The sequence below is a fragment of the Lithobates pipiens genome, unplaced genomic scaffold, assembly GCF_037356315.1.
Source record: "Lithobates pipiens isolate NorthernLeopardFrog02 unplaced genomic scaffold, aLitPip1_a1.2 Scaffold_23, whole genome shotgun sequence".
NCBI classification, from domain to species: domain Eukaryota; kingdom Metazoa; phylum Chordata; class Amphibia; order Anura; family Ranidae; genus Lithobates; species Lithobates pipiens.
Genome location: NW_027507785.1, coordinates 48,741,141 through 48,810,586, shown reverse-complemented (window position 1 = coordinate 48,810,586; position 69,446 = coordinate 48,741,141). Strand labels below are relative to the sequence as shown.

At 46.1% G+C, this 69,446-nt stretch overlaps 2 protein-coding genes across 2 annotated transcripts; one reads left to right on the top strand and one right to left on the bottom strand.

Moving 5' to 3' along the window:
* Nucleotides 1-9,378: 9,378 nt before the first annotated feature.
* Nucleotides 9,379-40,716, bottom strand: LOC143927471 (uncharacterized). Its single transcript, XM_077451562.1, has 7 exons — nt 40,580-40,716; nt 30,492-30,836; nt 19,412-19,531; nt 17,405-17,470; nt 13,860-13,900; nt 11,755-11,819; nt 9,379-11,491 (listed from the first exon to the last, which is right to left on the bottom strand). The coding sequence occupies exons 1-7, from the start codon at nt 40,623-40,625 to the stop codon at nt 11,485-11,487; spliced, it is 690 nt and encodes a 229-aa protein (XP_077307688.1). The 5' UTR covers nt 40,626-40,716; the 3' UTR covers nt 9,379-11,484.
* A 12,542-nt stretch (nt 40,717-53,258) lies between these two features.
* Nucleotides 53,259-62,630, top strand: LOC143927115 (natural cytotoxicity triggering receptor 3-like). Its single transcript, XM_077451070.1, has 4 exons — nt 53,259-53,304; nt 55,432-55,785; nt 62,107-62,247; nt 62,330-62,630. The coding sequence occupies exons 1-4, from the start codon at nt 53,259-53,261 to the stop codon at nt 62,353-62,355; spliced, it is 567 nt and encodes a 188-aa protein (XP_077307196.1). The 3' UTR covers nt 62,356-62,630.
* The last annotated feature ends 6,816 nt before the right edge of the window (nt 62,631-69,446 follow it).

Sequence of the window (69,446 nt, the reverse complement as noted above, 5' to 3'; positions counted from 1 at the left end):
GACTATGGAGCTAATGAAGGCAATGGAGGAGAGGGAAGGTCAGGGACCAGGGTAGGCAAAGAAGAGGGTGCAGGAGATGATCACCAGCAGCGTGACATACCGGAATGACACATGCACCGTGATAGAGGCATCTGACAGCAGCACCGTAATACAGAGCACTGACAGCAGCACCGTGACATACAGCGCTGACAGCAGCACCGTGACATACAGCGCTGACAGCAGCACCGTGACATACAGCGCTGACAGCAGCACCGTGACATACAGCGCTGACAGCAGCACCGTGACATACAGCGCTGACAGCAGCACCGTGACATACAGCGCTGACAGCAGCACCGTGACATACAGCGCTGACAGCAGCACCGTGACATACAGCGCTGACAGCAGCACCGTGACATACAGCGCTGACAGCAGCACCGTGACATACAGCGCTGACAGCAGCACCGTGACATACAGCGCTGACAGCAGCACCGTGACATACAGCGCTGACAGCAGCACCGTGACATACAGCACTGACAGCAGCACCGTGACATACAGCACTGACAGCAGCACCGTAAGCAGCCCCAGGAGGAAGTCAGCACAGCACAGGGATGGTGTGATCCCCTCATAATAAGAACCCCCAGGAGGAAGTCAGCACAGCACAGGGATAGTGTGATCCCTTCATAATAAGAACCCCCAGGAGGAAGTCAGCACAGCACAGGGATATCATAAGCAGCCCCAGTAGAAATATGACACCGCTCAACCTCTTCAAAGAGGAGGGTAGGGGCATATAGTACGGTGTGCTTTTTTGGGTCAAGGAAGTGAGCCAAATGAATTAAGAAGGTCTGTGTGCTTGATTAAAAAAATAGTTTATAGACATATACATGGTCTACTGGTCACATGTGTTGAATTCCTCCGAGATCCATGCCTCATTCATTTTTAGAAATGTGAGGTAGTTAACACTGTGGTGAGCTAGGCGAGTACGCTTATCGGTCACAATCCCCCCTGCTGCGCTGAACGTCCTTTCGGACAGGACACTGGATGAGGGGCAAGCCAACAGTTCGATTGCAAATTGGGCAAGCTCTGGCCAGAGGTCAAGCCTGCCCACCCAGTAGTCTAGGGGTTCATCACTCCTCAGAGCGTCCACATCGGCCGTTAACCCAATGTAGTCGGACACCTGACGGTCTAGGCGTTCCCTGATGCTGGATCCGGATGACACCTGTCGATGGGTCGGCTGAAAGAATGACCTCATATCCGAAGTCACCAACACATCTTCAAACCGGCCTCTTCTTGCAGGCGCTGTTGGATTGGTACCCGCAAATCCTTCTCTGGGAGTGGGAATTGCTCCTCTGCCAGCGCACGCAAAAGCAGAATGCAGCATTTCTCGAAGCAAGGCCTGGAAGTGCTGCATTCTGACAGCCCTCTGCGACGGCGGTAACATTTCCGCCATTTTGTGTTTGTACCGGGGGGTCTAAGTACGTTGCCACCCAGTACTGGTCCTTGACCCTCATGCTTTTTATACGGGGGTCCCTATTAAAACACTGGAGCATGAAGGCCCCCATTTGCACTAAAGTGGAAGCGGTGTGGTGGCCTGGCTCCTGCTCATCATCCAGGATAATGTCGTCCTCTTCATTCTCCTCTCCCCATCCTCGCACAACAGGGATCCCAGAAAGGTTTAAAGCATGCTCTTCTTGCTCCTGCTCATCCGCCCCGGCACCATCCTCCTCTGACTCCTCATCAGACTCCTGTTGTTGACTTGTCTCAGATAGAGTAGCCCCCCCTGGGAATTCATCCAGCATTGCGACTTCCTCATCTTCCCGCTCCTGCTCCTCCACAGCCTGATCAATGACACGACGCAATGCACGCTCCAGAAAGAAGGCATAAGGTACCATGTCACTGATGGCGCCATGGCTGCGACTGACCAGTTTGGTGATCTCCTCAAATGGCCGCAGAAGTCTGCATGTGTCGCGCATGAGCAGCCACTGGCGCGGTGAAAAAAAACCCAGCTCCCCAGAACCGTTTCTTTCGCAGAGTTCATACAGGTAGACGTTAACTGCACGTTTCTGCTGGAGCAGCCTATCAAGCATATAGAAGGTTGAGTTCCATCGCGTCGGGCAATCGCAAATAAGACGTCTGACCGGCAGATGGTGTCGCCGCTGAATGTCAGCAAGGCGAGCCATGGCCGTGTAAGATCTTCTGAAATGGGCCGAGATTTTCCTTGCCTGCCGCAAGATGTCCTGGACCCCAGGGTATTTGACAAGGAATCGCTGCACGACCAAGTTTAAGACGTGTGCCATGCACGGCACGTGCGTGATTTTGCCCTGTTTCAATGCGCTAAGCAGATTGGCACCGTTGTCACACACCACTTTACCAACTGTCAAATTGAGCGGTGTTAGCCACTCATCTGCCTGTGAACGCAAAGCTGAAAGGAGTGCCGGGCCAGTGTGGCTCTTTGCTTCCAGGCACAACAGACGCAGCACGGCATGGCAACGTCTCACCTGGCATGTGGAATAGGTTCTGGGGAGCTTGGGCGGTGCAGTGGAAGAGACGCTAGCAGCGGAAAAGGAGGAGGCAGCTGAGGAGGAGAGGGAGGAGGATGGAGTAGGAGGAGGAGAAGAAGAGTCAGGCCTGCATGCAATCCGTGGCGGTAAAACCAAATCTACACGGGTGCCACGGGTTACATGCTTGACGGCCGTCAGAAGGTTCACCCAGTGGGCAGTAAAACTGATATACCTTCCCTGCCCGTGTTTGCTAGACCACGTGTCTGTGGTCAGATGTATCTTGGCACCGACACTGTGTGCCAGAGATACATTCACTTGCCGCTGAACATGGCCATATAGCTCTGGGATGCCCTTCTCTGAGAAATACTTCCTTCCTGGGACCTTCCATTGTGGTGTTCCAATGGCCACAAATTTGCGAAAGGCCTCCGAGTCCACCAGTTTATATGGCAGTAGTTGGCGGGCTATGAGTTCTGACAAGCCAGCCGCCAACCGTTGGGCAAGAGGGTTATCCGGCGTCATCATTTTTTTACGCTCAAACATTAGGCCCACGGAAGCCTGCCTTTTTGCAGAAAAATGTGAGCTTGGCGTGATGGAAGGTGGAGTGGAGGACAATTGTGAGGAGAGAGGAGAAGGAGAAGTAGAAGACGAGGCTGGACGGTGAGAGCCTGCAGTGTGGCTTTGTGTGTTCCGTTGCTCCCACTGGGCTCGGTGATGGCTGCTCATGTGCCTTCTTAAGGCGGTCGTCCCTAGGTGAGTATTGGGCTTACCGCGACTAACGCGTTGACTGCAAAGATTGCAGATGGCAACGCTATTGTCAGCAGCGGACACGTTAAAAAAAGCCCACACTGCGGAGCCATGTGCCGGTGTCCTGGGAGCGCCAGATGTGACCGTACATGGTCGATGACTCGCTCCTGATACATTTGCAGTCTGCTTTGTCCCTGCTGTGCAATGTAAGTCATTGCTGCTTCTCCTCCCTATCTGCTGGTCCATATCTCCCTCTGAACTCCCCTCCTCTTCCTCTCTTGTGGGCACCCACGTGACATCACTAGACACGTCATCATCAACGTCACCTTCCCCACCGCTATAAGTAGAGATCTCGGAGTAGGCAGCAACACCGGGGACCAACCTCCTCCTTGGGCTGATCTGGGTACTGGCGTCAGACTGCTGAGTAGCGCTTGTTGCTACCTCCTCTTCCTGATCCAATACCAAGAGTGGCTGCGCATCAGAAATGTCCTCTTGATATCGATCGGAAAATAATTCCAGTGACTCAAGCGGAAGGTATGTGGTGGTGGTGGTGGTGGTCGTGTTGTTGGTGGTAGTGTCTTTGGGGGTGCACATAGCAGAGAGTGAAGAAGAGGGTGCAGATCGAGAGGATGAGGAGGGTGCAGAAGAGTAAGGCTGAGCGAGCCACTCAACCAAGTCTGGTGCATCCTTTAAAGTAATTGAACGCACCTTCTGCAACTTCCCACTTTGGCTCAAGCCTGTTGCTCCTGCCCTACCCCTACCACCCCTGCGGAAGGGCCTGCCTCTTCCTCTGCCTGTCATTTTTTAAATGACCCTGTGACAAAACTCTTAGTCCCTATACCGATGAAGGACTGCTGCAGTATAGGGCAGCGGTCAGCAGTGGTGCACGTCAACCCTATCTATTGTGGACCGATAGCGGTCCTTACAGAACAGCAGACTGTACCGCACTCAAGCCTATGTACCGTAGCACCCTATACCAAGTTACCAGTCCTTATAAGAACTTTTGTGGACCAAGCAGGTTGTGTATTAGTGTTTAGCAGACTGTACGTCAGTCCCTATACCGCTGAAGGACTGCTGCAGTATAGGGCAGCGGTCAGCAGTGGTGCACGTCAACCCTATCTATTGTGGACCGATAGCGGTCCTTACAGAACAGCAGACTGTACCGCACTCAAGCCTATGTACCGTAGCACCCTATACCAAGTTACCAGTCCTTATAAGAACTTTTGTGGAACAAGCAGGTTGTGTGTTAGTGATTAGCAGACTGTACGTCAGTCCCTATACCGCTGAAGGACTGCTGCAGTATAGGTGAGCGGTCAGCAGTGGTGCACGTCAACCCTATCTATTGTGGACCGATAGCGGTCCTTACAGAACAGCAGACTGTACCGCACTCAAGCCTATGTACCGTAGCACCCTATACCAAGTTACCAGTCCTTATAAGAACTTTTGTGGACCAAGCAGGTTGTGTATTAGTGTTTAGCAGACTGTACGTCAGTCCCTATACCGCTGAAGGACTGCTGCAGTATAGGGCAGCGGTCAGCAGTGGTGCACGTCAACCCTATCTATTGTGGACCGATAGCGGTCCTTACAGAACAGCAGACTGTACCGCACTCAAGCCTATGTACCGTAGCACCCTATACCAAGTTACCAGTCCTTATAAGAACTTTTGTGGAACAAGCAGGTTGTGTGTTAGTGATTAGCAGACTGTACGTCAGTCCCTATACCGCTGAAGGACTGCTGCAGTATAGGTGAGCGGTCAGCAGTGGTGCACGTCAACCCTATCTATTGTGGACCGATAGCGGTCCTTACAGAACAGCAGACTGTACCGCACTCAAGCCTATGTACCGTAGCACCCTATACCAAGTTACCAGTCCTTATAAGAACTTTTGTGGACCAAGCAGGTTGTGTATTAGTGTTTAGCAGACTGTACGTCAGTCCCTATACCGCTGAAGGACTGCTGCAGTATAGGGCAGCGGTCAGCAGTGGTGCACGTCAACCCTATCTATTGTGGACCGATAGCGGTCCTTACAGAACAGCAGACTGTACCGCACTCAAGCCTATGTACCGTAGCACCCTATACCAAGTTACCAGTCCTTATAAGAACTTTTGTGGAACAAGCAGGTTGTGTGTTAGTGATTAGCAGACTGTACGTCAGTCCCTATACCGCTGAAGGACTGCTGCAGTATAGGTGAGCGGTCAGCAGTGGTGCACGTCAACCCTATCTATTGTGGACCGATAGCGGTCCTTACAGAACAGCAGACTGTACCGCACTCAAGCCTATGTACCGTAGCACCCTATACCAAGTTACCAGTCCTTATAAGAACTTTTGTGGACCAAGCAGGTTGTGTATTAGTGTTTAGCAGACTGTACGTCAGTCCCTATACCGCTGAAGGACTGCTGCAGTATAGGGCAGCGGTCAGCAGTGGTGCACGTCAACCCTATCTATTGTGGACCGATAGCGGTCCTTACAGAACAGCAGACTGTACCGCACTCAAGCCTATGTACCGTAGCACCCTATACCAAGTTACCAGTCCTTATAAGAACTTTTGTGGAACAAGCAGGTTGTGTGTTAGTGATTAGCAGACTGTACGTCAGTCCCTATACCGCTGAAGGACTGCTGCAGTATAGGGCAGCGGTCAGCAGTGGTGCACGTCAACCCTATCTATTGTGGACCGATAGCGGTCCTTACAGAACAGCAGACTGTACCGCACTCAAGCCTATGTACCGTAGCACCCTATACCAAGTTACCAGTCCTTATAAGAACTTTTGTGGAACAAGTGAGTTGTGAATGTTTAGCAGACTGCAGCAGAAGGGCAGCAGTCAAGTATAATATCCTTTCTATATTTGGAAGAAAGAATATTATACATGTACAAGCCTATTACTGTACCACTGATACCAGTCCTGAAAAGAACCTTTGTGGAACTAATAATAACAGCAAGTCTTTAAAATTACCCTCACTGCCTGACAACACTGCTTCCTTCCTGTCCCTATACAAATTGGCAAAAAAAGAGAACGATTAGTGGTTACTGGAACAGCTCTTTTGTGGACCTTGATAGTAACAGCTAATGATGATGATGATGATGATGATGATGAAAGACTAATCTGGCTGTCCCTGTAGCATACACCGTCCTTTCCCTTTCTCTAAACTAACAAAAGACACTCAGGCTGCTGCAAGAATCAGCAGCACAGCAAACCTATCAACACCTAACACCTATACCAGTCCTGAAAAGAACTTTTGTGTACCAAATAGCTAGTGGTTTATCTCTCCCTACTCCACACAGGAACCTGTCCCTATCGTAACAGAAGAAAGAATGTAAAATGGCCACCGGATCGGGTGTATTTATAGGTTAGGGGGAATGTACAAGTGTCCATGTGCTGTCATGTCTCAATTGGCTGTCCTGTATCACATGATAAACGTGTCACCAAAGGTTAAAGTTCTTGTATACATTAAACACGTAAGTCCGCCGCGGCGAACGACGGAAAAAGGCGTTCGAACGTGCGGACCGCGAATGTCGGAAATTCGCCGCGAAACGACCGCCGGGCGAACCGTTCGGCCATCACTAGTAACCATACATATAATTATTTTATTGTCTACCCAGAAGTTATCTGTAAGACCGGCTACCAATGGGACTTTGCCGAATGTTCTTGACTCTTGAGTACACATAGTTTTTATGGATGACAAACATACAGTATATGGTTGCAGGGGCGGACTGACCATTCGGCCACTCGGGCACTGCCCGAGGGCCCCGGGCCACTAGGGGGCCCCATCTGGGTTGCCAGCCTCAGTAAAACCAGGGACAGTATGTAAAAATATGTGTTTTTTTTACATTTGTCTCTGAAATGTCCATTACCAACATCCTTTTGGTCTAAAAATCCAGAGATTATAGCTGCCCCACCTCTCCAGTACCTTCTCATCCAATAGAAACATGTCTGTGTATACTGTGTGTACATGTATGTGTATACTGTGTGATTGTATACTATGTGGCCCCATAATCTCTGATTGCCCGGGGGCCCCAAGAGTTGTCAGTCCGCCCCTGTATGGTTGTTTCTGTAAGTTAAGATGTGATGTTCACTTAAGTTTACTATCAATATATTCATGAATTGTAGACCTCAATATACGATGTTATGATTCCTTGAAGTGTGAGGAAGACGTTTGAAGCACGTTGGCATGGTAGAGATCACTGTACAGCAGCATTTGATCTTGTACCAATATATTGTCAGCCTTTATGTTTTACTGTATAGTATATGTATGAATAACCATTTTTTTTTTGTGAGAATACCTTTAATAAATATATACATCTGAATTGGGTGTATGTATATACTGAATGCTTAAATATTCCCATCCAGAATGCTCTTTATTGGGTATAGCTATTACAGGGTTGTCGGCATTCTCCTTTGGGTAAAATCACTTCCATAAACATATTTTACTCTCCTAGTAGAGTCAGTAGGTCTTCTTCTACTATGGTCTCGGTCTGGTGCTGCTTATATACAGTATCTCACAAAAGTAAGTACACCCCTCATTTTTGTAAATATTTTCTTCTATCTTTTCACGTGACAACACTGAAGAAATGACACTTGTCTACAATGTAAAGTAGTGAGTGTACAGCTTTTATAACAGTGTAAATTTGCTGTCCCCTCAAAATAACTCAACACACAGCCATTCATGTCTAAACCGCTGGCAACAAAAGTGAGTACACCCCTAAGTGAAAATTTCCAAATTGGGCCCAAAGTGTCAATATTTTGTGTGGTCACCATTATTTTCCAGCACTGCCTTAATCCCCTTTGGGCATGGAGTTCACCAGAGCTTCACATGTTGCCACTGGAGTCCTCTTCCACTCCTCCATGACGACATCACGGAGCTGGTGGATGTTAGAGACCTTGCGCTCCTCCACCTTCCGTTTGAGGATGTCCCACAGATGATCAATAGGGTTTAGGTCTGGAGACATGCTTGGCCAGTCCATCATCTTTACCCTCAGCTTCTTTAGCAAGGCAGTGGTCGTCTTGGAGGTGTGTTTGGGGTCATTATGTTAGAATACTGACCTGTGGCCCAGTCTTCAAAGGGAGGGGGATCATGCTCTGCTTCAGTATGTTACAGTACATGTTGGCATTCATGGTTCCCTCAAGGAACCATGAATCCCCAGTGCTGGCAGCACTTATGCAGCCCCAGAACATGACACTCCCAGCACCATGCTTGACTGTAGACAAGACACACTTGTCTTTGTCCTCCTCACCTGGTTGCCCCCTCACACGCTTGTCACCATCTGAACCAAATAAGTTTATCTTGCTCTCATCAGACCACAGGACATGGTTTTAGTAATCTGTGTCCTTAGTCTGCTTGTCTTCAGCAAACTGTTTGCAGGCTTTCTTGTGCATCATCTTTAGGAGAGGCTTCCTTCTGGGACGACAGCCATGCAGACCAATTTGATACAGTGTGCGGCGTATAGTCTGAGCACTAACAGGCTGACCCCTACCTCTTCAACCTCTGCAGCAATGCTGGCAGCACTTATATGTCTATTTCCCAAAGTCAACCTCTGTATATGACGGTGAGCACGTGACCTCAACGTCTTTGATCAACCATGGTGCGGCCTGTTTTGAGTGGAACCTGACTTGTTAAACTGCTGTATGGTCTTGGCCACCATGCTGCAGCTCAGTTCCAGGGTCTTGGCAATCTTCTTAAAGCCTAGGCCATCTTTATGTAGAGCAACAATTCTTTTTTTGCCATTGGGTGCTATGTTGAACTTCCAGTGACCATGATGAGAAAGTGAGAGCGATAACACCAAAATTTAACACTCCCCATTCACACTTGAGACCTTGTAACACTAACAAGTCACATGACACCGGGCAGGGAAAATGGCTAATTGGGCCAAATTTGGACATTTTCACTTAGGGATGTACTCATTTTTGTTGCCAGACGTTTAGACATGAATGGCTGTGTGTTGAGTTATTTTGAGGGGACAGCAAATTTACACTGTTATACAGGCTGTACACTCACTACTTACTACATTGTAGCAGAGTGTAATTTCTCCAGTGTTGTCACACGAAAAGATACAATAAAATATTTACAAAAATGTGAGGGGTATACTCACGTTTGTGAGATACTGTAGATATTAGATATTATAGCCGCATATTACAACCAAGAACTAGGCAAGACGCGATTGGCTGCAAAGCTGGAACTTGGAATAACTTTATTTGACCAACCAACACAGCATATATAAACCACGGGAGGACTCCCCTGTCCTAATCATATTACCCTAACAATACAAATGGTTACCATAAACATAAATTAACATCACACTTAAACTAGGTGACTCAATTCCCCCCAGACAATGTTATTAATCAGATATTCCCACTTCAGGCCAGACTTGGTGGCTTTAAACTTCCAAAATACAAACAACATTGTTACAAGTATAAGCACATCCCCCAATAGTTTGCTAGGAGACAAAGGTGTGTTAGTTAGCACAATTAACAATGGGTGAAATACCCTTCAGACTAGTAGACAACAGGAGACCCAGGGCTTTCCAGATCTCATTAATCAGCGCTCCTTTCACATACATCTCTCTACTGAGTCCCAAGCTGGCAGAGACCATGTGAAATAATCCAAACCACATTCTCAGTGTCCATTACATAGCTGTCCATCATTTTCTCAGTCACCCTGTGCCCCTAATAGACACAGGGTAACTTAGACATAAGAGGGGCCTGTTGAGCTGTTTCTCAACCTCACTAAAGTAAGCTGGGTTCCATGAGCCCCCCACCCAAAGTGACTCCCGTCACACACTTCATAGTTGCTTGCTTTAGCAGCCTCCCTAATAGGGCCCTCCTTCCAACCCTAGGATCCACAGCAGCTATATGGGCTGCTATACCTATAGCTTGGCCACTGCCTACAATGAATGTGTGAACTGTAGGGGAAGTCCATGCGAAATCAGGAACAAGTGAGAGCAATGAGTGGGAGGAGATAGAGTTTTTCTCTTAGCCCTTGTACACACGGTCGGACATTCCGACAACCAAATCCGTCGGATTTTGTCTGAAACTGTTGCATACACACGGTCGGACAAAGTTGTCGGAAAAATCCGATCGTTCAGCACGTGGTGACATTATTTCGTTATGACGGGACTACGTTCAGGCTAGTAGCCAATAGCTTCGGTGTAGGAATTTGATCTGAGCATGCGTGGCACTTTGTCCGATCGGAATTCTCTACACATGATCGGACAAAGTCCGATCGGATCATGTTGTCGGAAAATTTTATAGCCCAGCTGGAAAACTTGGTCCGTCGGATATTCAGACGGAAACAGTCCGATGAAGACCACACACAGTCGGATTATCCGACAATACGGTCCGATTGGACATTTCCCATTGGAATGTCCGACCTTGTGTACAAGGGCTTAGAGATTTTAGAGATGTCTGAGCGCCTATTCAGGTGACAATCATTAAAGCCAAAGAAATGCCGCTCTAGGTGAGGGGCTGACTTTCACGTGTTGTGAACTGGAACCCAGGGTTGTCTGTGAGATTCAGTAACATGCCAAATCCGGAATATTGCTGCACTCCTTGGTATCTTTACACCCCTTAACAGGGAAAATGGCTAATTGGACCCAATTTGGACATTTTCACTTAGGGGTGTACTCACTTTTGTTGCCAGCGGTTTAGACATTAATGGCTGTGTGTTGAGTTATTTTGAGGGGACAGCAAATTTACACTGTTATACAAGCAAATCACAAACAAAACACACGAATCTCCTCCAACCCGTCACCCACCAACATAGATCCCAGCAGAAACTGCTGGATGACCGTGCAGGAGAGCACAGGGAAGGAGGCCTTCACCCAACTACAGCAGGACACACTCACAAACTAAGTGCACAGGTGACAATCAATTGTTAAGCCTATGTACTAAATGGTAAATTAACAAATTACATTCATAGACCCATGTAACATCTGGTCACCAATGGTGGTGACACTTTTCCTTTATCCCAGGAGCAGAATAATCACCAGAAAGATAGTTCATCACACAGTACTCAGTACACATAAGATCTGCGTTCTCCCGAAATCTTTCGCTTCATTGGCTGGACAACGCTGAAGATCATCCATGGATCACACAGACAGAGAACCCACATTTCCAAGCACTCTGTTGATAATAATTCAGCCATTGAGGTCTTGGTGTTGGCTTCTTATATTCTTCAGAGCACAGAATGGGGCTGCTGTTCTCCAGTGGATTCATACTGGGCCTTAGCTGTCAGCATTGCCGATTCTTGAGGAATCAAGAGGACTTTTCATTTTCAGTATCTGTTAAAGGTAATAGTAAATAGCAATTATAATCATACCCTGGTGAAGGTCTAGCAGAGACAACGTTGGCCAATGGCCAACAATCTCTTTTTTTAAATTCCTGAAGTCCAGAGGAGACAATATGGCTTTGGTGGAGCTTCATCTGGATAAGAGAGCCAATATGGTGAAGAGAATGCTGGGCAATGCTCTTCTATTATTGGTGGAGTCAGTGTCACCTCCCCCACCAAGCCTCAGTGAATGGACCTAAGACTGATTCTTCCTACCTGGTTGGTGTTGCATCATACTGTAAATTGTCCTCGATGTAGATTAGGTTCTCAGAACAATATATCTGTGGAAATAAGAGAACAATTATAAGCAGTGCTTTTTCAGTTGGAACTTGGTTGGAAATCAGTTCCACCTCCTCTGGTTCGGCCCTCTGCTCTCTGCTCAACACTATTAATTGTAAAGACAGAAGTCCGGCTTCTGTGTTCACAAGTGACAGCTTGTCTCCCAATGTCTCCCGCAGATCTGATCCCGTGAGCGCCCTCCACTGAGTGCAGGATGGGGGCAAGGAAGATGCAAGGACACTATGTATGTAGCACACGCCTGAACCCTGCACTATGTATGTAGCACACCAAACTATTCACTATGTAGTATAGCACACTATAGCACATCCCTGAATGTGCCCCTGAACTCTGCACTATGTATGTAGCACACCCTTGAACTCTGCACTATGCATGTAGCACACCCTTGAACTCTGCATTATGTACGTAGCACACCCCTGAACTCTGCACTATGTACGTAGCACACCCCTGAACTCTGCACTATGTACGTAGCACACCCCTGAACTCTGCACTATGTACGTAGCACACCCCTGAACGCTGCACTATGTACGTAGCACACCCCTGAACGCTGCACTATGTACGTAGCACACCCCTGAACGCTGCACTATGTACTTAGCACACCCCTGAACTCTGCACTATGCACTTAGCACACCCCTGAACTCTGCACTATGTACTTAGCACAACCCTGAACTCTGTACTATATATGGAGCACACCCCTGAACTCTGCACTATGTACTTAGCACACCCCTGAATGCTGCACTATGTACTTAGCACACCCCTGAATGCTGCACTATGTACTTAGCACACCCCTGAACTCTGTACTATGTACGTAGCACACCCCTGAACTCTGTACTATGTACGTAGCACACCCCTGAACTCTGCACTATATATGGAGCACACCCCTGAACTCTGCACTATATATGGAGCACACCCCTCAACTCTGCACTACTCTGCACTACTCTATTTGATGAAGTTTGGAGGGTGTGTGTATAAGTGGGGGAAGGGGGGTTTTGCGGGGTTGTGATTGAGTTCCTACACCTATTTTCTGAGAAAAAAAGAGCCCTAGTTATGTTTGAAGTTAATGAGATGGTAACTTAGTACGTCTGCCTTGCAGCCCTAGGTCCCTTGTTTTAAATCCTAACCAGGACACTACCTGCATGGAGTTTGCATGTTCTCCTCGTGCTTGCATGTGTTTTCTGTAGTACTACAGTCTCCTCCTATGTTCCAAAGACATGCTAGCAGGATATTTATCTCCTTTTCAAATTGGCCTCCTTAGGCCGCGTACACACGGGCGGATTGTCTGCCCAACTAAGTTCGTCAGACAATCCGACAATCCGTCCTACTTTTGAATGAACGGACTTGACCACACACGATGAACAGACAGTCCGCTGAAAGCTTGCGCGATGACGTGTACAGCACGTACGACGGGACTAGAAATACGACGTCCAATACACTGCAATGCAACCTTCGGCCGTGTAAATCCTTTCTGAGCATGCGCCATACTTAGTCCGTCCAACTTGCCTACACACGAGCGGACTGTCCGCTGAAACCAAGTTTGGACGGACAAAATTACGGAAATTCCGAAATACTTAGTTCGCCAGACTGTCCGCTGAAAAAGTCCGCTGAAGCCCACACATTGGATTGTCCGCTGAAACACGTTTCAGCGGACTAAGTTGGACGGACAATCCTCTCGTGTGTACGCGGCCTTAGTATGTGAGATAGGGGTCTTAGATTTTAAGCTCCTTCAGGGCAGTGACATGAAAATGTACAATATATGTAAAGTTCTGCGTAAATTGTTGGGGCTATAAAAATGGCCGTAATACGTAATTAAGATGACAATATGCCAACACATCCTGTGTGCTAATCCGTTATACGTTTGCCCGTCTTAAAAGGATATTATGATATCAGGTCTCATAGACATGGTAGACAAATGCCACTAAGCTTGTTGACTCCTCCAGTCAGATTGTGAGTCACATCACGGTTCTTCGTGATGCTCCTGATCTCTTCCTGAACTCTGAGTGTCTGATATGGGCAAACAGAATTACCTGTTGGGGAATCCTTTGTTCATTAATTTGACTTCTTATTTCTAGGAGGAAAAAAAAAAAAAAAAGTAATGTATACGTTATATATATTATTTATAACCTTCTGCTATTAGATTCATCTCTGCTTTCCTCCTTGGATAATAATCGTAATTCACATGATTGTGTCAGCGATCATTTTATTGTAAATGTCCCCCTTCAAGGAACACTCCATATTTGATGAAAAACTGTTGCACGTGTCACTTTATACAGGTGCATCTCATGAAATTAAAATACCATCAAAACTTTAATTTATTTCAGTAATTCAATTCAAAAGTGTGTAGATGTGTTATGCCCCATACACAGGGCCGTCTTTAAGGCAGGGAAAAAGGGCTGGGCCCTGTCATTGTTGTGGGGCCCAAAGCAGCTGCCTCATACTTGCCAACTATCCCAGTTTGCATTCCCTTGTCCCTTGACGTTTTAGTCCTGTGCTGTGTCCTGATATCTCAGTGTGAAGTGCTGCTACTAATGCTGCCCAGCTCTGCCCTATTGGTGTGTACAGATGACTCACCTGCAGACCCTGTGTTTACATGTAAATAAGCGACATTCATATGCAAATAGCAGTGACATGCATATGTAAATAGCTGAGGCCAATGGAATTGATATGTAAATTAAGGCAGTATTCATATGTATATCATGCCCCCCTGCAGTGAGGAGATGATGTGCTGTAAAACTATAGCAACCAGTGAGCAGTATTACTGTACAGTAATCTCTAGCAGCCAATCAGAAATCATGTGCTGTAAGCTCTAGCAACTAATCAGTGAGCCTTAAAGAGGAAGTAAACCCTTTCAAACCACTTTGACCTACAGGTAAGCCTAGATTAAGGCTTACCTGTAGGTCCAAGCAATATCTCCTAAACCTATATGGTTTAGGAGATATTTGCCCGAAAATGGGCACCGCTGTCTACGGCGCATGCGCCGTAGACAGCGGCGCGCAGGCACACTAAACGTGGCAAATCCAAGAATGGAGCTGCCTAATTTGTCGACTCCCGTGCGCATGCGCGGGAGTGACGTCATCGCGGCTTCGCCGAATGACAGCGGCGGAGCTGCGAGAGGCGACTCCCGTGCGCATGCGCGGGAGTGACGTCATCGCGGCTTCGCCGCTGTGATTCGGCGGAGCTGCGAGACGCCACCAGCAAGATGGATGCGGCGGACTACAGGACTACAGGGGACAGCGGCGACTTCGCTGGCTCCTGTGTCAGGTAAGTGACACATAATGAGCTACTATGCGATGCATAGTAGTCCATTATGCTTTACCTTTGCAGGGAAAAAAAGAGGAAGTAAACCCATCAGGGTTTACTTCCTCTTTAAGGAGTGCTGTAACCTCTAGCCACCAGTTAGTTAGTGGTAATGATATGCTGTAACCTCTGGCAACCAATCGCAATCGCTGCCTGATCTGATAAGGTAAACTGGTTTTAAGTCTAGCTGCTATTTATTGTATGTCTCAGAGAAGGTGGAGAAAATTTTTGCCCAGGGCCCAATCAATATTAAAGACGGCCCTGCCCATACACACGGTTGGACATTCCGACCACAAAATCCGTCAGATTTTGGCCAAAATTTGTCTTGCATACACATGGTCGCACAAAGTTGTCGGAAAATCCGATCGCTCGGGAACGAGGTGACGTACAACACGTACGACGGGACTACGTAAAGGCCAGTAGCCAATAGCTTTTGTCTCCTAATTTTTTTCTGAGCATGCGTGGCACTTTGTGCGTCGGAATTCTCTACACACGATCGGAAAAAGTCCGATCGGATTTTGCGGTCAGAAAAATTTAAATCCAGCTCTCAAACTTTTTCCGTCGGAAATTCCGACAGAAAAATTCCGATAGAGCCCGCACACGATCAGATTTTTACGGCAACATAATCCGAACTGACTTTTTCCGTCTGAATTTCTGACCGTGTGTATGGGGCATAACACACAGAGTGATATATTTCAAGCATTTCTTTTTTTTACATTTTGATGATTATGGCTTACAGCGAGTGAAAACCCCCAAATTCGTACCTCAGAAAATTTGAATATTACACAAGACCAATAAAAAAGTACAGAAATGTTGGCTTACTGAAAAGTGTGTCCATCTACAGTATAGTATGCACTCAATACTTGGTCGGCGCTCCTTTTGCATGAATTACTACATCAATGGCATGGAGGGGATCAGCCTGTGGCACTGCTGAGTTGTTATGGAAGCCCAGGTTCCTTTGATAGCGGCCTTTAGATTGTCTGCATTGTTGGGTCTGGTGTCTCTCATCTTCCTCTTATAATATCCCACAGATTCTCTATGGGGTTTAGGTCAGGCGAGTTTGTTGGCCAATCAAGCACAGTGATACAATTGGGAAAGAAAGATATGTGCTGGGGGTGCTTTAGTAGGGCAGAAGGCTAATGCTAGCGGGGGGGGGTTAGTTGAATATGTGTTAGGGGGCGCTTTGGGAGGCGAGAGGGCTAGTGCTGGGCAGGGGTGTGGATATGTGTTGCAGGGCACTTTGGAAAGACAGAGGGCTAGTGTCACGGGGGGGGGGGGTGTCAGATAAATGTTAGGGGGGTGCTTTGGGAGGAGAGAGGGCTAGTGCTAGTGCTAGTGGGTGGGTAGATTTGTGTTGGGGGATGCTTTGGGAGGGGTTAGATATGTGCTAGTGCTTAGATAAGGGATGCTTTGGATGGGAGAGGGCTACAGCTGGGGGGTTAGATATGTGCTGGAGGGGGCGCTTTGGAATGGGAGATAGCTAGTTCTAGCAGGGGGGTGGTACCCACAGGGGCGGACTGACAACTCATGGGGCCCCCGGGCAATAGGAGATTATGGGGCCCCCAGGCAATCACAGATTATGGGGCCACACAGTATACACACACACAGTATACAATCACACAGTACACGCAGACATGTTTCTATTAGCTGAGAAGGCACTGGAGAGGTGGGGCACCTATAATCTCTGGATTTTTAGACCAAAAGGATGTCGGTAAGGGACAATTGAAAGACAGATGTAAAAAAAACACACATTTTTTACATATTGTCCCTGCTTTTACTGAGGCTGGCAACCCTGATGGGGCCCCCTAGTGGCATGGGGCCCTCCGGCAATGCCCGAGTAGCCCAATGGTCAGTCCACCCCTGGGTACCCATTGCTTACACAGCTTCCTTCTTCCCTTGCACCTATTGCTTATTCTCTTTTCACCCTCCCTTGCCCTGCCCAGGTCTCCACCCTGGAGGAAACAGAGAGTAATGCTGGGACAAGGTCTTTTAGCACCCTAGATGAGGCGCTCCCCCTACATGTGCTGCCAACTACTTCAGCAGCATAGGTTGCAGGTCCTGCCCTTGCCCCTGCCCCTGTTGAAGTGGCAAGGCAGCCTCTTCTGCCTACCCCTCAGCCTGGCCCTGGCAGAGAGCCATGGGGGGCAGGGTTCCTGTGCTGCTTACTCCCCTGGTCTGGCCATGAGGGTCATTAATTCAGGGATTGACTGGGTTCTTCCTATGTCATCCCTTATATTTGCCCCTCTTTATGATGATTTGATATTAACCATTTTACCTTCTGTTGTACAATAGGTGTGGACATCTTCATCTTCCATCTTCCTCTGCAGAAGACACTCCAAGACTGGAGGAGGAGAGGAAACAAGTCAGTAGTACACAAAGTTCCTACGTAGGAAACAAAAGACCTCTTCACACCTAGAAATCCCAATCATTCCAATGTGGCCAGTTCATGCTAACACGGTGAATTAATCAGGCTCATAGACAGATTTTATCATGAGTGCGTCTTCAACACATCTGCCCCATAAAAAGCACTTTTCTTAAAATATTTTTTGCTCACTTTACATAATTCATCAAAAAGAACCAAGTGTTTTAAAGGTTTGCCATAGGCATGAGAAGATTGCCACTGTGCCTATATAAAAGAGGTCATGTTGTATGGAGACTCATCAGGAGGACTGTGATGATGGAAGTTGCAAAAATATCGAATAATCACAGCTGCTATGTGATGATCGGACCAGTGTGTATATATACAACCTGTGTAACTATCACCCATAGATGTGACCACCATCATCCCTTGATGGGCTCTTAGCCCCCGTACACACGGTCGGACATTTCGACAACCAAATCCGTCAGATTTTGTCCGTCGGATCTTGTCCGAAACTGTTGCATACACACGGTCGGACAAAGTTGTTGAAAAATCCGATCTTTCAGAACGTGATGACGTAATTTCGTTACGACGGGACTACGTTCAGGCTAGTAGCCAATAGCTTTGATGTAGGAATTTGATCTGAGCATGCGTGGCACTTTGTCCTATCGGAATTCTCTACACATGATCGGAGTATGTCCTATCGGACCAGTTTGTCAGAAAATATTTTCAGCAAGTTGGAAAATTTGGTCCGACGGATATTCCGACGGAAACAGTCCGATGCATACCACACACAGTCGGATTATCCGACAACACGGTCCGATAGGACACATTCCGATGGATTCTCCGACCGTGTGTACGGGGGCTTATTCTGCTCTACCAAAGGCTTCTAATTCTAGAAAGTAAGGTGGTCAATGCTGATACTAAGAGGCTAACGATGGGTCTAAAGAGAATCTGAATCAATTACACATTCGAATCAAATGCACAAGAATTATAAACCTGTAATGTCGCCTAAATTTGATTGGAGCTCATGTTCTCTTCTCACTTTAAAAAGTTAGGCCCTACAGCTAGATCTCCTGTGGGTTTTGTCTTCACTCAATTTTGAGTCCCCATCCTTGTTTTTCTATAGCATGTAACCCAAATCTCGTCAAGTATCTGCCATTGACTTGGAGTCCTCTCTCTTGTACAAGTATTGGGTCCCAATGCTACTTACTCCCCTTGTCCTCTGTGATTGGTGGCCAGGAATTGTTACACAGTGGGGTCCCCTTAATGTTCCCTCCAATAGATGGGGAAGAAGAAGAGCAATCAGAGGGATTTTAGGAGACAGTAGAAGGTGGAATTTGGTTGAAATGCCTTAGCCCTTGTGCACACGGTCGGAGATTCCGATGGAATGTGTCCTATCGGACCGTTTTGTCGGATATTCCGACTGTGTGTGGTCTGCATCGGACTGTTTCCGTCGGAATATACGACGGACCAAGTTTTCTAACTTGCCGGTAAAATTTTCAGACAAAATGCTCCTATCGGACATACTCCGATCATGTGTAGCCTACTCCGATGGACAAAGTGCCACGCATGCTCAGATCAAATTCCTAGACCAAAGCTATTGGCTACTAGCCTGAACGTAGTCCTGTCTAATGAAATAACGTCATCACGTTATGTACAATCCGATTTTCGGACAACTTAGACCGACCGTGTGTATGCAACATCACTTCCGGACCTCTTCCGGAATTAATCCGTCGGAATTACTCCGACGGATTTGGTAGTCGGAATCTCCGACCGTGTGTACAAGGGCTAAGTTTATACATCTTCCCTTATCTCTGGTTTATTATAAAAATCTGGAGAGTTGAAGGGTCATGTCGTTGATTAAAATTTCATAGAGCCTCCTCAACAGAATGCTTAGTATTAGGCTGGTCCAACACTCACATTTCTTGTGGTATCCAAGGAAAACCGCCACAGCTGCTGAGACAAGGATGGCGATGATGGTGATTGTGCTGCAACTAGCTGCAATGGCGAGCTGCGAATTCGAATCGTTTGCAACAAATGCTACCAAAAGAGGAAAATACCATATCAGAAATGTAACAAAGTGCAACAAACAAGGAAATGACTTCACCTCAGAGACATGAAACTCAATAGAAACAGTGCAATAAATCTTCAAGGGGCGTGATTTCTATTTCAAGACAGACATTTAATAGTAACAATAAAAAAAAATAAAAAAATAAAAAGATGATAGCACATTTTTAAATAAAGTTATAGTACCAACTGCAACTTCCAACATGCTGTACCAGAAAGAAGGGTCATAAAACCATTTCTAAAGCTGGTCATAAACGGATCGAAATTTGTCCGGTTCCTGCTGAACTGGCCGAATTTCGGTTGGTTTCACTGCAGTTGAACTATCAATTGACTTCAGTACAGCCAGCCTGTTTTTTTTTTTTTTGCCAAACCATTGCCGGCGGCTAAAGCAGCCAGCAGTGATTATTGTATTCTGCTGGTGGGGAAAGTCCCCGGCTGACAGAACACAATAGCGCTATGGGAGGGATTCCCCCATCAACACTAACTTTTCTTTCCTTTCACCACTGGCTGAAGACAAAAAAATACATAATGTATGACCTGTCTAACTACTGAGCAGCAAAAGGACTCAACTGGAGAACAGCTGGGCACCTCTTTCAGGTAAAATTCTTACACCACTGAGAGCCAAAGAAGAAGCAAGAGGTCAACACGGGCCCCAAAAAACCAACTGTACCTAAAGCATCTGTAAGTGTATAAAATAAAGACAGAGGTCATGGAGTCACAAGTTAGAGCACCAGCACAATGCAGAGCTGAGATAGACTGCAGAGAGTGATCCACACTTACCCAACTGCTGAAAGGAGAGTGACTGGTGAGGTTAACAGTTTCAGTTTGTGTTTTACAATTAAATACTTGACTCATGACAAAGGATTCCCATAGCACTGTGGGCTAACTAAGAAGGCAAGTGACAGGTAAGGTGACCCAAGCACAGCCGAGGTTTGCATCAGATACAATGCACAGGTACACTAATTCCATTTGTGTTTTATAATGAAATAGTTGACCCATGACAAAGAATTTCCAGAGCACTGTGGCTCAACTAAGGAGACAACACAAACGACAATGATCCCAATAAACAAGCTGCCTGCTTTCATACTTGCTTTGTCTGATTGGTGCTACAGATTGAGTCGTCCAATCAAGGAGTCACTGCAATGAGTCATTCATGTGTGTTTGATTGACATTGTGATCTTTTGAGTTCGGTATATATTCGGGATATGATTTCAATTTATAAATACCGTACTGGTGACCCCACAATAGGAAGAAAACATTTTTGTGGAAGGGAGTATAGTGGCGGGCTCCTGGAGAGCACACGCTATGTGTTTCCAAAATTTTATACTTTACCCAAACTACAGTTTGGTTTGGGTCTATTTGCCTAAATTTGACTTCTGTGTCAGTCTGACTGGGCTGTGAGATGTTCAGCCTGGCCACAGGGGGGCGTTGTCTCTGGTGGCAGGCATGGAACTATGGTCTGGTTGGGCATTTAATTTACTCTCTCTCTGAGTCTGGTCAGTGAGAGTGGCCCTCTCACTGTACCCTCTGGGATAGGGTATTTAAGATGCGGACGCCATGTGGTTTGGGGTTCCGGTCCAGTATGCTGTGCCGATTACATGGTCCTGGTCCTCCTGACCAGCCCCAGGAAGGCTATGGCCTGGGGTGTGGATCCACCCGACTTTAATGCCTCGGGGCTGGCTAGCCCAAGGCAAGGGAAATAAGGAAGGATTCCAAGGTGGATGGGTGTTGTCTCCGGTTTGGGAGAGACCCATTGAACTTTGAGCACTCCAGGGGAGGACTCTTTAGAAGAACACCACGTACGGGTTGGTTTTCTCAACAAGAGCCTAGAAGGGCTGAAGTAACCAAGAGAATCCGGTCTTCTGGATATCGCCAAGCTGGCTGAAAGATCCAGGTATCCTACAAGTGTTCTACAGCTTAGTTTCCCTACGTGTTCTGCAACAACGTTGGCGATAAAGATTTTGTTCCTGAGTAAGAACCTGGTTGGCTGCTAGGCCTTGTGAGAGAGGGACTGTCCAATCTGAGTGATCATCCAGCTGCGAATGGCTATTCTCTGGATACAGTCAAAGTAAGCAAGTTCTTTATCGTTTTTGGACTTTGACATTGAGAGAACCTGAACTTCCCTTTCCAACCCTCTGATCCCAAGTTGAAAGACTGTTCAATGGTTTGAGTTTTTGCAAATAAAATCCATTCAAGTGGATCTATTGTCAGTCTCAAGTTACTGGGCCATCTACCACGGGACATCCCCTAGACGTGAAACAAGAAGGAAAGGTAACGGTAAGCCCAAAAATAACCAGCAGATCATTCGGGGGTTAGTGCTACAGGAGTTTAACAAGACTCATGGCCACTCATTAACATTAGAAGAAAAGAGGTTTAACCTTAAACTACGTAGAGGGTTCTTTACTGTAAGAGTGGCAAGGATGTGGAATTCCCTTCCACAGGTGGTGGTCTCAGCGGGGGACATCGATCGTTTAAAAAAACTATTAGATAAGCACCTGAATGACCAGAACATACAGGGATATATAATGTAATACTGACATATAATCACACACATAGGTTGGACTTGATGGACTTGTGTCTTTTTTAAACCTCACCTACTATATGTAACTTATAAACTCAAATATCTTATGTTTCTAGACTTCCTTCAACTGGGACAGTCCTACAAGCAATACCGTAAATGTTGTATAATTATTTTTCAAGAAAGCTAAAATGATTTGGGATAAATCTTATATTTTCAGTATGTAAGTTGCAGTTTGCTGTTTTTATTCTATGGGGTCGATTTACTAATGCCCCGTACACACGAGAGGGATTAAGTCTGACAGACCTCCAAAGGAGTTCCGCCGGAGTTCCGCCGGAGTTCCGACGGAGTTCTGGCGGACTTTTCGACCGAACGGACTTGACCACACACCATCACACCAAACTCCGACGGAGTCGAACGTGATGACGTACGACTGGATTCGACGTAGGAAGTTCCTAGACAGTAGCCAATAGCTGCCCTAGCGTCGGTTTTAGTCCGTCGGAGTAGCACACACACGAGCGGATTTTTCAAAGGGGACCGGGTCCGGCGGAGTTCCGTCGGGACAATTTAAAGCATGCTTCATTTGTAAAGTCCGTCAGACTTTAGCTTCGCTAAAGTCCGTTGCAGCCCACACACGATCGGATAGTCCGCCGGACTCAGTCCGTCGGAGTTTGGATGTCGAAAAGTCCGCTCGTGTGTACGGGGCATAAAGCTTGAGCATGCAAAATCTGCTGAAGCTCTGCATAGAAACCAATCAGCTTCCAGCTTTTTTTTTTTGTCAAAGCTTAATTGAACAAGCTGAAGGTAAAAGCTGATTGGCTACCACGCACAGCTGCACCTTCTCCAGTTTTAGTAAATCAACCCCTATGTGTGTGTATTTATTTTTTGCTTTACAATTAAATACTTACCACATGGCAAAGGACTGACATAGCACTAGGGGTTAACTAAGAAGACAGCACAGTAGATGCTCCCTGCTTTCATCTTTGGCACATCTGACTGAAGCTACAGACTGAACCATCTAATAAGAGAGAAGTAACTGCAATTTAAAATTTCAGTTTGAGCTATTGAGTTCTGTACACAATTATTCTTTTTATATAAAGGAGAGAGAGAAGCAAAAAAAAAGAGCCTAAGAAATAATGAGCAGAGATTTGCAGTGCAGAGTCTTTTTCCGTGTTGGTGGGGCTCAGCTGGTGCTGCAAATCCTGAACTCAGCAACCTCCTCGTCCCTGAAGTGGATATTAAAACTCTTTGAACTATTAAAGTTCCCCTTAAAGCCTCTGTGATGTCATTCATGTAGAAACTGACCTATCACTATTTTTGGTTTGTTTTGTGGAACAGAAATTTGTAGAAGTTTCAGTGGAAAATATTCGGAAGACATTTTTTGTCTCTTCTGCCGAAAACTGCTTTACTCATCTGCTTGCAAATATTTTAATTCTGTTCACCAATGGTGGGCCATTTTGTACACCAGCGATGGTGGTGTTGGTGGTGGAGGGGCTGGGGTAGGGTTGCCACCTGTCCAGGATTCACCCGGACAGTTCGGGTTTGAAATCATGTGTTCGGGTTTCAGACTGCCTGAAACCCGGACACATTATTTAAACTGGACTATGGCCTCCCAGCAGGGTTGCTGCATACAGTGGTCTAAGCTGAGAGTGTCTGTTACACTCTTTAACACTGCTCAAAGCCAACACTAACAATCCCCCCAAACACACACACAGGAGAGGAACGAGGGCGCGATATGCGCCTCCCCCCCACCCCATACCCCTCTGTGTCTGCCCACACTCCAATCCCTGGTGCTGAGCCCCAGAATAGGAAAGTAAGGCGGGCTGGAAATTTGAAGTCCAGCAGCCTCAGATACATCTGGATGAGAGGTGGTGAGTGAGCTCACCCTCCATCCCTGTCTGTGACTGAAGTCTCCCCCCTTCTCTCTCCTGCCTCTGACCAAGTACACTAAGGCAAATCAGGGTTCTCAGAGCACCTTTTACATCAGATTTCCCCTTTACACCAGAGGCCACAGTGTTTCCCCTTTACATCAGAGTCTTCTCCGTACATCAGAGTTCTCAGGGTCCCCCCTTAAATCAGGGTTCCTAGAGCATCCCTTATGTTAGAGTTCTCCCTTACATCAGAGTTCCCCCTTACAGTGAAAGGGAACTCTGCGAGTTCAGATGTAAAAGGGGAACTTTGTGGACTCTGATGTAAAGGGGGACTCTTGTTCTTAACTTCATATGATTAGGAATGTTATCAAATAGCAAAATATATATATATGTATGTATATGTTTATACTATAAAAAAAATTGCTGTGCGCCGCTAAAGTGTTCGGGTTTGACTTGAAGAAAAGGTGGCAACCCTAGGCTGGGGTTGGTGGCATTCCATATGCAAATGGTGAGTAGGTGTCCTGTTAACCAAAGGTGGGGGTGGGCATTGCGATGCAGAGCATTCTATATACACCACAGGGGATGGCATTCTACACATGAGCAGTGGAGAGGAATTCCATAAGCCAATGGTGAGGGGGCATTTCCATCAACCAAGGGTGGGGGGGGGGGGCATTCTGTATACACAGCAATGGAGGGCATTTCATACACGCAATTTTGGGGGGGGGTCAGGCCGTACACACTAAGGTGGGGGTGGCATTCTGTACACACAACAGGGGGATGGGGGCATTCTGTGCACACAATGGAGGGGGGCATGCTGTACACACAATGGTGGGGGGGGGCATTCTGTGCACACAATGGAGGGGAGGAATTCTGTACACACAACGGAAGAGGGTGGGCTATATGTACACACAATGGAAAGGGGTTTGCATTACACAGAGATGGAGGGCATTTCATACACACAATTATGGGGGGGTCAGGCCGTACACACAGTGGTGGGGGTGGCATTCTGTACACACAATAGAGAGGGATATTCTGTACACACAATGGAGGGGGCAATCAGTACCCACAATGGAGGGGGATATTCTGTACACACAATGGAGGGGGGCATTCTGTACACACAATAGAGAGGGATATTCTGTACACACAATGGAGGGGGGCATTCTGTACACACAATGGAGGGGGGCATTCTGTACACACAATGGAGGGGGGCATTCTGTACACACAATAGAGAGGGATATTCTGTACACACAATAGAGAGGGGCCTTCTGTGTACACAATGGAGGGGGGCATTCTGTACACACAATGGAGGGGGGCATTCTGTACACACAATGGAGGGGGCATTCTGTACACACAATGGAGGGGGGCATTCTGTACACACAATGGAGGGGGGCATTCTGTACACACAATAGAGAGGGATATTCTGTACACACAATAGAGAGGGGCCTTCTGTGTACACAATGGAGGGGGGCATTCTGTACACACAATGGAGGGGGCATAACATACACACAACTGAAGGAGGGGTATTATGTACACACAAGGGCAGGGGCATTCTGTACACACCACCGAGGGAGGCATTCAGTACACGCAATGGAGAGGGGGAATTCTGTACACACAACGGAAGGGGCATAACGTACACACAACTGAAGGAGGGGTATTATGTACACACAAGGGGGAGCGGGAATTCTGTACACACCACTGAGGGAGGCATTCAGTACACACAATGGAGGGGTGGCATTCTGTACACATAACAGAATGGGGGCATTCTGTACACATGGGGGGGTATTATGCCCACACAATGGAGGGGGGAATTCTGTACACATAACAGAAAGGGGGGGTATTCTGTACACACGACGGAAGAGGGGGGCATTATGCACACACAAGGGAGGTCATTCTGTATGCACAATGGAGGTGGGAATTCTGTACACATAATGGAGGGGGGCATTCTGTACACACAACAGGGGGAGGGGAATTAAGTACACACAATGGAGGGGGGCATTCTGCACACACAACTGATGAGGGAATTCAGTAAACACAACAGAGGGGGGGGCATTCTGTACACACAATGGAGGGGAGCATTCTGTACACCAAACAGTGGGGGGCATTCTGTACACACAACGGTGGGGGGCATTTTGTACACACAACGGTGGGGGGCATTCTGTACACACAACGGTGGGGGGCATTCTGTACACACAACGGTGGGGGGCATTCTGTACACACAACGGTGGGGGGCATTCTGTACACACAACGGTGGGGGGCATTTTGTACACACAATGGTGGGGGGCATTCTGTACACACAACGGTGGGGGGCATTCTGTACACACAACAGGGGGGGGCATTCTGTACACACAACGGTGGGGGGCATTCTGTACACACAACGGTGGGGGACATTCTGTACACACAACGGTGGAGGGCATCTATACACACAACGTTGGGGTGCATTCTGTACACACAATGGTCTGCTCTGTTGCTTGTTGTTACTCACAGTTAATTTGCTGCCAAAGACATTTTTATAAACCTTTTTTTGCATGTTAGTGTAAATATGAGATCTGAGGACTTTTTGACCCCCCCCAGATCTCATATTTAAGAGGTCCTGTCATGCTTTTTTCTATTACAAGGAATGTTTACATTCCTTGTAATAGGAATAAAAGTGACACCATTTTTTTTTTTAAACTGTGAAAAAATAAATATAAAAAATAAGAAAAAAAAAATGTTTTTTAAAGCACCCAGTCCCGACGATCTCGCGTGCATAAGCACAGTGGTCAAACCACACATGTGAGGTATCGCCGCGATCGTTAGACTCAGATCAATAATTCTAGCCCTTGACCTTCTCTATAACATAAAAGATGCAACCTGTAGAATTTTTTAAACTATGGGTGGAAGGAAGTGGAATACAGGGGACGGATTGGGTGGATTATATAAGGGGTGTGGTTTATGAGAAGTGGGATGGGCCCAAAATGATGGGCGGGGTCTGGCGCCCCCCATCCAAAAACTTCACCAGCCGCCACGGGAAGGAGGCATTCTGTACACACAATAGAGGGTGGCATTCTGTACACACAATGAAGGGGGGCATTCTGTACACACAATGGAGGGGGGTATTCTGTACACACAATGGAGGGGGTATTCTGTACACACAATGGAGGGGGGTATTCTGTACACACAATGGAGGGGGGTATTCTGTACACACAATGGAGGGGGGTATTCTGTACACACAATGGAGGGGGGTATTCTGTACACACAATGGAGGGGGGTATTCTGTACACACAATGGAGGGGGGTATTCTGTACACACAATGGAGGGGGGTATTCTGTACACACAATGGAGGGGGGTATTCTGTACACACAATGGAGGGGGGTATTCTGTACACACAATGGAGGGGGGTATTCTGTACACACAATGGAGGGGGGCATTCTGTGCACACAATGGAGGGGGGCATTCTGCGCACACAATGGAGGGGGGCATTCTGCGCACACAATGGAGGGGGGCATTATGCACACACAATGGAGGGGGGCATTCTGTACACACAATGGAGGGGGGTATTCTGTACACACAATGGAGGGGGGTATTCTGTACACACAATGGAGGGGGGTATTCTGTACACACAATGGAGGGGGGCATTCTGTACACACAATGGAGGGGGGCATTCTGTACACACAACGGTGGGGGGCATTCTGTACACACAACGGTGGGGGGCATTCTGTACACACAACGGTGGAGGGCATTCTGTACACACAACGGTGGAGGGCATCTATACACACAACGTTGGGGTGCATTCTGTACACACAATGGTCTGCTCTGTTGCTTGTTGTTACTCACAGTTAATTTGCTGCCAAAGACATTTTTATAAACCTTTTTTTGCATGTTAGTGTAAATATGAGATCTGAGGACTTTTTGACCCAGATCTCATATTTAAGAGGTCCTGTCATGCTTTTTTCTATTACAAGGAATGTTTACATTCCTTGTAATAGGAATAAAAGTGACACCATTTTTTTTTTAAACTGTGAAAAAATAAATATAAAAAATAAGAAAAAAAAAATGTTTTTTAAAGCACCCAGTCCCGACGATCTCGCGTGCATAAGCACAGTGGTCAAACCACACATGTGAGGTATCGCCGCGATCGTTAGACTGAGATCAATAATTCTAGCCCTTGACCTTCTCTATAACATAAAAGATGCAACCTGTAGAATTTTTTAAACTATGGGTGGAAGGAAGTGGAATACAGGGGACGGATTGGGTGGATTATATAAGGGGTGTGGTTTATGAGAAGTGGGATGGGCCCAAAATGATGGGCGGGGTCTGGCGCCCCCCCATCCAAAAACTTCACCAGCCGCCACGGGAAGGAGGCATTCTGTACACACAATAGAGGGTGGCATTCTGTACACACAATGGAGGGGGTATTCTGTACACACAATGGAGGGGGGCATTCTGTACACACAATGGAGGGGGGCATTCTGTACACACAATGGAGGGGGGTATTCTGTACACACAATGGAGGGGGTATTCTGTACACACAATGGAGGGGGGTATTCTGTACACACAATGGAGGGGGGTATTCTGTACACACAATGGAGGGGGGTATTCTGTACACACAATGGAGGGGGGTATTCTGTGCACACAATGGAGGGGGGTATTCTGTGCACACAATGGAGGGGGGCATTCTGCGCACACAATGGAGGGGGGCATTCTGCGCACACAATGGAGGGGGGCATTCTGCGCACACAATGGAGGGGGGCATTCTGCGCACACAATGGAGGGGGGCATTATGCACACACAATGGAGGGGGGCATTCTGTACACACAATGGAGGGGGGCATTCTGTACACACAATGGAGGGGGGCATTCTGCACACACAATGGAGGGGGGCATTCTGCACACACAATGGAGGGGGGCATTCTGCACACACAATGGAGGGGGGCATTCTGCACACACAATGGAGGGGGGCATTCTGCACACACAATGGAGGGGGGCATTCTGCACACACAATGGAGGGGGGCATTCTGCACACACAATGGAGGGGGGGATTTTGTACACACAATGGAGGGGGGCATTCTGTACACACAATGGTGGAGGAGGGGGCATTCTCTACACCAGTAGTGTACTACTGCCAAGTGATAGTTGCCTTGGCCAATTGTTAGGAGACCAATTGATTTCCCCCTAATTTGGGACTTGTTGTACTTCTCTCTTTTGTCGCTAGGTGGCCGGGTATCTGGTGACATTGCAAAAACACATTAGGAATGAATGGGGTGTCTCAGCCATTGGGCATGATTTTCTTGGGTCCCTTGGCCTGCTGGGAGAACCTATTTATTTGGGTGGAGTCAGGTGATCAGAGTTCTGTACCACCTGGATGGCTGTCTGGGTGGACGTGTGTCACATTGCCCTGGGCTGCTAGGCCAGATCCCTGAGGCCTATCCTGGGGGCATCTGGCTGCTATACTATCTGAGGGCCTATCCAGAAGCAAGAGATCAGCGTAGAGTTGGGATGCGGCTTGCAGTCCAACCAGAAGTGACGCTTTTGCCGGCCGGAGAACCTGTCGTGGTCGGAGGTAGAGGGGAAGCTGTCACCACTAAAGGGACCATCCACCTTATTATCGGGGACCACTGTGAGTAGCTGAAGCAAGTACCTGAGCAGTATTCTCACCAACCTGGAGTGGTGAAGAAATGGGGAAACTTCAGCAGAAGTCAAGCCAGGGACCCAGCCAGTGGAGGTGTTGCTTGCAGAACATTATTGTGTGTCAAGACAGGAACCAAGCAGGCCAGTGGGGTGAAATTTAAAGAGTATCTGTGAGTGCCAAGCTAGGGACCCAGCAGGGACATGGGGGTGACGCTTGAGGAAGATACTCAGTGAGAAGATTGGAGGAGCTCAGTAGATCCAGTGGTAGTGGATCAGTAGAGCTAAGTGATAGACTGAGAGCTCAGTTGAGTGAAGATCTAAAAAGGAGATCGTGGAGGAAGTGAAAGAGTTCATTACAACTTTGTTAGAAACTGTTCAAGATTGTTGCCATAGGAGACAGCGTTTCTACACGTGCAGATGTGGTGCCTGGCTGGGTGCCTTTCCCTGCATGGCTGTCTACCTATAGAAGTCTCGGAGTCTGCCAATTAACATTGCAACTACTAAAGGGTGTTCTGGCCCTAAACCCTCTTTCCTACAATTCTGTTTAAGAAAATAAATCTCTTTTTATTCAAGAAGTGTCTGGCGCCCATGAATCTACCTTACATTACACCCGCCATGCCTCCTTACCCGCTCTACACAGAAGGATGTCAGCTGTCTCTAACTCTGGAGGTCACCATTAGGCCTCTGGGGACCCGGGATATTGCTACATGTATTAAATAACTACCAGTGGAACCAACGTGACAGGGTTACAACACAGGAGCACAGGAACAGAGCGTTGTCACCCTGTAAAAGGAAGTGCCTTAACAAGGACCTCCATGGCAGGATCACCAGGGATTATTATAATAAAAAAGCTTCCATCTTAAAATTACTTTAGCAATGACATGTTAAAGCTTCTATGAGATTTTAGTGGTTGGGTTTACAGGATTTTAGTAGCTCACGTTCTACATGCAGATAGGTCCCATTCCCATGTGCGGTCCGTAAAGGGCTCGTCATCAGGGTGACCTCACAGATATAAAGGCCGCTGTCAGAGAGAGTCAACCGGTGGAGGTGAAGGTTGGCGGATTTTTGATATATGAAATCTGCTGGACTGACGATGGAGACTCTGCCGATGTACCCTTTGCTGCTGTTCGTCACCTCGGGTCCTTTGACATCATGGCGGTACCATTTGTTGTAGCCAGTGAACGTTCCATTGAAGGTGAAGTTACAGAAGAGGGTGACGGTGTCGTGCTCAGTGGCGGAAATGTTCAGAATCTGGTACACACCAAGAGTCTGCGTAGAAGATGCTGAAAAATACAGAACATGCCCTGGTTACCATGTTCAGAGGAACCCACCACTGCAGACTTGCCTCTGGAAATGCGAGCTGCCTGGCTGTCATGAGAATTCAATGTCTTTAATACTTTGAGTCACTGACCTGGAATAAACAGGTGGCCAATGATGTCTGAGTAAAGTAAAACCGTCTGATTCACTTACTTCCACCATACTTCATGGAGTTCCATGGTTGCCTTGAGGGTCACTACTCGGAGAGTATCCAACCCAGATGATTAGTATGACAGACTGACAGTTGCAGTCTTAGCCCTTGTACACACGGTCGGACATTCCGACAACCAAATCCGTCGGATTTTGTCCGTCGGATTTTGTCCGAAACTGTTGCATACACACGGTCGGACAAAGTTGTCGGAAAATCCGATCGTTCAGAACGTGATGACGTTATTTCGTTACGACGGGACTACGTTCAGGCTAGTAGCCAATAGCTTTGATGTAGGAATTTGATCTGAGCATGCGTGGCACTTTGTCCGATCGGAATTCTCTGCACATGTTGGAAAACAGTTCGATGAAGACCACACACAGTCGGATTAGCCGACAAAACGGTCCGATCGGACAGATTCCATCGGAATCTCCGACCGTGTGTACAAGGGCTCAGATGTAAATCAGCATTGGCAGCCTTTATATTCCTTATCGGTCTGCTTCTACACTGAATACTCTACCTGGGTGGTTGGTACAGCCTTGGGTAGGGAGTTCTGGGGCCTTAACCCAAGTCCTGAGACAACATGTCCAGCCATGTACCGGGATTCACCAGATTATAGCAACCAGACTGCACTGATTTGACCTCAGGAAACAGGTAATATGGCAGCTCTCCCTGGTAGCATGGCAGCACTTTCTAGTAATATGGCAGCACTCCCTGATAGCATAGTACCAATTTTTGGCAATATGGCATCACTCTTTGGTACTATGGCAACTCTCTCTGATAGCATGGCAGTACTCTTTGGTGATATGGTAGCTCTCTTTTAATATGCCAGAAATATCTGGTAATATGGCAATAGTGTCTGGTAATATGGCAGCACTCTCTGGTAATATGGCAGAAGTCTCTTCTAAAAGCGCCAGTTCTCTGTGGTGTTACCAGTGAGAGCTGCGATATTACTAGAGAGGGCTGCCATGTTACCAGAGCGTATCGCCATGTTACCAGATACTGTATTTCTGGCATAATACTAGAGAGCTACCATATGACCAAAAAGTACTGCCATGCTACCAGAAAGTTGCCAAATTGCAAATAGTACCAAAGAGTGATGCTATGTTACTAAAAAGAGACGCCATATTACTAGACAGTGTTGCCATATTAATGAAGAGTGTATCCATATTACCAGATATTTCTGGCATATTTCTAGAGAGCTTCCATATCACCAAAGTGCATCACCATGCTACCAGAGAGAGTTGCCATAGTACCAAAGAATGATGCCATGTTACCAAAGTGAGCTGCCATATTACCAGAAATCGGTGCTATGTTATCAGAGAGTGACACCATATTACCAGAGAGCTCTGACATATTACCAGAAATCTCCGGCACATTACTACAAAGTAGTGCCATGTTACCAGAGAGCGGTGCCATATTTACATAATGTACATATGTGGACAGCCGTGGCCAAAACTTTTGAGAATGACACAAATATACATTTTCACAAAGTCTGTTGCTTCAGTTGTTATGACGGCAACTTGCATACACTCCAGAATGTTATGAAGAGTGATCAGATGAATTACAATAATTGCAAAGTCCCTCTTTGCCATGAAAATAAACTTAATCCCATAAAAAAAACATTTCCAATGCTTTTGTGAAGAAGGATTCAGGGCGCCCAAGAAAGTCCAATAAGCGCCAGGACCATCTACTACAGTTGATTCAGCTGCGGGATTGAGGCTCCACCAATGCAGAGCTTGCTCAGGAATGGCAGGAGGCAGGTGTGAGGACATCGGCACGCACAGTGAGGCAATGGCATCACTAGGGGGGCCAGAGGGGGCCCTGACCCCCCAACATTATGCTGTGCCCCACCATGTGCCCCCCCCTCAATAATTTTTTTTTTTTTTTTACAAAAAGGCAATGTCTTTCAGTTTGCATTCGTAGCGGATGCGCCGCATCTTACTCAGGCCACCGCTCTATTGAGAGGGAGAGCGTCCCCAGTCAGCTCCTGAGGATGATTCCTCCCCCCTCCCTCTGCTCGCTGACACTGCATAATGCGAACGCTCACACAACCACGGCCGCCCGATCTGCTCCTTCCCCTGCATCCTCATTGGCAGGGAGAAGAGCGAGTTGCAGGAAGGACTCCACCAAGACTCTCAGTTACTGGAAAAACAGACTGATTTCTCCCGTCCTTAGGACAGGAGAACCAGCCTGTAAATTCCAAGAGATGCCAGACCAGCACTGTCAATAGCAGGGGCAGGACAGCAAGAGGAGGCTGGGGAACCCCACAGTGGCAGAACACCGGGGCCCGGTGGCAAGACAACCTTTGCAACCCTGATAGTTCTTCAACTGCTTTGGACCCTTATATTTTCTTGGTATGCTTGATGTATATCTCTTGTTTTCTGCCACCCGGGGTGGCCCCAATACAGTAGCAAGGGAGCTCACTGCAGAACATGTGAAAGGGCCCATTGTGGAATCGTAGTAAAGGGCCCCAGGAGATAGATAGATAGATAGATAGATAGATAGATATAAATATATATATATATATATATATATATATATATATATATATAAATATAAATATGAAAGCTGGACATGCCACTGCAGTGAGAAGACTTTTAGAGGATGGTCTGGTGTCAAGAAGGGCAGCGAAGAAGCCACTTCTCTCCAGGAAAAACATCAGGGACAGACTGATATTCTGCAAAAGGTAGAGAGATTGGACTGCCGAGGACTCGGGGTGAAGTCATTTTCTCTGATGAATCTCCTTTCCGATTGTTTGGGGCATCCAGAAAACCTTGTGCAAAGAAGAAAAGGTGAGCTCTACAAGCAGTCCTGTGTGATACATCCTGTGGGGCAGTGTTAATTCTGGCAGCAAATTTCGACTTAGTTTTAGTCTTAGGGCTAAAATGGCATTTTAGTTTTAGTCTCATTTTAGTCTTCTGCAATTGTTTTCGTTTTAGTCGTATTTAGTCGACTAAATCTCCAGTAAATTTTAGTTGACAAAGACTCATTTTAGTCGTCTAAAATCGAATAGGTGTAATTAAATTGTAATGCATTAATTAACATTTCTCTACAATTTCCAAACTTATATACCGCTGGAGTGAAAAATCGAACCTGCTATTATTTATGGTATTGAGGTATGAACATGCACTACAGATCAGTGTTCATTTTGAAGTCAAATTTAAATTTAGTTTTATGCCCCGTACACACGGTCAGATTTTCAGATGGAAAACGTGCAATCGGATCATGTTGTCGGAAAATCCGATCGTGTGTGTGCTCCATCGGACCTTTTCCGTCAGAATTTCCGACGCACAAAGTTTGAGAGCTGGATCTAAAATTTTCCGACAACAAAATCTGATTGCGTAAATTCCGATCGCGTGTAGACAAGTCCGACGCACAAAGCGCCCCGCATGCTCAGAATAAATTACAAGACGAGAGCTATTGGCTACTGGCCAGTTTATAGTCCCGTCATACGTGTTCTACGTCACCGCGTTCAGAAAGATCGGATTTTCCGACAACTTTGTGTGACGGTGTGTATGCAACACAAGTTTGAGCAAACATCCGTCAGAAAAAATCTGATGGATTTTGTTGTCGGAATGTCCGACCGTGTATATGGGGCATTAGTCTTATGCCTCGTACACACGGTAGGATTTTCTGACAACAAAATTGTGGATGTTGGCTCAAACTTGTCTTGCATACACACGGTTCCACAAATGTTGTTGGAAATTCCGAACGTCAAGAACACGGTGACGGACAAGACGTACGACGAGCCAAGAAAAATGAAGTTCAATAGCCAGTGTGGCTCCTTGATTCCGAGCATGCGTGGACTTTTGTGCGTCGGACTTGTGTACACACGATCGGAATTTCCGACATGTGTTGTTGTCGGAAATTTTGAGAACCTGCTCTCAAACATTTGTCGGCAGAAATTCCGACAACAAATGGTCTATGGAGCATACACACGGTCGGACTTTCCGACAACAAGCTCACATCCAACATTTGCTGTCGGAAAATCCTATCGTGTGTACAAGGCATTGGTCTTTTGACTAAAATGGCGTTTTAGTCCCATTTTATTCTTTTGGCTAAAATGCCATTTTAGTTTTAGTCGTATTTTAGTCATCTCAGTTGTTTTCGTTTCACTTGTATTTTAGTTAACTGAAATAGTATTCATTTAGTCGACTAAAATGTTTTGGTCGTTTTAGTCAATGAAATTAACACTAGTGTGGGGGGGCTTCTCAGCCGAGGGAGTGGGGGGCTCACTCACAATTTTGCCTAAGAACACCGCCATGGATAAAGAACGGTACAAAAACATCCCCCGAGAGCAACTCGGACAACATATTTGGTGAGGAACAATGCCTTTTTCAGCATGATGGAGCACCCTGCCATAAGGCAAAAGTCATAACTAAGTTTCTTGGGGAACAAAAAATTGCAATTTTGGGTCCATGGCCAGGAAACTCCCCAGACTTTAAAGAGGAAGTAAACCCTGATGAGTTTACTTCCTCTTTCATTCCCTGCAAAGGTAAAGCATAATGGACTACTATGCATCGCATCGCATTGCATCGCATAGTAGTCCATTATGTGCCACTTACCTGACACAGGAGCCAGCGATGTCACCGCTGTCACCGCTGTCCCCTGTAGTCCGGCGCATCCATCTTCTCGGTGGGTCTCGCTGCTCCGCCGCGGTCATTCGGCGAAGCCGCAATGACGTCACTCCCGCGAGGCATATCGCCGTTGACGGCAGCATGCTCAGTAGACGGCGGTGCCTGTCTTTCGGTAAATATCTCCTAAACCGTGTAGGTTTAGAAGATATTTCTTGGACCTACAGGTAAGCCTTAATATAGGCTTACCTGTAGGTCAAAGTGTGTTGTAAGGGTTTGCAACCACTTTAATCCCATTAAGAACTTGTGGTCAATCCTCAAGAAGCAGGTAAAAGGCTCCCCCACCCCCCACCCACCCACACACACACATTCTGACAAACTCCAAGCATTGTTTATGCAATAATTGACTGCTATCAGGTCAGGAGGTGGCCAAGAAGTTGATGGACATCATGCCAGGGAGGACTGCAGAGGACTTGAAAAAGAAGGGTCAACACCACAAATATTGACTCTTTGCATAGACTTCATATAATTGTCAATAAAAGCCTTAGACACTTATGAAATGCTTGTAATTATACTTCAGTATCCCATAGTAACATCTGACAAAAAGGTCTAAAAACGCAGAAGCAGCAGACTTTGTGAAAATTAATATTTGTCATTCTTAAAACTTTTGGCCACGGCTGTACTGCCATGTAATCAGAGAGAGCTGCTGAGAGACTTTCATGACGAAGACATGGCTATGCCCTTATTGTGTGACATTTACTGCCCCTGGGGTAATATTATGTCAGCCCTGCTTTCCCAGGAATGCGGTCTGGCTAGGTCATGTGACATCATTGTGGCATGAGCGATGACTGTGACGCTCTGTGTGATAGAGGGTGATGTCATCATTGCCCTGGATCATCTCTACCTTCATCCACCGCGTCACCAAGTCTGGAACATTGATGAGTCTGAGATGTCCATGGTCTGTCCAGGCCTAGACTCTGGAAAGGCCATGTAGGCCAATGTTTGGGGAGCCAAATCGCAGAGGTGACATCTCTCCCTTCTATCATCATCTGATCCCATCCCTTCCAATGTAAGATGGAGAGGATAAACCATCAATGTACTGTATGTAATTCATACAGATTTTCTGCTGCATAATATTCAAGTGCAAAAGGAGAGTGCCTTAGAGATTGCAGTATGAACTGTCTTTGCTCTCTCATAGATATCTAAAGGAATGGCATCTGTCAATTGCCAACACGTTGATACAGTGGTTGTGGCTCAGGAGAATAGGGATGTTCATAAAACACAATTCACCCACAACCCAACTATGGCAACACGGTGGCTCAGTGGTTGACATCTCTGACCTACGGAATGTGTGACTTTGATGGGGACATTAGATTAGAGTGCAAGCTCCTGTGCAGCAGATTGGCAGAGAGCTGTCCCTGCAGTTGTTCTTTGTACTGTGCTGCTGAATAGGACAGTGCTATATATCGTTTACCAATACAGAGAGGTGACCTCCCCAAGGTTCAACCATTGGAGGACAGACGGACAGACAGAAAGACAGACTCCCTTTCCTTCAGCAGGGTCCAGCCATAGGAGGACCTAAAGACACTTCCCCATACCAGTGAACAACCATAGAAAGACAGACAGACCACCCACCACTAGTGTCCAGCCATAGGAGGACTGAGAGACTTCCCCCTCACCAGTGTACCGCCATAGGAGGATGGACAGTCAGACTCTTCCTGTCACTAGTTTTCAGCCATAGGAAGACAGACAGACAGACAGACAGCCCCAAACTCTCCCCCGCAAACCAGTGTCCAGACCAAGAGGACAGATAGACAGTGCTCCCCACCAGTGTCCAGCCATAGGAGGACAGACAGATGACTTTCCTTACTACTGTCCAGTCATCAGAGGACAGACAGACTCCCACACAACCAGTGTCCAGCCCATTAGAGGACAGACAGACAGTGCTCCCCACCAGTGTCCAGCCATAGGAGGACAGACAGATGACTTTCCTTACTACTGTCCAGTCATCAGAGGACAGACAGACTCCCACACAACCAGTGTCCAGCCCATTAGAGGACAGACAGACAGTGCTCCCCACCAGTGTCCAGCCATAGGAGGACAGACAGATGGACTTTCCTCACTACTGTCCAGTCAACAGAGGACAGACAGACTCCCCCACAACCATTGTCCAACCCATAAGAGGACAGACAGATGGACTTTCCTCACTACTGTCCAGTCAACAGAGGACAGACAGACTCCCCCACAACCATTGTCCAACCCATAAGAGGACAGACAGACAGTGATCCCCACCAGTGTCCAGCCATAAGAGGACAGGCAGATAGACTTCCCATCCCTAATCTCCAGTCATCAGAGGACGGTCGGACTATCCCCCCCCCCCCCACCAGTGTCCAGCCATAGGAGGACAGACAGATAGATAGACTTCCCCCTCACTAATGTCTAGTCATCAGAGGAGAGACAGACTCACTTACCCTCCCCCCATCAGTGCCCAGCCAAATGAAGACAAACCCCTTCCCCCACCAGTGTACAGTCCACCCCCCCCCCCCTCCCCAACCACCTTTCCCAGCAGTGTCAAGCCATAGGGCAGTGATGGCGAACCTTGGCACCCCAGATGCTTTGGAACTACATTTCCCATGATGCTCTGGCACTCTGCAGTGTAGTGGAGCATCATGTGAAATGTAGTTCCAAAACATCTGGGGTGCCAAGGTTCCCCATCACTGCCATAGGGGGACAGAAAGTCTGCCCCCCCCCCCCACTATAGTGTCCAACCGTAGAATGACAGACAAACCGGTGTTCTGTCGAGAAGTGTCCCCCATCGAATAGTGCCACACTTCACCTGATTTGCCGATCAGCTGGAGTGACGTGATCAGGACGCAAGTGCACAAAGGAGGAGGCATCTCTCGATGGGAGATACCATTTCATGGCCACAATTAGGACCTATACAAACAGCGGGGGAGACCGTAGTTCTCACATTGTGCCTGGCTGTTGCGGGGCATCTTTACAGTGTGCCGATGGTCTGGTTTTGTCTGTGTTGCGGGGCGGGTTTGCTGTGATGAACGGCCGGTTTTGCCTGTGTGAAAGGGTGGGTTGCATCACGCGCAAAACCAGCTCTTCAACACAGCCACGAGCCGCCGTCCACCAGCAGCGATGCACAATCTGAGAACTGCGCTGTTTGTAAAGGTTTAAATTGTGCCTGTGAAATGGTATCTCCCATCGAGAGATGCCTACTACGATGTGCGCATGTGCCCTGGTTACGTCAGCCCAGCTGATCGGCAAATCAGCTGTTGTGCTGTTCTCTACGGCGCATGCGCAGTACATGCCGGGCACTTCTTGATAGCAGGCACTTCTCCGCAGAAAACCGGCTCTCCCTCCACTAGTGTCCAGCCGCAGGAGGAGAGTTATGGCCTATACACACGGTCGGAAATTCGGACGCAAAAATTCCAATTGGATTATGTTGTCGGAAAATCCGATCATGAGTGGGCTCTATCTGACTTTTTCTGTCTGAATTTCCAACGGAAAAAGTTTGAGAGCAGGATCAAAAATTTTCCGACAACAAAATCCGATTGGACTTTTTCCGATCGTGAGTAGTGAATTCCGACGCACAAAGTGCCACGCATGCTCAGAAAAAAATTGGAGATGAAAGCTATCGGCTACTGGCTTCTATGTAGTCCCGTCGTATGTGTTTTACGTCACCGTGTTCAGAACAATCAGATTTTCCGACAACTTTGTGTGACCGCGTGTATGCAAGTAAAATTTCGCCCAAAATCCGTCAGAAAAAAATCTGACGGATTTTGTGGTCAGAATGTCCGACCGTGTGTATGGGGCAATAGACTTCTCCTTTATCAGTGTCCAACTTCAAAAGGACAAACAGACCCACTTCTCTGAGAAGTTTCCAGCCATAGGAGGACAGACAGACAAAAATACTCTCCCCCACCACTTTCCAGCCATAGGAGGACAGACTGACCCCACCCCCCTCCACCACTTTCCAGCCATAGGAGGACAGACAGACCCCCCCACCACTTTCCACCCATAGGAGGACAGACAGACCCCCCCCCTACCACTTTCCACCCATAGGAGGACAGACAGACCCCCCCACCACTTTCCACCCATAGGAGGACAGACAGACCCCCCCCCCTACCACTTTCCACCCATAGGAGGACAGACAGACCCCCCCCCCCTACCACTTTCCACCCATAGGAGGACAGACAGACCCCCCCCCCTACCACTTTCCAGCCATAGGAGGACAGACAGACCCCCCCTACCACTTTCCAGCCATAGGAGGACAGACAGACCCCCCCAACCACTTTCCAGGCATAGGAGTACAGGCAGACCCCCCACCACCACTTTCCAGCCATAGGAGGACAGACAGACCCCCCCTACCACTTTCCAGCCATAGGAGGACAGACAGACCCCCCCCCCAACCACTTTCCAGCAATAGGAGGACAGACAGACCCCCCACCACCACTTTCCAGCCATAGGAGGACAGACAGACCCCCCCACCACCACTTTCCAGACATAGTGGGACAGACAGACCCCCCTCACCACTTTCCAGCCATAAGAGGACAGACAGACCCTCCCCCCCCCTCAACACTTTCCAGCCATAGGATGACAGACAGACCCCCCCCCCCACACTTTCCAGCCATAGAAGGACAGACAAACCCCCCCACCACTTTCCAGCCATAGGAGGACAGACCCCACTTCCCCCAGCAGTGTCCAGGCATAGAAGGACATACAGGGGTTGATTTACTAAAGGTAAACAGACTGTGCTGCTCCAGAGCTTAGTAAATGATATAAAGCTTAATTTTGCAAAGAATACCCAATCACGTGCAAGGAAAAACAGCTTTTTTTTTAGCTTACACATATTCGGATGATGGAAATCAGCAGAGTTTCTGCTCATTTCCTGAGCTCTGGAGCAACTATCTGTCCTTTCAGAGTTGCACAGTCTATTTGTCTTGAGGAAATCAAACCCCCCAGTCTCCCTCACCTTGTAGAGCTGACAGTATAATCAGCAGAGTCCCTCCATCCAGCATGGTCCTGCCAGCGATGGGCACCAAGTGATAGACACGAGGGTCGCTGCTCTGCGATGTAACCGAAGGAGGAACGGAAACCAGAAGAAATAAGTAGCTTGTTCCTCCAGAGTTCTGTTGTATTATTAGGAGTACAGAAAGAAAACATGCCCTCTTCTAACTGTCAGTCCTGGAACCCAAGCCTCTGTGGACGGGGCTTTCCCTGCCAGTTTAGGCTCAAAATAATTGCAAAAATTGAATATTCCAGACACATGGAGGCATTGGGGGGGATTTACTAAGACTGGAAAGTGTGAAATCTGGTGCAGCTGTGCATGGGAGCCAATCAGCTTCCAGGTTTTATTGTCAAAGCTTAACCACTTCAGCTCCAGAAGATTAATACCAAATATTTCAAACTCTAGCACAAATATTCTACCCCTCAATTTTCCTCTCAAAGCACAAATCCTATCCCCCTCAATCCAAATCCCCCTTCCCAGCACAAATTCCCCATACCCCAATGCCCCATCCTAGCACAAACCCTATATCTTAAAATTTCTAGAGTATAGTCTTCCCCTTGACTTCTGGTCGTGGCCGCCTAAGCGACTACGTCAGAAGCCTGGCACGTTGACTCCTGGGACATCTATGTCATCGATCCCAGAAGTCTTCGGGCATCTCGTATTATGGCGAGATTTTCTGACTACGGGACTACTGTGCGGGCATGTTCCTCGCGACTGCGCAGGCACGAAAAAGGGAGATGGCAGCTGCGCGAGAACCTGGAAATGAAGCCAGGATGGCTTCACTTTCCTTTGTGGTTCTGGTGAATTCCAACGGTCTTGATGATTTTGTTAGCATAATGATGGCTCGGAGTCTGGAACTCCGCTTTAAAAGCCCTTACGGGCTTTAGATATATGTAGCGGTACCCCCATAGGGGCTGTTAATAGGCTCTTTACCCCACTGATTACCTCGACTCTGCAAATCCTCCATCGCCTCTGACACCCTGGGTTCAGTCATCCTACCAACTGTATTAATAAAGAGCGACTAACACAGTATTAACCACTTGCCCCCTCCTGCCCAGGCCAATTTTCAGCTTTCAGCGCTGTCACTCTTTGAATGACAATTGAGCGGTCATGCTTCATTGTACCCAAATGACATTTTTATAATTTTTAGCACACAGATAGAGCTTTCTTTTGGTGGTATTTATTTGCTGCTGTTTTTTTTATTTTTTGCTAAATAAAACAAAAAAAGGGCAAAAATTTTGAAAAAAAAAACACAAAACTGTTTCATAGTTAGTTATAAAACAGGTAATTTTTCTCCTTCATTGATGTGCACTGATGAGGCTTCACTGATGGGCACTGATAGGCGGCACTGATGGACACAGATAGGCAGCACTGCTGGTGACTGATAAAGTGGCACAAATGGGCACTGATAGGTGGCACTGATTAGCACTGATGAGGCGGAACTGATAGATGGCATTGAGAAGTGGCACTGATGGGTGGCACTGATGGTTGGCACTGAGTGGCACTGAAGAGCACACTGAAGGGCACTGTTAGATGGCACTGATAAGCGGCACTGATGATCACTGATGGGTGGCACTGATGGGCACTGGTAGGCACTGGTAGGTGACACTGATAGGCAGCACTGATCTGTGGCACTGATTATGAGACACTGATGGGCATTGATTGGCAGCACTGGTGGGTATTGATGGGTGGCACTGTGGGCTCTGGTAGGTGGCACTGTGGGTAATGGTATGTGGCACTATTAGCTGACACTAGTGGCCACAGAAAATGCAGCCGCAGCTTTCTGTGTGAGGGACCGATGTTCCTCTGACAGAAGCGTTTCGTCTCCCCAGATGATGTCCTAGCAGACGAAACGCGTCTGGTCAATCATAAGTTATTTAAGATAGGGGTATAGGTTGTCTTTTGGGGAGCCTCACGAAATAGGCACATCCCTTAGTCATGAAATTTTCTGCGCTGGTGAAACCGATACCATATGTCCCCTCTCTAATAACTTACTCCACTGCTCTTCTGTAATCTCTCCTACATCAACCTCCCATTTCCCCCTACTTTTAAGACTTTCGCCCCTGTTAACACTCCTTTACAGATATGTGGATATATTTCTAAAACAAATCCCCTCTTCTTGGCCTTAAATAACTTTTAAAGAACTGCGGATTTGTTCCATTCTGGTCCCTGATTACCAAACTGTGCATTCAGGGCATGCCGAAAAAAAGGGTATTCCTTGATATACGGATGTCTTCAGCTAGCCTTGTTGTGTTGTAACTAAGGTAATCTTTGATAACAGGGTATAGCAAATTTGGCAGAACTTTAAGGTATTCTTGTTGTATTGTAACTTCCTCTGATATGATCCTAATGGTGTTGTTACACAGTATAGCTACAAGAATCAATAATGTGAACGCGGTATGGATGCCTGCTTTCAGTGTTCGCTATAAAATAAGAACGCACTTCCCGTGGAACTACAAGTACCACCAAGCTGAACTGTGTGAATGATGTCTGAAAGCAGTGTCTTTAAGCAACAAGATGGGCTATGCCCGCTCACCACTCTGGAACTCAGATACAACTGGCAACGATGTAGGTGATGAAGAAGACTCTATCAGGAACTCTTTCTGTATCCTGGCTCTGGGAAATGGCGCACGCCAAGCCACACTGTGGCCCACTTGGTTCTGAAGTGCAGGCATCTCTGGAACACCCTCCAGTCCAGTGCAGGGAAGAAACATTTCTGTCCACAGAAGTCCCTCTGGGTATAGCTGAACGGCTCCCCGCTGTGTAGGTCACAAATCAACAATATCTCATTGTCACACAGACTTCCTTCTGCCAGAGTCAAACGGCGTCCCAAGAGAAAGATCTAGGCTGCGCCGGTCCCTTTTATATCCTCTCCAAGCAGTCTGTTCTGTGACTGTCCACTCAGCATTATGTTAAAGTGGTTGTAAACTCTAGAGGTCGACCGATATGGGTTTTTCTCTGGCCGATGCCGATGCCGATATTTAGAAATCATGGCGGCCGATAGCCGATATATGATGCCGATTTTTTTGGGCCGATATATTAAGCCGATTTTATTTTATTTATTTATTTTTTTCCTTTTTTATTTATTATTATTTTTTTAATCCCCTTTGATCTAACACACCTTTCCCACTGGGGCGTTTTTCAGGCGCTTTTGGGCTAAAAATAGTGCCTGTAAAGTGCCTGCAAAATGGCTCCCCTGCAGTCTGTGTGAAAGACAGAGTGCTTTCACACGGAGGCGATGCGCTGGCAGGATCTTAAAAAAAAAGTCCTGCAAGCAGCACGTTTGGAGTGGTGTATACCCCTCCTCCACCACTCCTGCCCATTGATATGAATGGGCACCACTGCCAAAGCGCATGCAATGCGATTTGGCGGCAGTGCTTCATGGGCGCATTTAACCTCTTCCTTGGCCGCTAGCTGGGTTAGATGTGCCCCACTAGCAGCCAAATAGCACTGCTAAAATGATGGTAAAGAGCCGCTAAAACTTGCGTTTTACCATCAACGCCTGCCCGCTCCAGTGTGAAAGCAGCCTTCATAAGTGATACAGAAAATATCTTACATTTAAACATTTATTAAACAAAACAAACCTCCAATCAGTTTACTTGTATGTACGATTTAGATAAAAAAAAAAAAAAAAAAACTATATATTAAATAAAAACAGGTAGTCAAAACTTTTGGACGAAAAAAAAAAAATGGGCTAACTTTACTGTTTTTTTATTTTATTTTTATTTTTTAAATAGTGTATTTTTTTCCCCAAAAAATGCATTTGAAAGACCTCTGTGCAAATACCGTGTGACATAAAATATTGCAACAACCGCTATTTTATTCCCTAGGATCTCTGCTAAATATATATATATAATTTTTGGGGGGTCTAAGTGATTTTCTGACAGAAAATACAGGATTTTTACTTGTAAGCAACAAGTGTCAGAAAAGATTTAGTCTTTAAATGGTTAAACTGAGAACTTCTACACACAGAGATGACTTCATTCATTGAAGTGTAAACATTGTATCATTTTGTTCTTTTCTTGGCAGGCTGCCCAGAGAGGAGGAAAGTGTTTCTATGACGACTCAGGCAACTTACACTTACTTATATACAGAAGTCATTTCAAAGTCCCGTTTTATCAGCACAATCGGCCGATGCCGATTATTTAAAAAACGGCAAATATCGGCCGATATATCGGTCGACCTCTAGTAAACTCTCCCACACAACTTTGTCCCATGTAAATCAGAATAAAAAACCCTAATGAACACTGCTTGTAGATATCTCCTTACTTTCTTAGTATTGTTGTAATCCTTTTTGTTCTTTACAATGACATCACTGAGCATGCCCAGATCTCCCCTGATTTACGGCACACTCTCTATGTGCTTGTCTATCTGTTATCAGGACTTCCTACGACACACAGCACTGAAATCCTAGGAGGCTGCATAATCACTCAGCGCTTCCTCTTACACCCCCATGTGACCATGTGACATCACATGCAGTGTAAACCTGGCAATTACTGCAGTCTTATCAGCTGAAGCTGATAAAACTGACACAGGCAAACATTAGACAATCGGCAAAAGTAAATACTATGAAATAAAACAAGTCAGCTATGAACAGGGAAGCAGGGTTGCCATAGAAACGTTGAATTGAGAAGGAGGCTTGGTTAACAGTACAGGAAGTGCTCAATGTAAGGGCGGAAATACACTCCACTGTGGACTCAATACTTAAGATGGCGCTGCCTAACCCCTGGAAACAAGTTTTTTAAAGTTTCTTTAAACAGTAAGTAATATGCAATTTGGGCTGGATTACAGTGACTATAGTTTGATAATTACTTATTATAATGGACTAAATGAAAAGAAGCATCAGAGTGGGAGAGTTTACATCCTCTTTAAATGCAGTTCAGATCAGTCCTGCTGGCATTGAAACTTCAGCATTCGGAACTACACCTCCCACGATGCTTTGCTATGCATTTGGTCATAAGAAAAGGAAAATGACACATAGAGTCCAGTAAACACTAGAGGGAGCCAACCCCACATTAATAACACAGCAAAAATGTCTCTGAATTGCAGGCATAATAGCCAGCTCCTGGCTACATATACAGGATGCCTAGTACTAGAATTTCTGCCCATGATCTGACTTTCACGGTGATACCTCACATGTGCGGGACGATTACTGTTTGCGAGTGTTCGGGATTGACGCTCTCATTTGCCTTTGCGCACAAGCATGAGGGAACTGGGGCACTTTAAAATTTTCTCTTTTAATTATTAATTTATTTTAATTTTTACAAGGTTGCTTTAATTTGTCTAATACTTTTATTGCTGTCACGAGGAATGTAAACATCCTTGTGACAGCAATAGGCATGTGACAGGTACTCTTTATGGGGATATCTGGGGTCTATAAGACCCCAAATCCCTCCTCTGCCCTTAAAAGCATTTAGATTTTTTTTTTTTTAACGGCGTCGTTCGCATCCGGGTAAATCATAAGTAATGTCAGGACATCCCTTCTGGGTTGCCATAGCCCAGAGCAGATCAAAGCTGATCCAAGCTTTGTTTGTCTCTCCAATCAGCCGGAAGTGCTGGCTAGCTGCTAGGATTGCTTTTACAAGAGAGCTGAACGCCGGCTCTAAAAAAACAGTACACCCTCATCATCCCAGTATAACCACTTGAAGTCCAGCGATGTACGAGTCCAGAAATTGATTATGGTGTGTCTGTATCTTTCTAATTATACTGTATATGGAAATACAATCTGCACGTAGGCGGTTCCCATGCCATTCCAAGCAGTTGTCGCTCTGCTAGGGGTCCACTGAAACAAAGGGCTATCCAGGGGCCTACTGTCCCAGTCCTCATTGGCCTCACAGCACATGCAGTCCCGAGCTATTTACTAACTCAAAACCCTCTACTACGCCACCCCCCTGGCCCAGCATGGTAGTGGTCAAGAGTACTCTTGTTGCAGAGCCCTACGTTTCCCAGTGTTTCCAAGTTAGGGCTTCGACCGTCCAACCAAATACCTGGGGCCCATGTCACAAGAAGGCCCAAGTCACCCAACACGTGGTCCATAAAAGGGTCCGCCACCTTCTTCACCAGCAGGAGTGCAACTTCTTCAACTGACCACCACCACTCCCGAGCCCAACTTGGTTTACATCATGTACCTTGTTTCTAGAACCCAGTCCACCAGTACACAAGGAATGTCTCAGTCCACACCATACAGGCCTCTTTTTCCTAACTGTACTGGCCCATTTTACACACTTCCTCTCGGGTGTCAGGCATCCTCTTCCAGCCAGATGCAAGTCCAGTTTGTTTAGTTGCAATGAAGAGTACAATTTCTGAACATTGGCAGGGCATTAAAGCAGTGAACCAATATCTTCTGGTACAGTGTCCACTCTTTAGGTCATTGCTTGGTGTCTGGTATAACAAGGACCAAAACTAGGGAACCCCAACTGAGGGAACTGATCACAGATCCACTTACCTCTCTGCTACATTCTTCCTCTATAAAGGTACACCTTACTCCTCCCTCCACCCACTTAATATTAGACATGGGCACCGTCAAAAAATGTGTTTCATTTTGTTCCGTTTCGTATTGAACAAAAATCGTTGTTCGTGTCCAAAATTCAATTCGGATTCGTACGAAATACAAATGTTCGTTAGTTTAGTTAACTTTTTCGTAAAAATAATGAATGTTTGTTATGATGAATTTATCATTAAGAGGGGTTCTTACCATCCCTGTGCTTTACTGCCTTCCTGGGTTTTTAACTTTTAGGTTTGTTAACTTTCTTTTAACAATTACGAATGTTCGTTATGATGAATTTATCATTATGAGGGGTTCTCACCATCCTTGTGCTGAGTTCCCAGGTCTGTACACCCGCTGTGCCCATTATGAAGGGTTTGCACCAAAACTGTGTTGAGTTCCCAGGTCTGTACACCCGCTGTGCCCATTAAGAGGGGTTTCCACCATCACCGTGCTGAGTTCCCAGGTCTGTACACCCACTGTGCCCATTATGAGGGGTTTCCACCATCCCTGTGCTGCGTTCCCAGGTCTGTACACCCGCTGTGCCCATTATGAAGGGTTTGCACCAAAACTGTGTTGAGTTCCCAGGTCTGTACACCCGCTGTGCCCATTATGAGGGGTTTCCACCATCCCTGTGCTGAGTTCCCAGGTCTGTACATCCACTGTGCCCATTATGAGGGGTTTCCACCATCCCTGTGCTGAGTTCCCAGGTCTGTACACCCACTGTGCCCATTATGAGGGGTTTCCACCATCCCTGTGCTGAGTTCCCAGGTCTGTACACCCACTGTGCCCATTATGAGGGGTTTCCACCATCCCTGTGCTGAGTTCCCAGGTCTGTACACCCACTGTGCCCATTATGAGGGGTTTCCACCATCCCTGTGCTGAGTTCCCAGGTCTGTACACCCACTGTGCCCATTATGAGGGGTTTCCACCATCCCTGTGCTGAGTTCCCAGGTCTCTACACCCGCTGTGCCCATTATGAGGGGTTTCCACCATCCCTGTGCTGAGTTCCCAAGTCTGTACACCCGCTGTGCCCATTATGAGGGGTTTCCACCATCCCTGTGCTGAGTTCCCAAGTCTGTACACCCGCTGTGCCCATTATGAGGGGTTTCCACCATCACTGTGTTGAGTTCCCAAGTCTGTACACCCGCTGTGCCCATTATGAGGGGTTTCCACCATCCCTGTGCTGAGTTCCCAAGTCTGTACACCCGCTGTGCCCATTATGAGGGGTTTCCACCATCCCTGTGCTGAGTTCCCAAGTCTGTACACCCGCTGTGCCCATTATGAGGGGTTTCCACCATCACTGTGTTGAGTTCCCAAGTCTGTACACCCGCTGTGCCCATTATGAGGGGTTTCCACCATCCCTGTGCTGAGTTCCCAGGTCTGTACACCCATTGTACCCATTATGAGGGGTTCAGTAGTTGCTGCCCGTATTGTGTGTCAGCAGCTCTGTTGACGCCTGACGTCACCGAGCGTGACCCGGTGACGCCAGGCACCACGTGAGCCGGGGGATTGTCCATTCAGGGCTTTCACTTGCAGGCTAATTAGGTGGCAGGTATTCGGGTGGACTGTTCAGCTTTGGCCTGCCCGTAACACCGGTGCCTAATCCTGCCTTAGGTTTATGAAAGGGCACCCGCTGTTACCACTCCCATTTTGTTATACTTTATAAACTAGGTAAGCCGCTATCTTCAATTGCTGCACAGCCAGGATACTAGTCCCGTCCCAGACTTCTGGGTAAGGCATCTGTGTTTTGAGGTAGGAGACCTGCTTACAATCAGCCACATTATTATCTCTTTCTTATTTTGTTTAATTCTTTTATATTTTCTTTAGATGGATGTATCACTGTGACAGGGCAGTCCAATTGAGGTTGGGCCGTGTCTCAGACTTTGTCACCCATCTATTTATAATATTTGTAATAATTACATTTTTAATTTATTAAAAAAAAAAATAATTTCTTCTTCACTTTGTAAGGCTGAGTTTTATTTTAATTTAATTTTATTATTTTTGGCATGCATTTGTCTCCAGCCCGCTTTCCTTGTATGCCCTGATTTGCTGCCTCTTTTCCTGGGAGAATTTCTGCTCCAGCTTTGCATACTACAAGTGGCGGCTGGTGAAGTTTTAGGATGAGGGGGGCGCCAGACCTTGCCCTTCCTTTTTGACCCCTCCCACTTGGTGAAAATGGGCGTGGTTTCAGCAAAATAGTGGGCGTGGCTCTATGGTGGTGTGGTTAGTGTCTTAGATGAACGAGGGATGGAGGGAGAGGGAGAGAGGGATGGAGGGACAGCAGGCCCAGATCCTACACAACCATAGCAATATGTGTATTCTAGAAAGTTTAACAATCAGCAGATAAAGATATTCCAAACACCTGGTGTTAGCACTTCAATCATAGCGGCACCATGGTTATTATGGTGTCAGGATGATTGAAGCACATTATTTATATTATAACATTGTAATATAAAATGAAATCATTCAACTCACCATAATGCAGAATCAGTGGGAGCCCTGAGCGTGTCACTAGCCACGTCGCCTGCCACCAGATGCCATCAGGTGTCCCCAGTGGAGTCTGCCCTTACATCAGGTGCCCCCAGCAGAGTCCCTCCTTTCATGCAGCCTGTGTCCCACCAAATGCAGCCTGCGTCCCACCAAATTGCAGCAGCATGTGTCCCACCAAATTGCAGCAGCATGTGTCACCATCAAATTGCAGCAGCATGTGTCACCATCAAATTGCAGCAGCATGTGTCACCATCAAATTGCAGCAGCATGTGTCACCATCAAATTGCAGCAGCATGTGTCACCATCAAATTGCAGCAGCATGTGTCACCATCAAATTGCAGAAGCATGTGTCACCATCAAATTGCAGAAGCATGTGTCCCACCAAATTGCAGCAGCATGTGTCACCATCAAATTGCAGCAGCATGTGTCCCACCAAATTGCAGCAGCATGTGTCACCATCAAATTGCAGCAGCATGTGTCCCACCAAATTGCAGCAGCATGTGTCACCATCAATTGCAGCAGCATGTGCTCCACCAAATTGCAGCAGCATGTGTCCCACCAAGTTGCAGCAGCATGTGTCCCACCAAGTTGCAGCAGAATGCGTCCCACCAAGTTGCAGCAGAATGCATCCCACCAAGTTGCAGCAACATGTGTCACCACCAAATTGCAGCAGCCTGCTTCCCACCAAGTTGCAGCAGCATGTGTCCCACCAAGTTGCAGCAGAATGCGTCCCACCAAGTTGCAGCAGAATGCGTCCCACCAAGTTGCAGCAGCATGCGTCCCACCAAGTTGCAGCAGCATGTGTCACCGCCAATTGCAGCAGCATGCGTCACCACCAATTGCAGCAACATGCTTCCCACCAAATTGCAACAGCATGTGTCCCACCAAATTGCGGCAGCATGTGTCACCATCAATTGCAGTAGCATGTGTCCCACCAAATTGCAGCAGCATGTGTCACCATCAATTTCAGTAGCATGTGTCACCACCAATTGCAGCAGCATGTGTCACCGCCAAATTGCAGCAGCATGCTTCCCACCAAATTGCAGCAGCCTCCCATCAAACCCCCCTCCCCCCTTACTTACCTTGCAGTGTGTTGTCCTCTCCAGCTGTGTCTCCTGTGGAGAGGTCCGACCTCTCATACTTCCTGTTTCCTCTCTCCTGGGTGCAATTGGAGAGAGAAAACAGGAAGTGACATCAAACTCAGATGTCAATCAACCTCCCGGCCATAGCAATATATACTACGAATGGGCAAAAGCTACTCAGCGCTTCAGAAAGCGCCACAAGGCAGACTAAATGCCCGCAAATGAAGCGCCACGTCTGCAATCACATGATCTAAAGGTTTTTAGATGTGTATTGTCCTTATTTGTAATTGAGTATTTAATAAAAACTTCAATTTTTCTTATATACAGTATATTTTGTAAGTATATAATTTTTCTTTAAATCCTGCCAACTCTCCTACCCACACAATCCCAAGGGGCAATCCTCATCTGTTTTTTCAGACATTTTTGGGATGTGGTAGGTGCTGTCAGGATTTCTCATTGGTTGGTCCTCTCGGCTCTTTGTATATTTTCATTATGAGGGGTTCCCCCCATCCCTGTGTTGAGTTTCTGGGTCTGAGTGTAAACCCGCTGTGCCCATCATGAGGGATTCCCACTATCCCTGTGCTGTGCTGACTTCTGATTGGTGAACAAAACACCAGTTATTTTTCTGTTAATTTGGATCCGAAATTCCAAAATTCGTTTACGAAATTTCGTATAAAATTTGTAAGCATAGAAATTCCCACAGGGTTCCCACCATCCCTGTGCTGAGTTCCCAGGTCTCTACACCCGCTGTGTGTCTATTATGAGGGGTTCCCACCACCCCTGTGCTGACCTCCTGGGGTTTTAACTTTTAGGCTCGTTAACTTTTCGCAACAATTCCGAATTTTCGTTATGAATTTGGATCCGAAATTCGGAAACGGAATTTCGTATTTCGTACGGAATTCGTACGCATAAAAATTCGATTCGATAAAAAAACGAATGTACGAAATTCCTAGAAATTCATATGAATTTTCTTTTCTTACGAAATTAATCGCACATGTCTACTTAATATTATGGGGCCCTTCTAGAAGGGCAGGAACAACAGGTCACATCTAGTAAAATGAAGGGCCCTTGGGCATAAGTTAGCCCATTCCTACATGCATAAGGGTGTATATAGTGAACAAACCCATTCAAACCCCAGAAAAACAGACGTGTAACCTGCCATAGGTGGGATGGAACAGCAGGTGGGTGGCCCAAGATGTCAGCCCTGGTTGTGCAGGAGCAGTGCAGAGCCTCTGACACCAAATGAGTGTGAGCTAGGGTTGCCACCTGTCCAGGATTCACCTGGACAGTTTGGGTTTGGAATCACGTGTCCATGTTTTAGACCGCAGGGTTGCTGGCTGCAGTTGTCTAAGCGGAGAGTGTCTGTTACACTCTCACACTGCCCAAAGCCAGCGATAACAATGCCACCCAAACGCACACACACACACAGAAGGAAGAGGAGAGTGGGCTTCCCCCCACCCCTACCCCTCTGTGTCTGCCCTACACTTCAATCCTCAGGGATGTGCCTCAGAAAAGGAAAGTTGGGGCAGGAAATTTGAAGTCCAGCAGCCTCAGATACATCTGGATGAGAGGTGCTGACTGCCAAAGGGTGAATGTGCTCACCATCCATCCCTGTCTGTGACTGAAGTCTTCCCCTTCTCTCTCCTGCCTCTGAGTGAGTACAGTAAGGCAAATCAGGTGTTCGCAGAGCACCCCTTACATGAGCGTTCCCCTTTACACCAGAGGCCACAGTGTTTCCCTTTACATCAGAGTCTTCTCCGCACATCAGAGTTCTAAGTGTTCCCCCTTAAATCAGGGTTCTCAGAGCATCCCTTATGTTAGAGTCCCCAGAGTTCTCCCTCACATCAGAGTCCCCAGAGTTCTCCCTTACATCAGAGTCCCCAGAGTTCTCCCTCACATCAGAGTCCCCAGAGTTCTCCCTTACATCAGAGTCCCCAGAGTTCTCCCTCACTTCAGAGTCCCCAGAGTTCTCCCTCACATCAGAGTCCCCAGAGTTCTCCCTTACATCAGAGTCTGCAGAGTACCCGAGTACCCCCCCCCCCCCCTTACAGTGAAAGGTGGACTCTGGTGTAAATGTGGACTCTTGTTATTAACTTCATATGATTAGAAACGTTATTTAGAAGCAAAATATATGTATAGTTTATACTATAAAAAAAAAGATTGCTGTGCGCCGCTAAAGTGTTCGGGTTTGACTTGAAGAAAAGGTGGCAACCCTAGTGTGAGCAGGGGGCCTCTGTAGTAAATGATCCGCGGAACAAAAATACTTCATTCATTTTGCTCAATAGTTAAGTTAAAAACAGAGTCCTGTGTACCAAAGCTGCTCCATAAAGTACTCTCCCGATCTCTGAACTGGCTGAGCTCCCAACTATGAGACATGAATACATAGGGAATAGGTATAGTGGGTGACCCCATGGAATACCACAAAGTATGTGACATGAAAGAAATGTGATATGGTCACGTGGAGAGTAGAGTGTCAGCTCTGCTTCCTCTTACTGGCCGCATAGAGCAATATGACTACAATGTTTATAAAATGTGTCTACCACTTGAATCCCACTAATAAACTTGTACTGAAGAACAACGAACCATGAAGATTATCCGTCTGCTGCTCATTATTGTGACTTTCTCTTCAGGTAACTCGATGTTCTATAATCATTTATTTCTATCAATCCAGCTATCTATTTGTCTAATATCTCTATCTATCTATCTATCTATCTATCTATCTATCTATCTATCTATCTATCTATCTATCTATCTATCTATCAATCTATCAATCCTTCCTTCTATCTATCTTTCCTTCTATCAATCCTTCCCTCTATCAATCCATCCTTCCTTCTATGTATGTATGTATGTATCTATCTATCTAGCTATCTATCTATCTACACTCTATCACTATATTGTCAAAAGTACTGGGACACCTTCCTTTACACAAACACATGAACTTTAATAGCATCCCAGTGGATTGCATACAAATTGCAAGTCTTTGGGTTTTACCTCATATTATATGGTTTTGGTAAATCCAAAGAAAAAAAAGCAAAAAAAAAAAACAAAGTTGAAAACAAGAGGTTATAACAGGGGTCAAGTACCTGTGTTTTGTAAGTACATGAGAGCTGCGAGTGCACACGGGCTGTACTGAGTATTATGTCGCGTACACGCGACCGGGCTTTTTCGACAGCAAAGGTCCGACGGAACGAATCACGCGACCGGGCTTTTCGACAGCAAAGGTCCGACGGAACGAATCCGTCGGACGATTCGATCGTGTGTGGGGCTCCATCGGACCTTTGCTGTCCAAAAAAATCTGACGGACTTTAGAAATAGAACATGTTTCAAATCTTTGCGCCAGAACTCCGCCGGACCCAGTTCCTATGGAGAAATCCGCTCGTCTGTGTGCTGGTCCGACGGACGAAAACCGACGCTAGGGAAGCTATTGGCTACTGGCTATGAACTTTCTTATTCTAGTCCGGTCGTATGTCATCACGTTTGAATCCGTCTGACTTTATTTAATAATTAACATTTATCAATTTTTGTTGTGAATTTATTAACGTTCATCAATAAGTTATTTGACATTTCACAATTAATAATTTTTTATGAATTTATTATGAATTTTCACTATGATTCATATATTACACACTATATTCATGCTTATTTTGAATTGATGTAAACGCATCATGTATGCGGGTTTTTTTTTTTTCGTTTTTTTCACGTGACACACTCACGGATGTGCTTTTTCACAGGACACCATATACTGATTATACATGTGGCACCTGTGTTATTTATACATATAGTTAATGTTTCCACGGGTCCCTCTGTGTATGTGTTTGATTTTTTATTATTAAGACCCCCCTTCACACCAGGGCGTTTTGCAGGCGCTATAGCGTTAGAAATAGGGCCTGCAATCCGCCCTAAAAAAGCTGCACCATTGTATGTAGTGTGAAAGCCCGAGGGCTGTCGGAATTTCTGATCGTGTGTACACAAGTCCCTCGGACAAAAGTCCACGCATGCTCGGAATCAAGTACGAGCCGGAATCGCTCCGTCTCGCAAAACTAGCGTTTGTAATGGAGATATCAGGTACGTCTTGTACGTCACTACGTTCGCAATGGTTGGCCAACATTTGTGTGACCGTGTGTATGCAAGACAAGTTGGAGCCAACATCCTTCAGACAAAAATCCACGGTTTTGTTGCCGGAAAGTCCGATCGTGTGTACCGGGCATAAGACTGGGATGCCATAAGCCCTTGTACACACGGTCGGACATTCCGACAACAAAATCCGTCGGATTTTGTCCGAAACTGGTGTTGCATACACACGGTCGGACAAAGTTGTCGGAAAATCCGCTCGTTCGTAAAAGTGATGACGTTATTTCGTTACGATGGGACTACGTTCAGGCTAGTAGCCAATAGCTTTGGTCTAGGAATTTGATCTGAGCATGCGTGGCACTTTGTCCGATCGGAAATTCTCTACAAACGATCGAACAAAGTCCGATCGGATCATGTTGTTGGAATATTTTTATAGCCCAGCTCTAAAACTTTGTCGGTCGGATATTCAGACGGAAACAGTCCGATGGAACCCAAACATGGTTGGATTATCCGACAACACGGTCCGATCGGACATTTTCCGTTGGAATGTCCGACTGAGTGTACAAGGGCTTAAGGTTCATGTCCGTGTAAAGGCAGTTGTCCCAATACTTTTGGTAATATAGTCTATCTAACTATCTGTCTCTAGTATAGTCCTGTCACACTCATTGATATCTGCTATCTATCAGGATTTCCATCGCAGATAGTCCACGTGCAGCAGACTCCGGTAATATGGGCTGCTGAGGGCAGCTCAGTCACCTTACTGTGTTTCTTCAATATCATTGGAAAGAACGCTACCGCTGGGTCCTACAAGTGGTACAGACACGTGGTGGGGAGTGGACCAGACGTCTCTAATAGTAACAAGCTTTTCCATGGAAGGGTTACCAGAGTGGACACCAATCAGTTCATCCATGGACGATCGGCCTCCATCACCCTGCACAGTGTGGAGTTGTCAGACTCCGGGATGTATTACTGTGAAGTTATATTTAATTTTGGCCAAGAAATATCTGGAGAGGGGAACGGAACGTTCCTCAATGTGACAGGTGAATATTTATTTATTTATTTGGAATCAGCAAGACGTTTATTGAGCATAAACAGAATGGTGAACAGACACAATCCAATACAACAACATTGTGTCCAGAATAGGAATATGATAAGCAAAGGCATTAAAGACAATAATCACAGCCAAGCCAAGCCATCGTTATTCACAATTTAGCACATATATAAAGTTTCAGATACGTTATTAAGCTTTTACAATGGTTACCAGCAATGTCATACAGCAGGCACAAAGGCATTATATAGAACAAGGGTCTCCAAACTTTTCAAACAAAGGGCCACTTTATTGTCCTTCAGACTTTAGGAGGGCCGGTTTGTGGCCAGCAGGGGCAGAAAATGTCACGGGCCCAGGATCAGTGAGAATAAATATGGCGCCAAGGTTGGTGGTCAATAGGAGGAGTATCCCCTCTATTAGTATGAGGAATAGTATTCCATCATTGGTATCGGTGGAAGATATAATGCCCCATTGTTGGTGTCAGTGAGAGGAATAGTGCCTCATATTAGTGGAAGGAGTTGTTTCCCAAGGGCCGCATAAAGGCTAGCAAAGGGCCACATCTCTCCCTCGGGGCACACATTCTGGAGACTCCTGATATAGAATTTCTACGAGCGAGGTAACATCACACTATATCACAAAATTCAGTATATAACCAGATCAATAGACGATAAACCCCGTACAGTCACCCAACTTCCCCATAGCTTCTATGAGTACCCCCTATGTTGGAAAATTGTTTTATCTTTTGGGTGGAGAGTGTCCCCCATATGATTAAGACATTCCCTAGAAGTCAGGAGTTGTTCTAACGTCCAGTATCGCAGAATGAGTCCCCTGGTTTGGAACAAAGCCCCACTTATACCCTCACCGACAACTTTATTAGGTACAAAAAACAAAAAATGCAGCACTGAAAGTGAAAAAATCCCCTACTTTTTCACAAGGTGATTTTTTCACTTTTAGCACTGCATTTTTTTTGTTTTTTTTGTTTTTTTATATTATATGTTTTTTTGTTTTTTTGTTTTTTTTGTTTTTCTGTTTTTTGTTTTTTTTGTTTTTTGTTTTCTATGCAATTGTATCATTGTTGATGCTGGCTGCTTTATACAGTGTTTCTATTTGGTAGCGCAATTATATATATATATATTGGGACTTTATTAGGTACACCTGTTAAAATCGCTTGGTATCACAAATTGCTAATCAGCCAATTACATGGCAGCAAATCAATGCATTTAGTTATCTGTATGTGGTGAAGATGATTTGCTGAAGTTCAAACTGAGCATCGAAATGGAGAAGAAAGTGGCTTTGAACGTGGCATGGTTGTTGGTGCCAGACCGGCTGGTCTGAGTATTTAAAAAACTGCTGATTTACTGGGGTTTTCCTGCACAGCCATCTCTCGGGTTTACAGAGATTGGTGGGAAAAAGAGAAAATATCCATTGAGCGGAGGTTGTGTGGAGGAAAATGCCTTGTTGATGTCAGAGGTCAGATGAGAATGGGTTCCAGGTGATAGAAAGGCAACAGTAATGCCACGTACACACGACCGGACTTTTCGACGGACTAGATCCGACTGACTTACTTTCGTCCAACGGACTTTCCAAACGAACGGACTTGGCCACACACAAGCACGCCAAAGTCTGACAGATTCGAACGTGATGACGTACGACTGGACTAGAATAAGGAAGTCCATAGCCAGTAGCCAATAGCTGCCCTAGCAGCGGTTTTCGTCCGTCGGACTAGCATACACACGAACTGATTTTTCGACCACACTCGAGTCCGTCGGAAAGATTTGAAACCTGTTTTATTTCTAGGTCCGTCTGACTCTTGGGGGAAAAAAAAGTCCGCTGGAGCCCACACACGATCGTAATACCCGACAGATTTATTCCGTTGGACCTAGTCCGACGAAAAGTCCGGTCGTGTTTATAACTCAAATAACCACTCGTTACATCCAAGGTATGCAGAATACCATCTCTGAATGCACCATAGATGGTCTACAGCAGTAGAAACCACACCGGGTGGCCACTCCTGTCAGCTAAGAACAGGAAAAAATGGACAATAGATGATTAGAAAAATGTTGCCTGGTCTGATGAGTCTGGATTTCAGCTGCAACATTCATATGGTGGGGTCAGAATTTGGTGCACGGATCCATCCTGCCTTGTATCACCGGTTCAGGCTGGTGGGGGTGTAATGGTGTGGGGGGTGGGATATCACTGGTTCAGGCTGGTGGTGTAATGGTGGGGGGATATTTTCTTGGCACACTTTGGGCCCCTTAGTACCAATTGAGCATGGTTTAATCATCACGACCTACCTGAGTATTGTTGCTGACCACTTCCATCCCTTCATGACCACAGTGTCCCCATCTTCTGATGGCTCCTTCCAGCAGGATAATGCCCCATGTCACAAAGCTCCAATCATCTCACCACTGGACAATGAGGTCCCTGTCCTCCAATGGCCTCCACTGTCACCATATCTTATCCAATAGAGCACCTGGGAGGTGGTGGAATGGGAAATTGGCATCATGGATGTGCAGCCGACAAATCTGCAGCAACTGCGTCATGCTATCATGTCACTATGGAGCAAAATCTCTGAGGAATGTTTCCAACACCTTGCTGTATCTATGCCACCAAGAATGAAGGTAAAAGTGGGTCCAACCCGCTACTAGCAAGTTGTACCCGATAAAGGGACTGGTAAGCGTAGATGCCTTAGTAAATTCTGTTAAGTCATAATCATCCAGGATGCCCAATATGCAACATTTTAGGTCTAAAGGAATGGTGGTCTGGAAAACCATATTTATAGTTTCCACTTTTTCCACCCATCTATGAAGTTTAGGGCAGCGCCATAATAAATGTATGAGGTCATCCTGGTATTTCCTGCCACATAAGGGGGATTGTAGTGCTCCCTTATGGTACAATTTCAGTGGTGTATAGTGAGGATTGAGAAAAATATAAAGCTGCGAGAGCCTCTTCCTAGTATTTAGAGAGCTGAGAAGAACTGACTCAAGGTCACCAACATCTTGCTTCCATTTACAGTGGAACCTTGGATTACGAGCATAATCCATTCCAGGAGAATGCTTGTAATCCATAGCACTTGCATATCAAAGCAAGTTTCCCCATAGAAGTCAATGGAAACTAAGATAATTAGTTCCACATTGACTTCTATTGCATGCAATACCGCATGTGGCCAGAGGTGGGGGGGGGCATCGGAGAGAGCCTTGGACATACTCGGGGACAGCTCGGCTGAACTCAGAAAGCCTCGGAAACACTCGGGAACAGAGTATTTCTGAGTGTTTCTGAGTATTTCCGAGTCTTCCGAGTATTTCCAAATGGCTCCGAACCTTTCCGAGTGTCCCTGGCGCCCCCGCACCTCTGGCCAAATGCAGTACTGCACCTCCCATTAGCTTGAATTCTGCTCGTTTTGCAAGACAACTCTCACAAACCGAGCCAGAATTAAAAAAAAAAAGTTGCTCGTCTTTCAAAAAGCTTGTTAACCGCGTTACTGGTAAACCAAGGTTCCACTGTACCTTGACTATTTTGTTTGAGAGCAAGATGTGCTCTGTAACATTGTTCAGAGCACTTCCTCAAGGGCATACCCTCCAAGAAGATCATTGTTCTCTCTGGTGGAGAGAGGGGTCCATACTCATTGGCACTTTGCTGAATGCATCACAGTTGCAGAATAAAGTGCCCAAAGTGTTAATCAGCACACACCAAATCTGTGGCTATTTGATAGAACTATGGTCAGACGGGTAGACCGCCAGGTATAGGGTCATGGGTTCCCCATGGCTCAGTGACAGCGACTACCATTGTGAAATATAAACCTTTGCAATCTAGGGAGGTCACAGAGAGATCATTGGAAGTGGGATTTGTCGACACAGCTATGTTGAGACTTACAATTTCAGCATGACCAATCCAGGATGCTTTAGGGCAAAAAGCTGACCAGACAGGGTTGGACTGCACCGGGCCATTCTACTAGATCTGAAATGGACTGGGCTGACTGAAGTCATCCTGTTAATGTGACCAGACTTGTGTAGACCAATATATTCCCATAGAGTCACCTATTTTGGAACTCATACAGGGCTTGGTTGGAAATAGTAAAAGCATTTTTGGGCATTTGTAAAAACGCCCAAACACATTTGATCTGCTTGGCCTTTTACTACTCCTCTTTTCATAGGATGACCTCCAACCAGTCTGGCTAACAGTAGGCTTGTGCAATTCGTTTCGTAACAAATCGAAATTCGGCCGAATTTTGCATCTTTCGGACATTCGGGTGCATCCGAATGTCCGAATAAAAAAATAACGAATAACAACGAATACAAAAGAAATATAACGAATGAATTCGGTAATTCTTTAAAGATCTAATGAAACAAAAGGTCAGCTCAAAGTAAATCATATAGTCCAATAGATATAGGCAATATGTCAAGTACTTTTCTGCAGCAGAGAATGACATTTTGAATGACATTTTGCGACCCGATTTTGGGGTCACTTATAGCTAGAAACCCCAAATTTGGTATGCAAACACAATAATACTAGCACTACAACATATCCAAATTTGGAGTTTCTAGCACCAAGTGACCCCGAGATACATGGCCCTAAAGTCGGGTCACAAAATATTTTCGAATGCGGTTGAAATCATTTCGAATGCGGTTGAAATAATATCAAATCATGTTGAAATCATTTCAAATGCGGTTGAAATAATATCAAATCATGTTAAAATCATTTCGAATGCGGTTGAAATAATTTCGAATCATGTTGAAATCATTTCGAATGCGGTTGAAATAATTTCGAATCATGTTGAAATCATTTCGAATGCGGTTGAAATATTTTTGAATTTGGTTGAAATATTTTCGAATGTGGCCGATTTTTCAAATTCGGTAGAAAACTAAACGAAATCCGAAAACGAATTTAAGGAAGTTAACGAATATAACTAAACGAAATTAATGAATTAACGAATTAAAACGAAACGAAACTAAACAAATTTGGTATGCAAACACAATAGTACTAGCACTACAACAGATCCAAATTTGGAGTTTCTAGCACCAAGTGACCCCGAGATACATGGCCCTAAAGTCGGGTCACAAAATATTTTCGAAAACGGTTGAAATAATTTCGAATCATGTTGAAATCATTTCGAATTCGGTTGAAATAATATCAAATCATGTTGAAATCATTTCGAATGCGGTTGAAATATTTTTGAATTTGGTTGAAATATTTTCGAATGTGGCCGATTTTTCAAATTCGGTAGAAAACTAAACGAAATCCGAAAACGAATTTAAGGAAGTTAACGAATATAACTAAACAAAATTAATGAATTAACAAATTAAAACGAAACAAAACTAAACAAATTTGGTATGCAAACACAATAGTACTAGCACTACAACATATCCAAATTTGGAGTTTCTAGCACCAAGTGACCCCCGAGATACATGGCCCTAAAGTCGGGTCACAAAATATTTTCGAAAACGGTTGAAATAATTTCGAATCATGTTGAAATCATTTCGAATGCGGTTGAAATAATATCGAATCATGTTGAAATCATTTCGAATCCGGTTGAAATAATATCAAATCATGTTGAAATCATTTCGAATGCGGTTGAAATATTTTTGAATTTGGTTGAAATATTTTCGAATGTGGCCGATTTTTCGAATTCGGTAGAAAACTAACGAAATCCGAAAACGAATTTAAGGAAGTTAACAAATATAACTAAACAAAATTAATGAATTAACGAATTAAAACGAAACGAAACTAAACAAATTTGGTATGCAAACACAATAGTACTAGCACTAAAACATATCCAAATTTGGAGTTTCTAGCACCAAGTGACCCGGAGATACATGGCCCTAAAGTCGGGTCACAAAATATTTTCGAAAACGGTTGAAATAATTTCGAATCATGTTGAAATCATTTCGAATTCGGTTGAAATAATATCAAATCATGTTGAAATCATTTCGAATGCGGTTGAAATATTTTTGAATTTGGTTGAAATATTTTCGAATGTGGCCGATTTTTCGAATTCGGTAGAAAACGAAACGAAATCCGAAAACGAATTTAAGGAAGTTAACGAATATAACTAAACGAAATTAATGAATTAACGAATTAAAACGAAACGAAACTAAACACATTTTTTCCTTTTGCACATGTCTAGCTAACAGAGTTGACCTTGAAATGTTGATGTCCAGGTCAATGGTCATTCCCTCCATGTATCGTAATTTTTTTAAATGTTATTCCATTGCCAAGCCCTTTTACAAGCCAAATAAACATAGTAGAAATATATAAAGTAAAACAGTGACCATATACTCTGTATTTGTTATGCTCCTATTATAATGTCCTACAGCCAGAGAGAGTTCTTCCATGATGCCTCCAACCATGGACTTCCCTACTCAGAGATTGTTCCCTGTCATCAATATCATGATGGTTGCCCTGTGGGCGTCGATGTTGCTGACCGTCCTGTTTGTCTGCTATTATTACAACCATCGTAAGTAGAACTTTCTCTTATATCCTCTCTTTAGAATATCCCTTCCATGGTGGTCATTGCTTTTTTTCTCTTTATTCTGAAGGTGTTTTCCCTATTCAGAAGACGTGATGTACTATCTTTAAGCCACTGTCACCCATGGTCAGCTGTATACTGTGCTTTCCCCTAGGCCTGGATGACACGATGTCACCATTTCCTACAGAATTCTCATCATACACTTCCAGCTGGGACTTTGTTGATTATTGGATCTTTATATGACGCTTGGGACATACAATAAATTGTACATGTGTCTATGAAGTTTGTATCTCTGAAGGGTTTACACAAGTTACTCAGCTATCTCATCTCCTCCCAGATCTCCCCTGTCCCTCATATGCATATGTGACAATAAATGGGTCTTTCTGATATTACTTGGAGTTTACTGTATGTGTATAAATTTAGGAGATAACGAGAATTTGTATTTACACATAAGAGGCCATTGTGCCTGGTGATGAGTTACCATGCTGCAGAATTCTGACCAGGCTAGATGGACATTTTAAGTCAGTCTACTCATGGTGCCATTTACATAGTTGCCAACTGTCCTGAATTTCCCGGGACATTCCCGGGATTAGGACATTTGTCCCGAATTAATTTTGTCCCGGGAAATGTCCCGGGAAATTCGGTTTGTTCCAGGAAATTCAAATTTCCAGTTTTTTTGCCGCTGGCCGCTAGAGGTCCGCGGCCGGCGGAGACAATGTCTCCGCTGGCCGCCATTTTAAAGAAGAACAGAAGCTGGCCTTCAATGGAGCTCAGATGCTCCGGCAGTTCAAAGTCAGCGTGGCAACGACGGCTTGGAGGACAGGAGATGAGATCATATGTCCTGTCGGGGCCAGTCCGTGCAGTAAGTATGTCGGGGCCAGTTCGTGTAGTATGTGGGGGTCAGTCTGTGGATGTGGGGGCCAGTCTGTGCAGTATGTGGGGGCCAGTCTGTGTATGTGGGGGCCAGTCTGTGCAGTATGTGGGGGCCAGTCTGTGGATGTTGGGGCCAGTCTGTGGATGTTAGGGCCAGTCTGTGCAGTATGTGGGGGCCAGTCTGTGCAGTATGTGGGGGCCAGTCTGTGTATGTGGGGGCCAGTCTGGAGATGTGGGGGCCGGTCTGGAGATGTGGGGGCCGGTCTGTAGATGTGGGGGGGGGGCAGTCTGGATGTCAGAGGGGCACCAGATGTAAGGAGGGGCTCCGCTGATGGACACAGATGTGAGGAAGGTACATCTGATGGGGCACCTGATGTAAGGACAGACTCCGCTTGGGACACCTGATGGAATCTGGTGGCAGGCAACATGGCTAGTGAGGCACTCATGGCTCCCACTGATTCTGCATTATGGTGAGTTGAATGATTTCATTTCATATTACAATGTAATAATAGAAATAATTCGGTTCAATCATCCTGACACCATAACAATCATGGCGCCGGGATGATTGAAGTGTCAACATCAGGTATTTGGAGAACCTTTATCTGCTGATTGTCAAACTCTGGAAAACACATATTGCTATTGTGGTGCAGGATCGGGGGGCTGCTGTCTCTCCTTCCCCCCCCCCCCCACATTCATCTCAGACTCTAACCACACCCCTTTGAGCCACACCCCCATGCAAGCCACACCCACTATTTTTACGTAAACCAAGCCCATACTTTGCCCTGGCGCATTTCCACCTTTTTCTATGCCGCACCTATAACCGCATGCCCCGTCCCCTAATTATAATATAACTCCACCTACTGCCAAAAAAATGTCTTGAATTATTTTTTTTTACAATGTAGGCAATTATGCATTTATTTGTATTAAATCATTTTTCCACACTTAACAAGCTGTCAAACTGGACAGTGATATGTCCAAGATTAAGGGGTGGCCCAACCCTCATTGAAATTCCTCCCCCAGCCACCCTATATCCAACCCTTACCTTCTGATACCCCACCTTCCAAAATCCTGCCCCATCCCTTGATATCCAGTCTCCCGATCTTTTACCCCAACTCTTGATATTCCACCTACCACTATCCTGCCACCACCTGCTGATATCTTAAAGTGTTACGAACAATAAAATCAGTCGGTACAGTGCCTTGAACTTTTCAACCTTTTGCCACATTTCAGGCTTCAAACATAAAGATATAAAATTTTTATTTTTTGTGAAGAATCACCAACAAGTGTGACACAATTGTGAAGTGGAACGAAATCTATTTGATTTTTCAAACTTTTTTAACTAATAAAAAAATGAAAAGTGGGGCGTGCAAAATGATTGGGCCCCCTTGCGTTAATACTTTGTAGAGCCACCTTTTGCTGCGATTACAGCTGCAAGTCGCTTGGGGTATGTCTCTATCAGTTTTGCACATCGAGAGACTGAAATTCTTGCCCATTCTTCCTTGCAAAACAGCTCGATATCAGTGAGGTTGGATGGAGAGTGTTTGTGAACAGCAGTTTTCAGCTCTTTCCACAGATTCTCGATTGGATTCAGGTCTGGACTTTGACTTGGCCATTCTAACACCTGGATACGTTTATTTGTGAACCATTCCTTTGTAGATTTTGCTGTATGTTTGGGATCATTGTCTTGTTGGAAGATAAATCTCCGTCCCAGTTTCAGGTCTTTTGCAGACTCCAACAGGTTTTCATCCAGAATGGTCCTGTATTTGGCTGCATCCATCTTCCCCTCAATTTTAACCATCTTCCCTGTCCCTGCTGAAGAAAAGCAGGCCCAAACCATGATGCTGCCACCACCATGTGTGACAGTGGGGATGGTGTGTTGAGGGTGATGAGCTGTGTTGCTTTTACGCCAAACATCGTGGGCAAAAAGTTGGATTTTGGTTTCATCTGACCAGAGCACCTTCTTCCACATGTTTGGTGTGTCTCCCAGGTGGCTTGTGGCAAACTTTAGACGAGACTTTTTATGGATATCTTTGAGAAATGGCTTTCTTCTTGCCACTCTTCCATAAAGGCCAGATTTGTGCAGTGTACGACTGATTGTTGTCCTATGGACAGACTCTCCCACCTCAGCTGTAGTTCTCTGCAGTTCATCCAGAGTGATCATGGGCCTCTTGGCTGCATCTCTGATCAGTCTTCTCCTTGTCTGAGCTGAAAGTTTAGAGGGACGGCCAGGTCTTGGTAGATTTGCAGTGGTTTGATACTCCTTCCATTTCAAAATGATCGCTTGCACAGTGCTCCTTGGGATGTTTAAAGCTTGGGAAATCTTTTTGTATCCAAATCCGGCTTTAAACTTCTCCACAACAGTATTACGGACCTGCATGGTGTGTTCCTTGGTCTTCATGATGCTCTCTGCGCTTTCAACAGAACCCTGAGACTATCACAGAGCAGGTGCATTTATACAGAGACTTGATTACACACAGGTGGATTCTATTTATCACCATCAGTCATTTAGGACAACATTGGATCATTCAGAGATCCTCGCTGAACTTCTGGAGTGAGTTTGCTGCACTGAAAATAAAGGGGCCGAATAATTTTGCACGCACCACTTTTCAGTTTTTTATTTGCTAAAAAAGTTTAAAATATCCAATAGATTTCGTTCCACTTCACAATTGTGTCCCACTTGTTGGTGATTCTTCACAAAAAATAAAAATGTTATATCTTTATGTTTGAAGCCTGAAATGTGGCAAAAGGTTGAAAAGTTCAAGGGGGCCGAATACTTTCGCAAGGCACTGTATATGCAGTAAAGCAAGCTTGTTATATCCACTGTAGAACCTAAGGGGTTAAAGAGGAAGTAAACCCTGATGGGTTTTACTTCCTCTTTGTCTCCCTGCAAAGGTAAAGCATAATGGACTACTATGCATCGCATCGCATAGTAGTCCATTATGTGTCACTTACCTGACACAGGAGCCAGCGAAGTCACCGCTGTCCCCTGTAGCACGGAGCATCCATCTTCTTCCGGGTATCGCTGCTCCGGCCACTCACAGCACCAGAGCAGCGATGACGTCACTCCCGCGCATGCGCACAGGAGCCGCCACTAACGGCATATCGCCATTAGCAGCGGCATACTCAGTGCGCCTGTGCGAATGCGCCGTAGACAGCAGTGCATGTCTTTTTGTAAACCGTGTAGGTTTAAGAGATATTTCTTGAACCTACAGGTAAGCCTTAATCTAGGTTTACCTGTAGGTCAAAGTGGTTTGTAAGGGTTTACAACCACTTTAATCTGCATTGTGTAAAAAGGCTGTTTGATCATGTCTTCTCTGATCCTTCCCTTCTTCCACTCTCCCCAATCTATCTGCTGATAGAACAAAGGCTAGGGGATAAGCTACACATGCTCAGTTTGGTGTGTATTGCCAGAAAGTTTTGTTTTTTCTTGGGAGGGTGCATGTGATCAGCACAGGGCCAATCAGGACTGTCCAGACAGAGGGTCAGAGGTTCTGCAGCCTGATAGGACAGTCAGAGCGGAATGAAAACTCCTCCTACAAGCTTTAACCAGGCACTGATAGAAGTCATAAGACTGCTATATACTGCTGATGAGAAAATGTATTTAGCAGTTTATATTTACTAAAACTGTTGTACTGTGTACTGTAAAAGACAAGATATAATGAATGCAGGGTCCTCCTGGGTATAGTAACACATTAGCTCCCACCTAACAAAAACCTGCCCCCACCTCCCGTTTTCTCACCTCCCATTATCCCACCTCCTGATATCTCGCCTCCTTATATTTCATCTCCCAATATCTCACCTCCACCTCATGATATCTCACCTCCCGATATCCCATCTCCCAATATCCAGCCACCAATTCCTATCTCACTTCCCGATATCCCATCTCCCAATATCCAGCCACCACCTCCTAATATCTCACCTCTCGATATCCCATCTCCCAATATCCAGCCACCACCTCCTAATATCTCACCTCTCGATATCCCATCTCCCAATATCCAGCGACCACCTCCTAATATCTCCCCTCTCGATATCCCACCTCCCAATATCCAGCCACCACCTCCTAATATCTCACCTCTCGAGATCCCACCTCCCAATATCCAGCCGCTACCTCCTGATACCTCACCTCCTGATACTGCACCTCCCATATTCCTACCCCCACATCCTGATGCCTCACCTCCCGATATCCTACCACCACATCCTGATATCTCCCGATATCCAGCCACCACCTACTTATATCTCACCCCTGATATGCCGCCTCCCAGAATCCTACCTCCACCTCCTAATACCTCACCTCCCGATATACCACCTCCTAAAATCCTACTCCCACCATCTGATATCTCAACTCCCAATATCCTACCACCACATCTTTATATCCCACCTCCCAATATCCAGCCACCACCTCCTGATACCTCACCTCCCGATATTGCACCTCCCAAAATCCTACCCCCATATCCTGATGTCTCACCTCCCAATATCTTACCACCACATACTGATATCCCATCTCCCAATATCCAGCCACCACCTACTTAAATCTCAGCTCTCGATAACCCCCCTCCCAGAATCATACCTCCTTCTCTTAGTACCTCATCTCCCAATATTCCACCTCCCAGAGTCCTACCCCCACCTCCTGATATCTCAACTCCTAATATCTCACCACCACATCCTGATATCTCACTTCCCGATATCCCACCTCCCAATATCCAGCCACCACTTCCTGATAGCTCACTTCTTGATATCCCACCTCCAAATATCCTACCACCACCTCCTGATATCCAGTTTCCCGGCATCCTAACCATACCTCCCAATATCCCACCTTCCAAAATCCTACCCAATCCTCCCGATATAGGGACATTGCAGCTATTCACTCTGTCCTTTAGTATCTCCCCAGTTTTTTCATCATCTCAGGATCTCATGCTGCGTACACACGATCGGATTTCTCGTCGGAAAAAGAAATGACGGCTTTTCCAACGGTATTCCGCTCAAGTTTGCCTTGCATACGCAAAAGTTTGCTGAAATGACTACCGTCATGAACGTGGTGACATACAACACTACGACGAGCCAAGAAAATGAATGCTTCCGAGTATGCGTCGAATTGTTTCCGAGCATGCGTAGGAATTTTGCACGTCAGAATTGCCACAGACCATCGAATTTTCGGATAGGAACTTTTCCCGACCAAAAAATTGAGAGCATGTTCTCAATGTTTTTGCTGGCTGGAATTCGGCCAGCAAAAGATCGATGGAGCGTACACACGGTCGCATTTTCCGACAAAAAACTCTCATCGGTCTTTTGCGGGCTGAAATTCCAATCGTGTGTACGCGGCATAAGTGTCAATTTTATATCCTCCCACCCCTTCGACCACCACAGCAAGCATGTGCTAAGTGAAGTGGTATAGTGGGAAATACATTTATTTGTAGTAGCATTAATAATGACATCACAATATTTTATATAATGACATCATTGTTAGTACCCCTGCACACAAACTTCTTTAAGCTGTGCAGAAGAAGCTGTCAGTTCTAATCTTAGGAGACACTCTGAGATTTCTACAGCCTGTGGAAGATTGCAGTAGGCCTACAGGGTTAATTTCACTGCTGGCTGGGAAGACCAGAAGCTCTGAGGGCAATTACTCTTCACCGCTAAGAGAGCTAAAGAAATTCTCCTTGCTGCACATCCAGCAAAGAAGATCTGTAATTTGTGACAACCATTCTGAAGTCTCATCTGTACATCTGACATCAGCTCTTTTTGATTGGAAATGTCACAGGGGGGAATAGGGTCAGCGTCAACCGCAACCTCTGAAATCCTTAAGGGCCGATTCACACTGCGGGCGATGCGCGGCAACACGACTTGCCTCGCCGCAATCTGACAAGTCGCCCCCGTTCTGTACAATGGAAACGTTCTGAGAGGAGCGACTCGAGTCGCTCCGACTCAGAAAAAAGGTTCCTGTACTACTTCTGGGCGACCTCGGGGCGACTTGCATTGACTTCTATACAGAAGTCATTTGCAAATCGCCGCTGAGGTCGCGGCAGGTCGCGGCGAGGCAAGTCGGTGTCGCCTCGCATCGCCCGCAGTGTGAACCGGCCCTAATACAGTTATGCATAAGTGTTATCTTAAAATGAACACACATTTGCTATTTTTAAATTGCCTCAACAACCCCCTTAATCGGGCCCCTTCCACCCAAAGGCCCCATAGCAGCTACATTGGCTGCTTTGACTATTGTAACACCACTGGGTTATGGTGTGTAAAGGTCCTCTGTACATGGCGGTCCTCTGTACTGGGTGGTCCTCTGTACATGGCAGTCCCCTGTGCATGGTGGTCCT

Coding starts and splice junctions, on each gene's coding strand:
- LOC143927471 (XM_077451562.1), bottom strand. CDS start 40,625: ATGCTGGATGGAGGGACTCTGCTGATTATACTGTCAGCTCTACAAG. Junction 30,837..40,579: donor TATACTGTCAGCTCTACAAG/GTGAGGGAGACT, acceptor TGTATTTTTCAG/CATCTTCTACGCAGACTCTT. Junction 13,901..17,404: donor CACCTATTGTACAACAGAAG/GTAAAATGGTTA, acceptor TTTTCCTCCTAG/AAATAAGAAGTCAAATTAAT.
- LOC143927115 (XM_077451070.1), top strand. CDS start 53,259: ATGAAGATTATCCGTCTGCTGCTCATTATTGTGACTTTCTCTTCAG. Junction 55,786..62,106: donor AACGTTCCTCAATGTGACAG/GTGAATATTTAT, acceptor AATGTCCTACAG/CCAGAGAGAGTTCTTCCATG. Junction 62,248..62,329: donor CTGCTATTATTACAACCATC/GTAAGTAGAACT, acceptor TTTATTCTGAAG/GTGTTTTCCCTATTCAGAAG.